At 39.5% G+C, this 72,089-nt stretch overlaps 1 protein-coding gene across 1 annotated transcript; it reads right to left on the minus strand.

The window, feature by feature from the left end:
* Nucleotides 1-8,662: 8,662 nt before the first annotated feature.
* On the minus strand, nucleotides 8,663-46,870 carry SLC25A36 (solute carrier family 25 member 36). The gene is made up of 7 exons (XM_058551974.1): nucleotides 46,638-46,870; nucleotides 32,264-32,428; nucleotides 28,432-28,509; nucleotides 26,008-26,108; nucleotides 18,016-18,082; nucleotides 14,542-14,831; nucleotides 8,663-12,590 (listed from the first exon to the last, which is right to left on the minus strand). Exons 1-7 carry the CDS (start codon nucleotides 46,676-46,678, stop codon nucleotides 12,397-12,399), a joined length of 936 nt encoding a protein of 311 aa, XP_058407957.1. The 5' UTR covers nucleotides 46,679-46,870; the 3' UTR covers nucleotides 8,663-12,396.
* Between the last annotated feature and the right edge of the window lie 25,219 nt (nucleotides 46,871-72,089).

Raw genomic sequence — 72,089 nt, forward strand, 5'->3', positions numbered from 1 at the left:
TCTTGGCTGAAAGTTTTTGTCTTTTAGTATTTTGAATATATCATTCCAGTCTCTTCTAGCCTGAAAAGTTTCTGTTGAGAAATCCGCTGAGAGCCTGATGGGAGTTCCTTTGTACGTTATTTTTTGTTTTTGTCTAGCTGCCCTTAATATTGTTTCTTTGTCGTTGACCCTGGCTAGCCTTACCACTAGGTGTCGTGGTGAAGGCCTTTGTCTGTTAATATATATAGGCGCCCTGTTGGCTTCGCTTACTAGTATTTCCTGCTCCTTCCCCAGATTTGGGAAATTTTCAGCTATTATTTCCTTGAATAGGCTCTCTGTTCCTCTTTCCCTCTCCTCTCCCTCAGGAATACCTATAATTCTTATGTTACATTTTCTAATAGAGTCCGATATTTCTCGGAGTCTTTCTTCATTTCTTTTTAGTCTTAGTTCTCTCTCTTCTTCCATCTGGAGTATATCTGTATTCCTATCCTCTAAAGTACTAATTCTTTCCTCCATATTGTCAGCTCTGTTCTTTAAAGTTTCCAGATTCTCCTTTATCTCCTCCATTGTGTTCTTCATGTCCATCAGCACTGATAGGTTTTTCTTTATGATTTCAATCTCTTTTGTGAAGAAACTCCTAATCTCATTTAATTGTTTGTCTGTGTTGTCTCGTATTTCGTTGAGTGTTTTTATGATAGCTATTTTGAAATCTCTGTCATTTAGTTTATGGATTTCTGTGTCTTCGGGGTTGATTTCTGGGTGCTTGTCATTTTGTTTCTGGTCTGGTGATTTCATATATTTTTGCATTGTGGTTCCTGTGTTGGTTTTGATTTTCCTCATCCTGGAAGTCTCTGGTTGCAATTTCCACCTGCCGCCACTGTCTGGTGGTAAAGGGCTGTGTAGTCTAAGCCCCCTGCGCTCTGCCCCAGTTTTTCTGCTGCGATCCGCAGTTTTGTTTTGTTTTGTTTTGTTTTTTCCCCACTGCGATCCACGGGTCCAGTCCAGTTTGTTCAGGTCTGCCTCGGATCGCTAGATCTGGTCCAGCTGCAGACTCCAGGTTGCGGGGAGGGGGGAGCTCTCTCTTTTGCCCTCTGGGTCCCTGACGTGGGAGGCTTCTCGTTTGCCCCTCTTTATCCGCTCTCTGGGGTGCTCAGATGTTGATGGTAGCCCTGTGGCTCCTCTGAGCCCTCTGTGCGGGAGTTTCCCACTGGCTGAGAGAGCCCGAAGAGCTACAGTTTCCCGCCGAGGGCCGCCCCTCCCCCCTCTCTGGGAGCCGCGCGGACCGGATCGCTGATCTGATGGGGAGGGAGTGGAGTTCTCCTTATCTCTCCTCACTTCCTCCGGGGGCCCAGCACGTTCCGCTCTCAGATGTGCGGCAGTGTGGATCCCTCCGCTCTAGCTTTTCACTGTCTGGGATTCCGTTGTTGGTCTGTGGCTGTTGCTTTTGTTGTATCTTGTGGGGGAAGAATTCACGGGAAAGCTCACTCCGCCATGATGCTGACGTCACCCCGTTGTTATTGTTTTTAAATCCAATCTTTAAACTGGAGCATTTGGTATATTTCCACTTAATGTAACTACTGATACATTTGGATTTAAAACTACATTATTTCATGCTGTTTGTCTCTCCTCTCTGGCCTCTTTTTTGTGTGTGTGAGGAAGATGAGCTCTGAGCTAACATTCGTTGCCAGTCCTCCTTTTTTTGCTGAGGAAGATTGGCCCTGGGCTAACATCCATGACCATCTTCCTCTGCTTTCTATGTGGGACAGCCTGGCTTGATAAGTGGTGCGTAGGGCCGCGCCCGGGATCCGAACCTGCGAACCACGGGCCGCCAAAGTGGAGCCAGGGAACTCAACCACTACACCACTGGGTTGGCCCCTGGCCTTCTTTTTAACTGACTTTTTTGAAAGAATAGTTTTATGTTTTCACCTTCTGCTAGGGTGGAGGTGGTACTCTCTCTGTTCTTTCTTTGGTTATCCTACACGTTACAATGTATACTTAAAATTTAAAATGATTCAAAACCTTCATCCTCCTTCTGGATAACACACGGCTCCTAGAGCACTTTAACTCCATCTCCCGCCCTACTTCCATAAAATTGTAATGCGTTATGTTTTCCTATCATGTTTTGTTTTTTAAAATCTCATTATTATTACTCTTTTATATGGTTAATCACCTTTTGCATTTGCCCACCTAACTTATTGCTTTTTTGTTTACTGTTTTTTCTTGCATCTTAGGCCTTCCATCTGGTATCACATTCCTTCTGCCTAAAGTACATCTTTTAGGATTTCCTTTGGTGAGCTTCTGCTGATAGGAAACCACCAGTTTTAATTCTGAAATTTGCTATCTGAAATTTGTTTATTCCATTTTCATTCCTGAAAGAGTTTTACTGGGTGTAAAATTCTAGTTTGGCAGTAACTAGAAGAACTTGTTCCACTGTCTCCTGTTATAAATGTTAGACATCAGGTTAGCTGCCACTGTGTGGAAAATTCTGTCAGAGGAGAAACTCCGGATACTTTTATCCTCCAATTTTCTCTTTGCCTTTGGTTATCTAGTTTCATGATACTGTGTCTAGAAGCGGATTCATTTTTATTTATTCTGTTTGGGATCACCTGGGATTTTGCATCTGTGGAGTAGTATTCTTCATCAGTTTTACAAAATTCTCAGCCTTTATAGCTTCAGATGCTCTCTCTGATCCGTCCTCTCCCTGCTTCTCTGGGATGCCAGTCAGACCCAGACTGGACTTCTTGTGTATCCTCTCTGCTCTACTGTCTCCTCTGTACTTGCTCTTTCCTCTTTGCTGCATTCTGCATTTCTTCTGCTCCATTTTTCAGTTAAACAATTCTCTTCAGCTTTGTCCAACTGCACTTTACATTTTATTTTTCATTTCTAGAGGTTATATTTGGTTTTCAAATCTGCTCTACCATTTTTTCGTGTCCCATTCTGTTATTTTCAAGCATGTCTTATATTTTGAAAATGTGCTAATTTGCATTTTATAATCTATATTTGATAACTCCAGAATCTGTTGTGTTTCGGGGAGAGTGGGCTGTTTTTGCCTCTATTTTGTGGGTTGTCATCAGGGGTGCGGTTTCCTTGAGTGTTTACTATTGACTGTGTGCTGCTCACAGTCCTTGAAAAAGTCATCGATGCGGTTTCACCATGACTGGGATGAGGACTGATTTTTCCAGCAGTGAATGGGAGTTGCTTCTATCGGGCACTTGGGATTCTATGTCTGGAACGACTTTAATTCATAACCTGAGGCCCCTCCCCACTCCAGCAATGCAAATTTGGGCTTTAACACTGCGCAAGGGCCAGCTTGATCCACCGGCTCAGGGATGGGCTCTCTTCCTTTTTTCTTTTCTCCTCTGTTGTGCTCAGCACCAAGGAAAGTGCGTCTAGTCCCATGGGGGTGGAAGAAAGAATCCAAATTTACTTCTGGGGTCTCAATGTAATGGGTAGGGTCTACCAGACTCCTCAACTTAGGTGGGGCCTGGTCATCTACTTCTGTCTCCCTTGTTCTGAAAGGCTATCAAAATTATAGTTCAATCAGCAAATGCTTCTAGGTCTTAAGTGGTTTGGAGTGTTAACTTTCTAGGTACTTATCATGTCTTAGATTTTGGCTTGCTCATTCCTCATTATTATGTTACTCTTGGATGTTAAGATTTTTAGAATATTTTATGTAGTGTCGGGGGAAGAGAGAGAATCTCCCTCTGCCCTTTCCCTTAAGGTTCTTCTGGCTGGCCAAATAATCAACAAGACAGGTTAGCAGGAGAAAATAATACCAAGTTTAATAACATGTATACATGGGAGAAAGCAGGGACATTGCGTTTCTCAACACAATAGCAGAAATTATCGTCTTAAATATCTTTTTTAGCCAATGACAAAGGAGGATTTTGGCGGTGGGGGGAGTCAGTTACAGGAGATTACCACTAAAGCACAGTAAACAAGAGTAAGGTTTATTATGTAGCTCAAGGCCTCACCTTCCACATTGATAAGTCACTAGAAATGAGCTCATCCCCCTCTCTTCTCCAAACAGAGAGGGAGATACCTTTACAAATGGAGATTTCCCTTATAAATGTAAATGATTGTCTGGCAACTCTTCGCAGGGTCATCCAATGTGGCCAGAGAGACAGAACTTCTGATAAGAGGGGCTTGTTGGTGCCTTTCCTATTGTAACATTTACCCTACGTTACCTTTACAGCCATCATGATAGATCTGTTCCAGGAAGGAGCCACCATGTCAAATTCTTTAGGCAGTTAGTGGGAGAGGTCAAATGTCCTCAGAGAAAACAACCAAGGTAAAGAGATAGATTTCAGGGTGGCCAAATCTTGATCTCCCACAGTAGCATTTTAATTGCACTCATTAGGAGCATTGACCTGAAAACCTAGCCCATCATGCAGGTAGCAGAAATCAAGATCTTCACCTTGCTTTGATGTTCTTCAGTTTCACTACATTTATAGGCATGTTTTAATCCTACTTAGGATGCACTGTGATTCATGGAGCTATGGATTCACGTTTATCAACTCTGGGAATTTTCCAACTTTTTAAAATATTGCCTCTTCTCCATTCTCTTCATTTACTTAATATAATGAAGTATATTAGAGATTCTCATTCCATCTTCCATGTCTAACTTTCCTTTAATACAGTCTTTCTCTTTATGTCTTTACTGTCTTCTAGGTAAATTAGATATATCTTCAAGTTTAAATCACTTCAATTATGTCTAGCCCATTTTTGACTTATCCATTGAATTCCTGATTTCAGTCTCTATTATTTTTGATTTTTACTGTTAACTTTTTTTTAAATTTTTATTTATTTATTTTTTACCCCCAAAGTCCCAGTAGATAGTTGTATGTCATAGCTGCACATCCTTCTAGTTGCTGCATGTGGGACGCGGCCCCAGCATGGCCGGAGAAGCGGTGCGTCAGTGCGCGCCCGGGATCCCAACCCGGGCCGCCAGCAGCAGAGCACGTGCACCCAACTGCCAAGCCATGGGGCCGGCCCTACCGTTAACTTTTAAAGTTTATTCCTGATAGTTTCCTATTGTATGCTCATCTTTGTAATTACAGGTACTCTGCATTTTATCTCTGACAACTGGAACATATTAAGTCCTTGCCAGTATAAAATCGGTTGTTTCCATGTTTCTGTAATCACTCAGTGGCTGGTATTATGCATTTGGGAATCATCCAGTAATGCTATGGGAGTTCTATAGGCCTAACTTGGAAAGTTTCCTTCCAAAGATTTGATTCTGCTTCTACTGGTATCCAGGAAGTATCCCCATCCTGGAAGCACGTCAGCCTGCTCTGACTTCCCTACTCTTCAAGCCTCAGAACCCAGATATTGCTCCTGGCCGTCTACACCCCAGGACCTGTCCCTACCCTGATTAATCCAGATTCACTTCTATTAAGCTTTGGGGTTGGGGTGGGGGAGGAAAGGGGAAAAAGTCCTTAGGGAACACTTCTACTTTTTGTGAGCAATGTCTCAAAAAGTATGTTCTGAGATCTAGTTGTCACGTAGGTCAGCTGCTCAGAGGTCCTGCCTACTCACGATATCAAAACCAGACATTCATTTTAAAACCTTCATGTTATTTCTTAAAACATATTAAGCCTATTTTATGAACAATGCTCTGATAATTCTAGGATCTCCAGTCTTCATGAATTTCATTCTGTTGCTTGCACTCAAATTTCCTCTTTTCCTCAAGTATTTTGCATTTTGCATTATTAGAGTTTGAAAAAACATGTTTAAAGTGAACAAAACAGCTCATGAATTTTCATATTATGTACACTCCTGTTTAACCACTCCCCAGATCAACATGTGGGACATTTCCTTCACTCCAGGCCCATTCCCCCTTCCCACCTCTGGGTAAACTCTAATTTGACTTCTGGCACGTTGACTAGTTTGGCCTGTTCTTGACTCTCACATAAATGGAATAGCATATATTCTAGTCTGCGCCAGGCTTCTTGCACCTAACGTGTTTTTCATACTCATCCATGTTATTGGATGTATCAATAATTCACATTTTGCTTTTTGTTTTACTATGTAGTACTCCATCGTATGAATATATAATTGACCTTCTCTTGGTGACCACCTTTAGTAACAAAGCTATGAACATGTGGACACATTTTCATTTCTCTTGAAAACTCCTTCCTCCCCCAGTACCCCTTCCCAAGTAATAATTCTGGGTTACAGAGTGGACATAGTTTTAAGCTTCCTCAGAAGCCACTCCTTTCCCAAGTAGCTGTTCCATTTCACCCTCGACAGCCATGTAGGAGTCCCAGCTGTTTGTGTCCACTGCTGTTACTGTAGGGTCTCTCATTTTTGGTTCTAATTTCTATTGCTAATCATGCCAAGCATCTTTTCATACACTTATTCTTTTTGTCAAGTGACTGTTCAGGTCTTTGCCTCACATATACTTTCTCCCAGTCTGTGGCTGCATTTTTACTTTTAACAGTGTCTTTTTTTTTTTTTTTAAATGGTCAGTGCTTTCTGTGAACTCCAATCCTTGCCGACTCCAAGATTGCAAAGATAATTCTGTTTTCTTCTAGGTTTGCAATTTAAATTTTTAGCTTTAGACCTATCATCCATCTTTTGTGTTTGGTAAGGTAAACGGTTCATTTTTATTCATATTGATGTCTAGTTGCTTTAGCACACTTACTGGGGGTGGGAGAGACAAAAAACCAAAAACCAGTATATAATTTAGGAAGGTATATAGATCAAATACCCTAGGCCACTAAGACACCTCAGTTAAGTTCATATAACGGAGATCAATCATATTGGATAACGTTGAGAGCTAACATTCAGTAGTGGTTGAAAATGGGCTATTTATCCTCAACAACAAGAGTCAAGGATGAATTATGAGGTGCTTTGGAAGAATAGGGGACTGGGAACCAGCAAATAGGGGTCTAGCACTACATTCTGTTAGGCTGGGTGTGAGGAGCTTATTTGGTTTAGACTAGGTTTAGAATCCTGCGTCCACCACTAGTTTAAAAATTGCAAGTTACTTTTTTTACTCAATTCCCAGGAAAGAATAAAAGAAAATGGGTTATTTCTCCTGCTGGACTACTGAAACACTTTGACCTTTGTTTGAACAAGGAATGACCCTCCCCATTGTAGCTTGTCAAATTTCTATCCTTGTTTCAAAGCCTGGTTAAAACACTATTTTCTCCAGGCAACTTTTCCAAATCTTTCTTCAATAATAATCACCATAACACTTCCAGAGACATAGGACATCCCTGAGGTTCAAAGGTAGTATAATTGAGTGCAGCTTACACAAGACAAACTGAACCTAACATTTGTTAAGTCTGACTTTCTACAATGTCACAAGGATGCTTTGGAAAAAAACATCCTTTGGTTTCCCAGTAGCCTCAGAATATAATCTAAACTCCATATAGCTCAGCTTCCAAGACAGTTCATACTGTTCCAATTTACATACTTAGCTCCATTGCTCATTACTCCCCAGTATGTTTCATTCTGAGCCAATCCTCATAGGTCTTTCCTTTAAATGAAGAGATTTTTTTTTAACCATCTCAGTCTCAAGTGCTCATGAATAACATAGTGTAGTAAATAAACACAAGACTAAGATTCAGAACACCCAAGTCAAGAAAGCCCAGTTGTGACTAATATCCTTCTAAATATCACTTGTCTATTCCCCCAATCTATAGGCTGCTGGGAAATCACATAAAATCATTGTATAAACATAGCACTCTACGAAGTTCAATTACTGAACGGACTCCATATATATCAAGGTAGCCAGCTGGTGTGCAATGCAAAAATTAAAATAATTTATACTTCGCTTGCTTGCCTGAGTGTCATCAGTTGTGTAGAGGTCACACTTGAACCTTAAGAAATCATAAACTCACACATTCCTTCCTCTAGCACAGCTCCCGATATTCAGTACTGAACACACATACACACAACTTAAACTTGGACATGAGCTAAGCCAGGGCAACCTCCACCATTACTTTGCCACTGTCTTCACTCTACCCACTATTTCAGTCTTCGGTGAAAAGAGTACTGTTAGTAGGCCAACCGACTGAAGTTTACATTAAACTTTGAGAAACGGAACATGACAAATTTGTCGTGTTTTCCTCACCTATAAAACCAGGTGATGTTTGATAGTAGCTACAATTTGAGAAAACTTAAAAAATAAAATAGACAAAATATAAAGCGGGTAGGCACCACGTAACACTTATCTCTGTCACTTGTATTTCAACCTATCATACGTGGATTCATTTCATTCATCATTTTAACATGTTTCCAGCTCTTTTCTTTTAATTTTAATATTCTTAGCTTTCCTAAAGGCCAAAACTAAAACAAAAAAAGCTCCTAATGTTAAAAAAAAAAAAAACCATTACAACCTAGCGAGGCATCAATCAAATAACCGAATTAGGCTCTAATTTCTCAGATGTTCTTTGCCAACTGGATGTTTTGATACATGAAAAGTACTGGACTTCAAGTTCAATAAACCTGCGGAAAATATGGAAGAAGAAAAATTTCCTACTGAACTACAAGGGAGTTAGATTATTTGACCTTTTGATTCCTAGAGATATCTAGGCCTAGCAGACAGGAGCCTAACACTTACCTTGAAAATGGCAATATACTTATTATGTTTCACACATAATCCTAAGCAAGTGTGATTATATTCTCACCATACCACAGTATTAAAATACATTACAGAAAAAAAACCCCCATATTTTCATAAGCATATTTTAATTTTTTTGAATTTTAACAATTCAAATAAAATTCAGCTAGTTAACATAAATACAGAGTAAATGCACATAATGTACAGCCATGTACAGAAAGGCAATAATAGCAAACCTCATACAAATGGTCAAAAGATGTCAACTTTTTGAAGTTGATTATTTAGCTACGACTGAGGTCATAATTTAATTGTTCACATATGCAGGGGTACACATTCAAAACATTTAACACAAAAACTGAGCGAAACTAGAATTCTCAGTTTCTAAACAGAGTAAGCATAAAAAGCAGTGTATAGATTAACGAGAAATATAAGGGCATGATGGAGAAGAGATCTGAGTGGAGAGAAAGTTAGTACATTATATTAAACACTTTTATATAATTAAAATTCCTCCCTAATTTAAATCATTCAGAAATATCTATATTCTTAGGAATGTTAAAGTCATGAACAATATCCGAGGAGAAAAAGGTTGAACTACTATATTTATCAGCCCAAAGGGGGTCCCTATAGTACTAAGAGTCTGGGCAGAAGAGCATGGAAACAACAAAAGACAAGCATGAACGATGCTGGGAGAATTAAGGATAGACTGATCTCTAGCACTTAAAGTCTTCAAGGTCAAATAAAAATTCTTCTGATTTAAAACAAATCTAAAAATGCTGACATGTTTACACTCTAGTAAAAGAGTAAACACTCTATTTTTAACCACCCAAACTCTGCTGGTCCTAATACAATAATGCTATTCCACAATGGGCATTAGGCTTAAGGAGACAAAGGCTGGGTTAAATAATCTAATTTCTATCTTGGTTTCAAAGTTACAAATTCAGTCACTTGTGGGCCCCATCTAGTAAGGGTGGTTCCACTAAGTTACATACATAACGAAAATTAAGACAAAGCTTTGGTGATAAGTTTTTTCCTGGATTTAAAAGCGCTATATGGTATCCCACAATCACAGGGTTGGTAATTCTCAGATTTAGACTCTGAAATTTAGGAAACTGTTTCTATAAACCACAGGTACTAGAGTTCTATCTGCTGCTCTGTGAGAGTATGCTCTTTCAGTATCTACTGCTTTAACCTGAATAAGTGCAATGCAATTTTCTGGGAAGATTCTATAATAAAAGTTCATACCAATCTGAAGAATGCTGACTCCCTCTACACTAGAAATAAAAAGTTATCTGATGAAAACAGATAAAAACAAAACACAGTTTAAAAAAAAGTCCAATGCTTTCAGTATGTGTTTTCCTTTTAAACATTTGCATCAATTACAAAAAAATGTCCAAAGAAATGTTTCAGAGATAAACTTTATATACAACTTTTACATATAGTTTTCTTTTTTAAATTATCTCGTCATACATAAAGTAAACTACAGCAGATTGTGCTTTGGGAAAAAAAAAAAACTTCAACTTCATCGCTCCTTTCCAGTTGTTGCACAAAGAAAGTCTAAGACTCTAAGGTCTTTTCCTTCTACTACATACAGAATACTCACTTTTAAAAGCTGAATGTAATGCACTAAAGGTCAACGTTAAATTTTACTTGCTAAATACAAATAAGAATAGAATACATCTTCATCCTTGAAGGACACTTGTTATAATTTGCTAGAACTAAATAATAAAATGTTCCTTAGCTGCTGGTTTTCGTATCATCTTTAGTCATTCGTGGAGTACTGAGATCACTAAGATTAGGGAGAGTCTCTGTCCTACATTCAACACAGCTAACGTTTACGAATCTTCACAAGGCAAATGGCACTGTATTAGGCAGTATAAGTGGCACCTGAAAAGCCAAACACGCTACATTGAGACTTGCTCTACAGATTTGAGTTAGAAACCCCTGTTATTGTCTTTTTGGCATGTTCCTCACAATAAATATCAAAGCTGAAGTTCACCATAAAAGGTATGAATAATTCCAAAGGTAATGAAACTAAATTTGCCTTTGGTCTCCATATAGGTTGGAATATTTTTAATTCCAACTGAAGCACCTCAAAAACATCCAGCTACTGTTGATTTTCAGGAAGTGAAGCAGGTGGAGGAATTTAAGAGGGCGCTATGTTTTTTCGGTGACACCATAAAAAACTTGCAATGACATGCTACAATTTTCTACGTTAGGGGCACTACAGTGTACGTAGAATACTTAAAACATTTATATTAAAGATCTCCAAAACAACATATCTAAAACCCAGAAAAATGTTATGAACACTATTTCTGCCTAATACATGACCAATGTTTGAAAAAAATCATCTTAACACGGAGTTCTCTCTACTCTCATCCCCCAAAAAAGGCCACACAGTGCATCCACAAAGAGTCATTCTCAAGATAGAGCCATTGCACAAAACGTACGCTCATGTATACTGAAGTGAGTACCACGCTGGAGCTTAACTGCAGAAGTTTTATACACTAGTACAGCAACACCCACAAGCAAAAGTCTCCACAGTTACAGCAAACATCTTTACAATATAAGGCCATACAGAATACATTTAAAGAATTAAAAGGTGCAGCTGAACTCAATAGCAAAATGTAAAAGCTATATCCTGTTAGCACACTTAATCTGAATTAACTTGACTCTTTCTATGAGTTACCATTCAAGAAATTGGGACAGAATAAATTTCTTGTCAAACGCGGTTTGTTCATTTACAAAACTTGAAGTCAATTAAGATCACTACCAGCTCAATCAGACTGCAGAGGGCCCTCTTCTATAAAGTTCATATTGCCCCAGATATTTATGTTGCCTTAAAAAAAAAAAAAACCCCAAAACTTGCAATGGTAAAGCTAAAAATCACCATTTTCTCTACAAAACAAATGCAATCTATATAGATCTTCCAGAAATAATTCAAAGATTCAAATTCTTAATGTGAAAGCAAATAGAGAAAGATTCAGAAGTGGTAAATTTTTTCCACTTTAAGAAAATGATACCTGGGTATGACACATGATAATTCAAGTTCATAACTAATAAATTGCCAAAAATCAAGTGCATTCATGTATCATGTTAGAAAAGACATGAAGACATGCTCAAGTTACTGAAACGACCAAGAATCAATATTTTACTGGTTTATTTTGTCCCAAACAATTACAATTTGAGTTTGATATGTTAACAACGTGAGTGTCCACATTATGCTAAACATCAAGCATCTGTCAGCGAAAACCAAAACATTTTAAAGCCAGATATATACACGATATTTAGACACTATTTCATTGGTTGTCAAAAACATTGACTACTAATGCCAAATAATTAAAATATTGTGCCAGACCCTCTCAAGGAAAGATGAATACTGAGGATCTCACTATTATTTTGTTATTTTACAATTTTACATGAATTAGAAGCCAGAAGTCAGAAATTTATGACTTTCAATACTATCTTTGGATAGTTACAGTATAGTATATAATTAGGGATAGCTTTGTTTAGAAGACTGGAAAAGCGCTCATGAAATAAACACTATACTCTGACTGCCATAAATCAACAAAATGCAACTTGTGTCCCATGGACATGGTAGAGAAAATGGCAATTTTGAGGAAGGAGTGCTTCTGAAAGCTTTTTCTTGGAGGCAGCTGAGATTTTTTTCACATTACTGAAAAGACCAAGTAATGTGGTTATGATTAATTCCTACAACCAAACTTCCACCTAGGCATAGTTACACGTTCCCAACTATTTTTCTTCTGTCCACCATCCTGGCTTCGATACTCCATGGTCCACTGTCATCTTTTGGTCTTCTCTTTTTATAGTACAGCAGCCCAATGATGCTATCCATTGAGGAGGTAGACCACCAATTCATAGGTGGCCATCATAATGGCTGTGTTTGGAATCTGTCTCACCAGATGAGTTGTTAGACCACGGTAAAGAGACCCATAACCTTCTTCTTGAACAACCAAAGATACTGTCTGAAAAAAAGATCTGTATTTTGTTCCCTCTTCACGTAGTCTTGTTCTTACAACTTCTGTTTAGGAAAAAAAATAAAGTCATTTTATTTAAATATTAGTGATATCTTTATACCCTCCCAATACTGAGCATCTCCCATTTATCAGTCTTTAAGTGTAAGCTTAGGATAAATAAGGAATGATTTTTAATGTGTTACTGATTGAAACCAGTCACATTATAATAACACCAAATTTCTAAGATAGCTGGCTAAAATCATGTATACTAATTATAAAATTTCGTAGATTCCTGAATGGTAAAAGACAAAATAAAACGGAAGTGTAAGTTGTATATTTGTTATAGATAAAAGAGAGAACAGATGTAATTAAAAAAGAAGGTGAAGCAGCAGGAAAGGGAATGGAGTTGGTATGAAAGCTGAATACAGGAAAATATAGTGGGAAACAAGCAGAAAAGATTTCTAAAAAAGTGGACAGTACAATGAGAAAACAGAGTTATTCATCTATTCACAATGGTCCACATATACCAACATGAAATTTCACATGGCTGAGGCTGAAAATGTTTAAAATACTGGCCGCCAGGTAAAAGGTCCCATTTTGGGGGCAACTAAGCAAAAATCATAAAATTTTAGAGCTGAAAGGAATCTTAAAGATTACAGTCAGTCGAATTTTTCTTCATTCTAAAAGGTGAGGAAATTGGGGCACTGAGAGCTTTTCGTCAGGGGTAGAGGCTGGGAAAGGAACTCAGAGCTTTCTCCTAGAGTCTGTTCTTTCTGCAGCCATTATTTCCAAACTTTTTCAACACAGTACTCCGGACGGGCCTGAGGGAAATGCCCTAAAGCCATTTTTACTGCAAATGTTAATAAATGAAATCTCTTGTGTCCTGTCTTAAAAATTCCTGCCGTTTATATATTCCACTTCAAAACACTGTTTATAAACTGTAACTCTTCTTGTAATGACATCATCTTACTTGAAGGAAGAGAGCTTAAAATCCCAAAACTCACTCGCACCTTAGGACCAGGCTGGTCCTCCCACAGGAGGCCAGAACCTCAACAATACTACAGACTCTGTCTTCTTTGACTCCACTCAAGGAAGTGAGTGAGGAACTTCCCTCAGGAAACTGGGCTAACTTCACAGCGCAACTTGGTTCAAGATTTGGTTTTATTCATAAATCGCACTTTGGAGCAAATACTCATTTCCTGGTCCCATTCTATTTTTCCTGACACAGCTTTAACAGCAGAACCTTAGCTTTACAAGGCAAATGTAAATGGTAGTCAGCATAACCACCAACCTCAAACACACCAGAATCAGACTGCACTTAAACAAAACAAAGCTACAAAAAACCTTCCACATGTTGCAGACAAATTCTTAAGTGATTTCCTTAGATATTAATGAAATAGGCTAACATTGTAAAACATAAAGACAGAAATAAAAGAAATTATTCATATACACTTATTTGTCAACATGAAATAATATAGAATAGCTTGGTTTTGGGATTTCAGACTTCAACTCAAATTTGGGCTCCACCACTGAGTAAGCTACATGACCTTGAGCAAGTTAATCTTAACATTGCTTGTTTCCCATTTAAAAAAAGAAGACAATTCTGGTTATGTTCTAGCATACCTTGACTTAGAGAAGGTAAGTACTTTGCAGGATTTTTATGTAGACCAGCAATAATGTATATAAAGTATCTAGCATAGCACGTACATCCGTACCTTTTTTTAAAAACAGAAACTTGCCCAAAGGTCACATGGATGGAATCTGACTCCTGGGCTGAAATCTGACTGCCCAGAGCACATGCTAAGTCACCATCATGCTACTATAGCATACACAAACTATTAAAACTGCCTTATGCTACTTATACAGATTTAATCCCATTATGATGAACTCTTAAGAATTGGATTTTGTTACACTAGAATTCAGTAAAATTATAAATGCTCTAAAAAGTGGGCTGTTGGCTGGGAAAATATTTCTGAATTAATAGATCATGACTCACATACACTCAACTCCTCTTACCATGTGGATACGCTATAGTTGTGGCACACGTTTTTGAGGTGGCAGCAGCTAGCATCATTCCCACAAAATCTGAAGCTTCTTTTACAGACTCTTCATCATTTTCCATTGTAGAAGGAGTCTTATATTCCAGTAGTTTTTGCTTAATACTTTCATAAATAACAAAATGGATAACAGTCTCTGATATGCCAGCATATGAAGCCGACATGCCCCTATAAAATCCTCTAAGTCCATCTGTCTGATACACTTTACGAACACATTCAAAAGCCCCCATTCGCTTTTCCCCACGGTTCCTGAAAAGCAAAAAGGAAAAACCTTATTAATGTAAATAAAATAGTACAGGTTTTTAAATAAAATATAGTAGAAATATGCCACTGTAATAAAAAATGATCTTTTTTTTTTTTTTTTTTAATTTTTCCCCCTTTTTCTCCCCAAAGCCCCGGTAGATAGTTGTATGTCATAGTTGCACATCCTTCTAGTTGCTGTATGTGGGATGCCACCTCAGTATGGCCCCACAAGCGGTGCATCTGTGCGCGCCCAGGATTCGAACCTGGGCCGCCAGTAGTGGAGCGCATGCACTTAACCACTACGCCACGGGGCTGGCCCCTAGAAAAATGATTCGCTTTAACTCATGAAGAAGTGAAATCAGAATTTTAAAACACTCATTATAGAGATCCTATTCTTTTGTCCCAAATTTGTCATATTAGATGGGTTACATTTAAGTAGTTTATTTTACTAAATGCAAAATACACTATATTGAATCTTCAATTTCACGTCCTCATTGGAGTTTGTATTGCAGGGATAAACAAAAGAACCCTTTAGTCCCAATACACTGCAACCATGGCTCAAGATAAAAACAAAATAAACAAAAACCCTCAATTATATTAAATCCACTTCTAATACATTAGATTTTTTTGTATTTAATAACATATAAAAAGAATGACTGACACCCCAATAATGATAGTACATCACAAAGCAAGGAGTATGATTAACCGAATTTCTGTGCACCTCAGGGACTCTTCCAACCCTACCCAGTTCCTCCCAAAAGGGTGAACTAAAGTCAAATTTCCCATGATCCTTTGAAGTCAATGGCAGTATTTTTGTTTCCGTATCCTGGTGAACAGTGAATGAGGACCTCTACAGTTCTCAAGTATTTACCAAGCACTGTGCCCGAGAAAACTGCTTTAGTGCTCCCCAGCTACTCTTATACAAGTACACAACTTTGAGTCTGTAAAAATATTTATTACCTTACACAATGATTCCCCCAATAGAACCTTATCTATAAGAAATGGGTTTAAATGCTACCCACAGGGAAAAAAATAGAAAACTTACCTATTTATAAATTATATATAACCTGTTTCTCACATAAAACCAAAACTAAGACACCTACCTAATAACCTACAGACTCCTCCAGTTTTATGAACTAATAATTGTCTTGAACTAATAACTGTCCTCAACTAATGATATTGAATAAATAAATACCTTCTTATTTGAGTGATCCATACAACGAACTGTAATTAGTTTCTGCCATCGGATCCTTCCTCATGAGAAAGTTACAAGAACTACAAGTCCCAAGAGTAACAGGCAAATACTTCACCCTGTTCTTTTTTCTTCTTTTTTTTTTGGTGAGGAAGACTGGCCCTGAGCTGACATCTGTGCCCATCTTCCTCTACTTTGTATGTGGGACGCCGCCACAGCGCGGCTTGATGAGCGGTGCGTAGGTCCACGCCGGGGATCCAAAACTGTGAGCCCCAGGCCGCTGAGGTGGAGCGTGTGACTCTAACCACTACGTGAGCGGGCCAGAACCCTTCACCCTGTTCTTGATCTGCGCCATAAATCAGCATCCTCACATCAGCTTTTCACTATACTCCAACCCCATCCCATTCCCCATCCCCAAGCCTAAGAAATTGTGCTGGCTTGGGTTACAATTATAAGTGAAAAAATACTATTAAAGAGTTTTAAGCCACGCTTTTCCTGGATCCCCTATAGACACATCCTATAACATACTGAAACACACCTGCCAGCAGTTTATAATAGCATACTATCAACTGACATCTCATATTTTTTTTAACCTTTGGGTTAAGTCTTACCTACCATTACTTTTCAGATCTTTGGCTTTAAAAAATGAACTTTTGAGTTTTGCTACACCACTTAAGATTTCATTGAAAATTATTCCAGATCAAACAAGAATCAGACATTTCAAGTCTCCAAATAGCACACAGTTCAACATGATACAATGTGGAAAACAGATATTTAAGCAGGCATAATTGTTAATTATTTATTAGGTCAGTTTTATTTATAGTTTATAAGATGCAACACTAATTCCCAAACCCTAAAATAAAAAACAGTGGAAACTCATTATAGTCTACCCTGGACTGAAAGGCTAAAACAATTTCAAAACTACTAACATTACTATTATTATTATACACCAGATAGGATCATCTCTTTACTTAAGTGTTACCTTCTCCCCATCCTCCTTTATAAGGCCAACAGGAGTTGAGATGGCCAGATTCTAAGCTGCACTGCTTCCGGCCTTCTCTCAGTTCCCAGAACATGCCAAAGGCCCTAAACTTAGCACCTGTGAGGTCTGCACTGACTGTTGGCCTCTGCTTAAAATGGACTCAAAAAACCATTCCTTGACTATTCCATTTAAAGTTGGTCCCCCATAGGGCCGGCCCCGTGGCTTAGCGTTTAAGTGCACGCGCTCCGCTGCTGGCGGCCCGGGTTCGGATCCCGGGCGAGCACCGACACACCGCTTCTCCGGCCATGCTGAGGCCGCGTCCCACATACAGCAACTAGAATGGATGTGCAGCTACGACATACAACTATCTACCGGGGCTTTGGGGGAAAAATAAATAAATAAAATCTTTAAAAAAAAAATAATAATAATAATAAAGTTGGTCCCCACTGTTTCCTGGCACACCTCTAGAACCTAGCAGTACCTCACTATAGATTTATTGAATGAATGAATTTCGCTGCCATAAAGTGGTCAATGGTAACAGACGAAGTCTATGAATATATGAGAGCTAAATCCCATGTCAGGACTCTCTGTATATAAGGTTACTGAATTTGAGCAAGGATCCTCAAAGATTCAGTCTAGACTAGTGGATCACGTGGGCTACTTTGCTGTTGGGAGGCTGATTATGATCACCCGTGTAGTGCAAGGATCACTTCTTGGACTGGGTTAATATATCCATTTCTTTCTTCTTCTTCTTTTTAAAAGAAAAAAGAAAAAAACAAAAAAACACATAATACACTCTCTTCCCTGGAAAATCTCATACTGCCAACTATCATATTACTTTTGCTCCTCATGGTAGATCCAAGTTTTAAAAACAAAACAAAATAAAAAAACAAATTCATCAGCAAAAGAGGAAAACATGGTTAGATATCTGGCACTGAATCTCAATAATATAAATTTATAGAAAAAAATTAGTTGAAACCAACTTTAACTAATTCTGTTTTAATGAATTAACATACCTCGCATCAAGCTGTAACCGAGTCTTGATAAGCCAAATGGGGTTGGTCGCCGTGATTGCGGTGAAACCTAAACAAACATGTTTAAAATGAACGCTGGTAAAAATGAAGAACACACTACTAACTTTAAGGTTTCTAAACTTATATAAATCTATATTAAAGAAAATGCATATAAATATTTAAACTATTAACTGATGTATGCTTTACACTTCTATTTTACAAATCCATACAGCCATGAACATTTGTACTTTACTTCCAATCTACATTCTTAAATTCTGACCATAACTAAAGGATTCTTTTAAAAGCAAAATCTGAAATTCCTCTCCCAACATATTCAGAATATCTCAGGGGCGCCCTCTACTCTCTAAGCTGAATTGTGAAACCCATTTCTACAAACATAGAAATGTTGTGTATTCCAGGGCTTTTTAGCATGCAAATTCACCTACAAATAGCTAGTGGGGTCCAAATAACATCACAAATCACTATGTACAAAATGGATTCGACAGAAACGTCAGCATTTACTAAAATGTTATCTTAAGTTGACTGTATAACAGAAAGGATTGTTGTTTGGCCTTATGAATACTTTATATAAACACTTACTAAGACTGTTAAAATAATGGCACCACAGAGGTAAGGTTTCTGTTAGGGTTGACAGGACAGATCTCTTTTTCATTCACTTAAACACATACAAAACCTCAAAAAGTTCAAAAAGTTACAAATTGGAACTTCCCTCTCACTTTTATAGACACCGAGGAGAGAAATTCAGGGTAGCAGGTAGCTCTAGTTTACTTTACACTAAAGCACTATGTACTAGCTATCAGTGCAGAAGGGTGGTCACCTAAGATGGCTCATTCCAGGTAGTAAATTCAGATCTCTGGAACAGTGTATTTCTTGGCCAGTGCATATCTTCTACTTGCTATCTTCCTAGTGTTATGGAAAAACAGCAGTATGTGAAACGCAATCTTGATGATGGGAATTTATGAAGATTGCTTCATCTATACGAAACAGGGTTTTAATATACTGCTTGTGAACATTTAAGATCAGCACACAAACATCACAGAACTACTTACATCAAGCTACATTTATTCAGTCGGCCTTTAAATTCAGTGAAAAGTTACATGCAGAAATGTCTAAGGATCTGAACTATTTTAATACTTTCTGTCAAATACTAGCAGGTCAAGCACATTATTTTTAGAAAGGTAGAATATAACCAGCACATTTAATATGAGTAAAGTACTTTCAGGAACAAAAATGCCATGGTGTACTTAGGAATCATTTGTTTTTCAAGTTAACATATAGTGCAGAACCAATTATAAACCTATCTTGGCTTTCAAAGTAAGTATGGGTTGGTATATCTACAAATAATTTTACTAAATTGATTACCAAGTGGAATTTAGTCTTACAGGTTCTTTTTCCTTCTACAACGTAAGATAACTAGCTAACTCAAATTTTACTCCCTTAATCCACTGTTTTAACATTGTAGAAACAGCCAGATGTTTCACAAATGGATGCTCAAATTGAATCTATTTATTAAGCAAGATAAATGGAATAAAAGTTAGGTTTGACAACTCCTTTAATAATTTTGTAATGGTTACATAGTCTCCATTTCTCTTAAGTGCTTTTAATACCACATACATACATGTAAAACTAGAATGGGACCAACAATTTTGAAGCATCAGCCAGTACTAAAATAATAAAAATTTAAAGTGTTGGACAGGTTGTCAGGAACATTTTTAAATAAGAGGTTCTTTCCATGCATATACTCTTAGTAAAAGGAAAGAGAAGAAGAAAAAGAAACTGTCAGACCAGTTTAAATATTTTGTTTGGAAAAGACTTTTCTTGCATGGCCTGGCTTAAGTGAGAATAAAATTAAAGAGTATTATTTTTTTCTTCTCTTGAACATAATTTTTCTCAGGGAAAAAGTCAAACTAAAGATTAAAATTATATTTTAAAGCAAATAGGCATCGGATATCAGTATTCTGGTCATTTAATGATTCTTTACTTTTAAACTTAAATATTTGTATTAAGCTAAAATGTACAGCAATATTATGGGTTTATTAGCAAAAAGCTGCTAACCAGCACAAACCAACAAAATACTCTGCATTACTCACAATGGTTTTTATTAATCATTCTGTGGAATTTTTAATTTAAGAAAAAATATTTGCTTTTTATTAAATTTTAAAAGCCTAAAACTGGGAATATCCTTGTAGGAAACTTTTTTTAAAAAAAGCCTGTTTAGGTAAAACTCTCATTCAATTTATTATACTTTATTTGAAAAGAAGATAAGCACCAAGGTTTTGTTTTAAATAAAAGTTCTCTTTCTAAAAATATAAACTTAGTACTCAAGCTTAATATTCTTCCAAGTCACAAAATCCCTCAATTAGAGGCTGGAAAAAACCCCATATATGAACTTTAAAATATTACAATAAATACTAATAAATGTTATTAGGAATAAATATTTTAAACACCTTTAAATTATAATTTTAATTATTCTCTGTACATATTAATAAAAAATGACAGGAAGCAAACAACAGGTATTTCTCACTTAACTAAAATTCATTTCCAGACACAAATTAACCTATGGAACAGGACACATTAAAATTCAGCTAAGTGAGAGAATGTTGTCATGTTAGGGCCATATAACTGCTGTCATCAGTAACCTGTGCTGACAACAGCTGTTTTGGCTCAACTCTCCCAATAATAAGCTGGCTCTCTTCATAAAGACACTAGCCTAACTGCCAGCAAACCATCAGGTTACATAAAGAATCTAGGCACAATCCACAGGTTTTTAGCTATTGGTCCTTTACTGGTTAAAACGCTGGTCCTTGAGTTTTAGGCTATGACTTTCTCTTAAAGACACTCTAATGAACTAAGTAGACATTATTAGGCTAATTAAATCTAGAAATACATAATCTATTAATTCAAGAAATAAAACAAGTGGGAGGAAACAAAAATGTACCACTAGCTTAGAATTATATACGGCAAAGCAATCTGATATTGACAAACAGCCAAAGCTAAACTTATCTTCCTACTTCTTCTAAGACAAACATACACAAGGAATTGGGAATGGTGCCCCTGAAATTTAGAAATTTCCAATTATTTTGGCATTTAAAATTGGTTACATTTTGATAATATGCTAATTCATATTAATATTCTGAGCACCCAATTTTATACAATAAAATTGACTTAGAGGTATACGAAGGATCTATTTGTAGGTTAAGAAGAACTAATATTGTTCCACAGTCAGTTAAAGCAAAGTGGCAGTACACTGGCCATATTGTTAGTAGTGTGGTTAGTATTTTATTAGAAAGCTTTTTCTTTTAAAATGCAATTTTTAAAGTTTTGCTTCATCTAAGACTCCATTTGATAATGTAAACCAATTAAAAACCATATTAAACAGAAATCCAGCTTACAGTAAACTTGCTGAAAATGTCTATTTCATTAAGTGAGTGATACCTGTAGTATTGCATTTTCGGTACTTTTTATTTTAATTAACTTCTGTAAGATCAAAGCCCACCTAACTGTCTAAGAGATATGTATTAAAACTAGTAAAAAAAAAAAAAAAAAAAACTAAAAAAACCCACAAAAAACCTATTAAAACTAAAACACCTAAGATCCCATATATTCTTATCCTGCATTTATTTGGAAACTAAGGGTAGGTATTAAGATCAATGATTTGCAAGAGAGTAGAAAGCCAAGTATCAACAGACAAGAGAATGGAAAGCATTGTCTTAGACTTTTTAGATATTAGACTTTTTGGATATGTTATGCTAAGCAAAAGGAACAACTATGTTTTCTAGAAGTTGTAGGATGGTATGATACCATTTACAACTATGTGTATCTTAAATACAGTTATCAAATTCTTTAGAGGTCAAGGCTATTATGGCCAAGCTGAAGATCCCAGGCTTTCATTACATGATGACTGAAAAATTATCCCATTCTTTCTTCTAGAAGGACTATTACAGAGGAATCAGAATTAAAGTTTCATAAAATACTCAGATAATGCACACACAAATTCAGGAAATAAAAGTTCATTTCCCGCCTTCTATTAATTCCACAGCTATTATAAATTCCCAGGGTGTGTTTCTTATACTAGAGGCTGCAAGAGATGCTCAGATCAGTACTCACGAGGTTTAAGTTAGTCCATATTTCTACAGGAAGTGACCTGCGGATGGGGAGCATGAGATGACACGATCTCACTCTTTTCTCGGGAGAAATGTACAGTAAATGCCTAAAATAGACACAGGCTTTTCTGTATCATAACAACAAGCAGTGACCTCATCAGAAACATGTGTACAAAATGAATCCCATTGGAAGGATTTGAGAAATATTTACTGTGAGATCTAACTTCTTTGAAAATTTTAAGTTAGAAAAGAATATCAGAATGGGCCATAAATTAAAAAAAAAAAAAATGCACCGAGTACTGAAAATTCTGCCATCTGTAGCAGTTTCAGAGTCCAAATACTTACCTAAAAGAAGATCAATTTTGCCTTAAAGAAAAAATGCTAACCTTGTCAAAGGGGAATCTAAGAAAATATTTAGAGGAGATTATCATATCCCATCTTCCTACCGTTATTATCTACCATGATTAGAGTTGAAATCACAATTTTCTATTCTTTATTAGCCTACTTAGTAAATCTTAAAAACAAAAGCCAAACAGAATATTCAAGTAACTTCATTTTGTAACTATTCATAAATTTTTTTTTTATAAAACATATGTTGCTACAATAGTACCTTTCACCTTTTTGCACTATTGCCAGTAATATTGCACATCCATTTTTATGGAATATTTTGGATTATTTTGTATTTAATTTCTTGTGTTCTAAAAAACAAAAAACAGGAAGAATGTTTACACACAAACACACAAAACATCTATCCAACCATCCTCCTGGTTGAATGAACTGCCATGGACGAAGAAAATATTTTAAAAAATATTTCATATATGCAAGACAAAATTTCTATTTAATGAGTAAAAACTTAACCTTTAATAATAAACTTTAAGTCAAATAGAAAAATATATCTCAAAAAATAACAGTGAATGCTATAAGCAAATAAAACCCACTAGCTATGTAGTAAATGTTAAACAATTAATTATTGGTATTCAAAAAATTGAGCAATAACTGTTTGAATATATAATCCAATAAAAGTCAGAATTCATTCCCTTTAAATCTGTAATATATATAAAAGTATATACATTCCAGATAAAAACTTCTGCAAGTTGGGAATTACTATAAAGAAAGAAGAAACTTAATTTTTTGTATACACACCTGTCTGTGTCTAGGTGTATACAGAGGGATATGCAAGTTCAATTAAACAAAACAACACAAATATCCTCAACAAAACAAACACCCTCAAAAGCTAAGATACATTTAGTCTGACAAAGCTCATATGTAGGGGGAAAAAAAGGCAGGCAAAACATAGAGCCAACATTATTTCATTTGATTAAATAACCTTGCAATTGGAAAAAAAATTTTTCAAAGCATTAAAATTTATAGCTCAAATTTAGAAATTTACAAATTCTTATAGTATTCCCTTGAAACACTACAACAAATGAAATTAAGACCCACTTTAAATAAACTGTCCTTTTAATAGAAAAGGTTTAGTATCGAAACTTTTTAGTTCATATAGATAAAATGCAAAATTAAACTGACTTAAGAGGTTACTCAGAATTAAAATTAGGTCCAAGGTATGTTACTAAATCCTTAATGTGTGTGCTGTTTGTTTGATGTGGCAAAATCTTGCAGGCAATATCATTAATGGCATTTTTTGGATACTAAAGTGACAAGGTTAGCATTTTTTTTGAATAGCCAGTTAAAAAATGATTTTTCACATGACTGCCTCTAAGCACTTTGCACCCTCAATTCATATTTAGAAGACCTCTAAAAATGATTCTGAATAAAAACCAGAGCAATCTGGTCTACATTATTTCAAGAATGAAGGGGGCAAAAGTCTACCTTAATGAATCTGCAGGGGACCACTCAGTTTCACCAACCACACAGTTATGTATAAAAACCGTGAAGCTAAATGTTAATGCTCATGAATAGTGCAAGGAAGCTCTGAAAGCACAATTCTCAGAAAAATGTAACTGCAAACAAATGGAAGAAGTATTTTCAAATTACATAATAAATGTATAGTGTAATAATCTCTGAATAAGTATAAGACTATCAATTTACCAAAATTCAAGGAATTCAAGTTGGGAAATAGTATCAAATAGATAAAAGCAAACTATGAGTTAACATTTGCCCACATTTGAGAAAAAAGTGCAAAATGACAATTGTAGTAAAATTCTTTGCAAAGCGATACAAATATAGTAATAAATTCTGATGAGATATTCCAATGAAAAAAGATGTTCCAGTGGGAATTAAGGTATTCCGAAACTCTAAATTTGAAATACTGAATATGTAACAACTATACTCAACTTAAAATGATGCTTATCTACTTTCTTGATTTCAATGCTTTCAAAAAAGAAAGATTAATATTTTAAAAATAATTGTCTGGGGTTAAAAAACAAAAACATAAACACTGGTAATCCAAAAATATATTCTTAAAGATCCTAATACAGTGGTTATACAGTTTGAAATTGGCCACTTTTACTTTATACCCACTCAAATTTGTAGAGGGAAAATCATATCTATTTGTATTGAACATCTGTAAAAAGCACATTAAAAAATAATTCTAGTTGTAACCAGATAATCTCTATGGCACTAAATAATTCTCAAAATCCAAATCTATGTACACCAACCTACTCATTCCAAGGATAAGGTAATAGAGCTTCACATATAACTTGCCCAAGATCTCACTGGTAAATAAGAGTATTTCACCACCTTGATCTTTAAAGTTGTATCTTCTAGCTATAAAACTTCAATGAGTCAGTCAACAATTACTAAATATTAAAAACCTTGGAACAATTTGAAAGGTATATGCTAAATTTATTATATGGCTACTGACCTTTCAGAAATTAGTATTTCAAACTTACACTTAGTTCATTAAGTTATGTGGTTCAAACCGATCCAATTTATTTCTAAACAAAAAATGGTTAACAATTTAAGGCATTCATTATTAAGCACATAATTGACATTCAATTTATTGATCAAAAGCTGATAAAGTAGTTATAATTTGCTTTATAAGTCATAGCATAATTTGGAGATGTGAGGTATGGTTAAATACGCAACAAGTCTCAGGAAACTGTTCTATAGAGAATTTTATAATGAGAACCAAAGGTCATGGCTTTGTCTAACATGCATGGCAGATAATGATTCCAGAACCAGACTAGTCAAACCGATCGCCTAGTTTATCTTTAAGGCAGTGCAGAGGCGCAGGACTAGTTGTTTTTTAATTCAGAATCATAGATACTCATCAACGATGATAGATGAGTTCCTGGAAACATTCCTACAGCAAGCATGTACACATAGCCAGTGCCTAAATTTCAAGTGCTATCTAGTATGATTTACATGGAATGCTACATGTATTTTTCAAAATACATACAGTATAGTAACTCTTAGCTATCAATAATACATCACTCACAAAAATTTCAGCATTTGAGCACAGGACAAAATGAATACTTTACCAAGAACTGCCGGCACATTTCAGACAGAAGCCAAAACATGCAGCAAAAAGAGAAAAGGCACTAACAGAAATTGAGGAGAGAAGAGTAAATTACAGCTCCATAACTTATTTATAGTGTAATTATGGTTGGATTCTTAGAACTGTTAAAAGAGATCACTAAATATTCAGTGAACTACACAAGACAATGTAAATACTATGCTACCTGTATGTTATTACAAAATCCTAATTACAAAAATGCCAACTGACAACAGATTTTACATGTACCTCCTGATCAAATTTATTGTATACTAATAAATATAAAAATCGTGTTTGCAGATGCTAATTAACGAAAAGCACATTGTCTTAACTTTACAATGTAAATTCAGTATAATTCAATATTAAGTCTATAGGTTTCAGAAAATTTTGTTTTTTAATATTATATATTCATACCTGCCATTGCAGCTGAAATCATGTGTACCTGGGTAGAATCAGGATCAAATACACCATTCAACTTTTCCTTGCAGTTTGAATAAGCAGCAAAGTATATTGCTCTAAAATAAAGATTTAAATTTTATCAATAAGCATGTTGCTTAATTCATAAGATTTAAATGACATGTAAATTGATCTTTTATAAAAATTTTAAAGTGGAGAAATCCAAAAACATAAAGTCTTAGCCACATTCTCATGTAATGTCAGGTTAATTTACACATTTTTTTCCATAAAGACTCTGAGTACTTTTTGTATCGACTCATTAAGAAAAAGACACACTCAAATGTAAAGTTCCTCAAATGTAAAGCATCCTCAGACACCCCCACCCCCTTCACCCCAATAATTCAGTGGCAACTGAGTAACTGAAACAAAGTATTTGTCTAAGATTTTGACATGAATAAGGCTGGAAGGCATATGTAATGCTAAGCCTAAATTAAATACACTTAACTGAGTTAACTAAATGTAGTATGAGCATCTAAATATATATATAAATGTTTTGGGTTATTTTCGTGGTGAGAGGGAGGTGGTACTGATCCAACTGATCAAAGTATATGTTAAACAATTTTGAGATACAGTGGTATATTCTAATCTATACTATATACAGAGTAGTTCACAGAATCCTAAAATAGACAAAACAATTCTAAAAGAAATCAGCCCCATCAAGTCAGGTCATGGTTTCCAACATTAGGAAACATTCCATTACGTTTGTAAATATTTCTCCTGTTAACTTATTGACTATGACTTGATGGATGCCAACTACCTCCTCACTGTTTAGCTTTCTAGGCACTGATTTGCTTGCTTGCTGTATCAAATAACCTGTTATTTCCCAACAACCTTGATTATCTGTCCAATGATGGACAGAGTAGACAAATAGGTAGAAATGGGGAGAGTCTCACTGTTGTGCCTTTTTCAATGTGCTTAAGAAAAAAGAGAAGTTAATATAATTTAAAATGAAGCATTCTACTTTATGAGAAAGAAAAAAAACAGGATACATTTAATGATGCTAAATTGTGAAGAGAAATAAACAATGCATTCCTAGAAATTAATAAGAAAGAAAGACATCCTAATGAGAAAATGGGCAAGGAAAAAATATATATGGAATTCACAGAACAGATATACAAATAATTACAAAAAGGGCGTGCCTGTACCAAAAATTAAACGAATGTATATTAAAACAGTAAAAAATCATGTTTAATCTGTTTGGCAAGTATTAAAAGACATGGATAGTAGCCAACATTGTTAATATGTTGATAAAGAACAACTAATTCACTACTTGAGAATAAAAATATAGGATGTCTTTTCAGAGGGCAATTGAGCATTATTCATTACTTTTAAACGTGCATATATCCTTTTATTGAGAAATTCTACTTAAAGGTAACTAGCCAGAGAAATATACTTGCTTAAGTACTCAAAAACAAAGGCACAGCTATGTTCACAAAACCATTGTTTTTAATAACAAAAATCTGGAAATAAACTTAAATGTTTATCAATAAAGGAATGTTTATTAATGAGGCGATAGTCATACAATTTAAAAAAACTACATATTTTGATGAAAAAAGCTTCAAGACAAATTTGGCAAAATATTTTTAATATGATTCAATTTATGTAAATAAGTATACATATTAAACATGTTATGTACAGGATAAACCAAAAAAATTAATGGAAGACTATACACCAAATTGTTTATTAATGATGGTTATCCTAGGGGACACGAGTTAAGTACGTGTGGGAAGGTGCATGGGGTGAGAGGTGCTGTGTTTAAGGTGAAATGTCAAGCTTTATGCTACACATTCTTTTAGTTTTACAATAAGGATGGAATTTTGGATAATTTTTTTAAAAAGAGAGAAAAGAGCCCACAAAAAGCTGAAACACAATGAATAATGAGACATGGATCTGGTACACTGTTTGGATACAGAGAGCTGGGTATGTATCTTCTCTCTGACTGTGAACTCTACACAGTGTTCTATCACAGAAGAAGTCAATCTAAGATAAAAAGATAGAGAAAAATCACAAATTAATGTATTAAGGCCTTTTCAGTTTCTTTAACAGGGAATGAAACCATTCTGTTTGGCTTGTCCCCTAAGCCAAAAAATAGGGTTAGTTCTAGAGATGCAGATCTTCCCCTTTCTTACTGCTGGTTCCTTTAGTTTGTTCTTTGCCTTTTGAACTTAGTGCAAAAACTGCTTCACAAGTATCTCCCTAAGAGGTCCTATGTACCCCTACATGGTGCAATCTGCCCATTCTTTTAGATGGTTACTGATACCCATCTGTTATACCACAGTGCCTTATCCTTACCACCTAGACTTCTCTTCAGCATCTCCCCTCTGAAGCTTGAAACAAGAAAGACTGACACAATTTTGCTTAAAAAAAATTTTTTTTTTTTACCTGGAAGGGGCCACCCCTACTATATTAGGGCCTAATCCTCTAAACAAGGAACGAGGTCCTTCTTTTTCCAAGATCACCCTGAAAGAGAAAAATATTATTTAGAAAGCAACGTCCTTCAAAGTCTGGTACTTTATTTGTATAGCAAACTTAGAGTCTAAATCCCATATGTTTGTACTATGTTACGCTGCTCTGGTCAGTTTTCCTTGTTTTTCTTAACACAGCATAAATTACTGAAGACTGATAATAGATTTAGTAGTGATAATAAAAAAAATCCATTCAGATTCTTTCCTAAAAGTTCTAAAGACATATCAATATAGATTTCTACATTTATTTTCATATGATCATGCTACTCTTATCTTTAATCTCTTAAATGTACTATCTTTACTAGCAAATTCAATTCGCAATTAAAAATGTAGTTCCCCCTAGTATTTGAGGTTCTTTCTTCAACATTGGAAAATTCTCTCAGTACTGCAGCATTATCTCATCTTATCATTCCAGTGAAATGCTATGGCAAAAATCTATCACCCTAACATCCTTTAGGGTACTATAACGGCTGGCCTCTTACCATTCCTCCCTCTACTCAGTTAACATTTACTACATTGAATACTTACTATATAAAGACTAAGCAGAGTAAGGAGACAGAAAAGAAAGGGTGAGGCCCCTGCCACTGAGAAATCTGCTGTCCAGTCGTGAAAAAAAGAATTATATTGAAACAAATAATTTAACAGATCATATTAACAAGCAAATACTATACAAGCTAGATATATATGCCCAGCAGAGAAAAGAAGAGAGACATGTCTAAGTCATGGAAGGCTTTCTGAGGGTGAATTATTAAATTAAGTTTTAGAGGTAAGAAGAAACAGATATTCAGGAAGAGTAGGTATTTTAATTCAGAGTTAACAGACCAGGCTAGTGGTTCTCAAACATCTATACGCTTAAGAATGATCTCTTGAAAGGCAATTGAGCGTAACAGTTAATTAAGGGCTTGAGTTGTTGGGCCAGACTTCTCAATATCAAGACCAATTTTGGTAACCAATTAGCTGTAAGAACATCAAGTAATAACTTTTCTCTTATCCCTATTTTCATCAGCAATAAATACAGAAAAATAGTACTCTTTTTTTGAGTTACTCTAAGGAATAAATAAGTTAATATATAAAGAGCTTAAAAGAGTGCCTGGCACACAATAAGCATTTTGTAAATCTTAATATTATTATTATCATTATTACTGGAGCATTTGTTTAAAAGGCAGATTTCTTTGATCTCACCCTCGAAGTATTCTGAGTCAATAGGTGCTGGACAATGCTCAGCAATTTGCATTTTTACCATGCTTCCAGATGACTGAAACAGGTGATACAGAACTACTTTTGATAAAACTAGATTAGACAGAAGCAGAGTTAAGAATGACCAATTATAGAGCACACTTAGAAGATTCAGTGTTTGATAGCCTTTTCTCTATCATAAATCCCTTTGAGAAATTAGGAAGGTAAGTGTCCTTTTAAAAAAAATGCACATGTGCAAACACTCATAATTTTACATACAATTTCATCTAATTTATAGACCTCTTGAAGGTCATCCATGAGCCACCTATAAAACTAAGAGAGCCCTGGGGGATTCCTAAAGTTCCTAGGATGGCTGTAATCAAAAAGACACATCAACAAGCGCTGGCAAGGATGTACAGAAACTGGAAATCTCATTGGTGGTGGGAATGTAAAGCGATGCAGCTACTTGGGAAAACAGGTTGGCAGTTCCTCAAAATGTTAAACATAAAGTTATTGTATGACCCAGAAATTCCACTCCTAGTATATCCCCAAGAGAAATGAAAACACATGTCCCTACAGTAGCATTATTTATAATACCCCAAAAGTGGAAACAACCCAAATGCCCATCAGCCAATGAGTGCATAAACAAATTGTGGTACATATCCATACAATGGAATATCTGACAATAAAAAGATACTTGTTACAACATGGATGAACCTTGAAAACATTATGCTAAGTGAAAGAAATCAGTCACAAAAGACTACATATTGTTTAATTCCATTCACATAAAATGTCCAGAATAGGCAAATCTATATTGACAGAAAGTAGATTAGTAGCTGCCTGGAGCTGGGGGTAGGGGAGAAAATGAGGACTGCTATCGGGGCAAGGATTTCTTTTTCTGATGATGAAGAAAATGTTCTAAATTTAGAATGTGGTGATGGTTGCACAACTCTGTGAATACACTAAAAACAAGTGAATTGTACACTTTAAATGGGTGATTTTTGTGGTATGCCAATTATATCTCAATAAAGATGTTGAAAAAAAGAAGCGGCAGTCATGAAACAGATTGATTAGGACAGAGCCCCTGAGTAGGGAAACAATGGGAACAATACTACATCATAGGATGTAGTGTTAAGGCAAGAAAATGCAGACCTGGACGTCACCTGTATACTGCTGACAGGTGAAAACGCGTTAATTTGACACTTACATAAGAGGGCCTGAAAAACTGAGAAATTAAATCAGAGCCCAGAGGAATTCCTACAGTTCCTGTGAGGAAAGTCAGAGAAGGCAAACCATTGAAAAACAGAATAAAAAATATAGTATTGTCATAGAGGTCAAAGGAAGAATTTTAAGGAGAGGTAATCAGTGGTAATAAATGTCAAAATCATGATATTAAAGTACTCTATTAATCAAAAGAAGTATTGGGCCGGCCCCGTGGCTTAGTGGTTAAGTGCGTGTGCTCCGCTGCTGGCGGCCCGGGTTCGGATCCCGGGTGCGCACCGACGCACCCCTTCTCTGGCCATGCTGAGGCCGTGTCCCACATACAGCAACTAGAAGGCTGTGCAACTATGACATACAACTATCTACTGGGGCTTTGGCGGAAAAAAATAAATAAATAAAAATTTTAAAAAAAATCAAAAGAAGTATTTATCTATAACTATGGCATTTTAATCCAAAATTGTTAACAATTTTATTCTACCTATTCATATACTTAGGCAAGTTTGAAAAAAGAAAAGACTGATGAAATCTCTTGACAGTGAAAGTAAACACACAGTATGAGTTTATTTGCTACTACAAAATAAACACTACTGAACTAAGTTCAAATAGATTATGTCCCAAGTGAGCTGATAAGGCAGACACACAAGGCGTTCAGTTACCTACTTAAATTTAAACACATAAAACCTAATTTCAATAGTTTTGAAATCTCAAATCCAATTTGTAACATAATGAAGTATGGTAAAATGTAAAACAAAATCTTTTTCAAACCATCAAGAAATGTCAAATAAACAATGAATTCCATTTTAAAACCAGTAGAACTCTGCTTTAAATCTCAGTTATGTTGAGGTTATATAAAAATCACACTCTGCCATTAATGAGATGTACTTACTTGTGTGAGTACTTGGAAAATTAAAAACACACAAAAAGAGTTAGCATTTAATACCATCACATTTCAAGGATAAATGAATTAATAATCCAAAATAAAATGCCTACAATAGCTTTAGAAAATAAATCCACTGGATAAACATAGATTATCCAAATATTCTAATGTTTTCTAAAAAATATTCCAAATACATATCATTTGGAAATATTATATTTTATATTATCCAACTAACTGTTCCTCTCCATTAAGGATCATCATTTCTAATGAATATAATTCAGAGTAACTCTGTCATTAAGTTTGTAAAAAAATTTTTTTAAATATGGCAGAATATAGTAACAGGCCAGTGGCACAATGGATAACGTGTCTGACTATGGATCAGAAGATTCCAAGTATGGCAGAATATAAACAAACATATGGGCATCATTAAGACAGACAGACTAAAAAAAAAAAATCATGAATACTGTGCTCTCACTTTAGGCAATGGAGAGGTCCAGGAGACACTACTCGGTTGACACTGGCTCCCGCCATGGTGTTCAGCTGAACTTCAGAGATATAAAGTGTCACAGAAGATGACTGCAGCCGCGTTTTTACAACTTCGAGTGGACATGTCAGAATAGCTCCCACTGTACCACCACATCTACAAAAAAACAAAAAGGACAAAACTTATCTACTTAATTCCTAACCTAGTACACATGTGCAGAGCAGTAACACAAGTAGGCAACTGGGGCTTTGCCAAGGTACTAAAATTTAAGATAAATTTTGATTTTAGGAGACTAAGAAAATTTTTTAATGTTTCATTTATTTGACTGCATATCAACACCCTCAGTAGCTAAAAAGAATTGAGCTTAATATCTACCTAGCAAGAATAATTAGCTAAAAGACTCTAGTCTGCTTTCGTTACTAACAGCAGTTGTTACTAAAATTTACTGGTAAGTCACATCATAGCTTTAAATACTGTTCTAGGGGTATATTTGGTGCTTCTCACCCAGATATTACTTGTGGCTCTGTTGAAACCTAGACCATTATTAGAGGTATATCCTCTCTCTCAAACTCCTATCTTACTTTTCAAAACTCAAGAAATGATCTTCAGAGCAACAAGATATAAACTACTGATGGATAATCACACTGTCTCCTATTTTAAATATCCAAGTACTCAGAAGTGTTTCACCTACAAAAAAACACAGCATTTGAGTCTCAAAATCAGTATCTGTTAGGCCCACATGTGGAAATCTGTGCAAAGTGGGTAGGCTTAGCTCGAAGAATCCAATTTAAATACAAAGACTGATCACCAAAACAACAACAAAATAAAAGCTCTAAACAAATGAAATTATTTAAACTTTTTAAAGGTATATAAAAGATAGGCTGAGTAATTATTCTTTTTAAAGCCAAGAGTGGGAAATAATTTTCTCTTAAGGCATTAACAGCTACCCAGCGAAGCCCTGAGAACTGCTTTCTACCCAGAGGAAAATCACTTGGAAGAACTCTGACTGCAGTGAAACAGAAAAGCAGAGACTGTGTCAGAGGTAACATGGATCTCCAAAATGGGCAGTAAAGGAAGAAAAAGAAAAGCAGCCCACCACAGAAATATACTGAACAATTCTACCTCCAGAATCTTAAAAATGCATATACATAAAATATATAATAAAAGAAAAGCAGGCATGGCAGCAATATCACTCCAAATAAAATTTAAGACAAGAAACATTAAACAAGAAAGAGTAACTCATACTGATGTTAACAGCACATGCTGGGCCGGCCCGTGGCTTAGCGGTTAAGTGCGCGTGCTCCGCTACTGGCGGCCTGGTTTGGATCCCGGGCGCGCACCGATGCACCACTTCTCCGGCCATGCTGAGGCCGCGTCCCACATACAGCAACTAGAAGGATGTGCAACTATGACATACAACTCTCTACTGGGGCTTTGGGGGAAAAAAAAGAAGGAAGGATTGGCAATAGATGTTAGCTCAGAGCCGGTCTTCCTCAGCAAAAAGAGGAGGATTAGCACGGATGTTAGCTCAGGGCTGATCTTCCTCACACACACACACACACACAAAAAGAGTACATGCTATCAAAAAAATAAAATTGAAAAAAACTTTCTGCAACTAATAAAAGAGTGAAAAATTAATACAAAAAATTAAAAAGAGAGAACATCCACGTGTAAAATAAAACTTGACTCTTACCTCATACTATATTTTAAAAATTAGCTCAAAATGGATCACAGATCTAAATGTAAAACATGAAACTATAAAACTTCTAGAAGAAAACATTTGGAGAAAAATCTTTTTGACTGGGTTAGGCACAGATTTCTTAGATGAACCAAAAAAGAAAAAAAAAGCATAAATCATAAAAGAAGAAAATTGATAAACTGGACTTCACCAAAATTAACCAGTTTGAAAACTGTTTCTTTGAAAGAAACTGTTAGGAAATGAAAAGAAGCCACAGCCTGAGAGAAAATATCTGCAAAACACTTATCTGATAAAGCGCTTATATTCAGAAACACAACTCAATAATAAAAACAACTCAAAAAGACTTGAACAAGAGATATATGGATGCACAAAATATATAAAGAACTCATACATCGGGGTCCCCTGGTGGCGTAGCAGTTAAGTGCACTCACTCTGCCTCAGCCGCCCGGGGGTCGCAGGTCCGGATGCACTGCTTGTCAAGCCATGCTGTGGCGGCATCCTGTATAAAGTAGAGGAAGATGGGCATGGATGTCAGCCCAAGGCCAATCTTCCTCAGCAAAAAAGAGGAGGATTGGCAACAGATGTTAGCTCAGAGCTGATCTTCCTCACAAAACAAAAACAAAAAACAAAAACAAAAGAACTCATACATCTCAACAGCAAAAAAACTAACAACCCAATTAAAAAATGGGCAAAAGATCTGAACAGACATTTCTCCAAAGAAGATATACAGATGGCCAGCAGGCATATGAAAAGATGTTCAACATCACTAATTATTAGGGAAATGCAAATCAAAACTACAATGAGATATCACCTCATGCCTATCAGGATGCCTATAATTAACAAGACAAGAAATAACAGATTCCTCAAAAAGTTAAGAATAGAACTACCATACAATCCAGTTATTCCACTGCTGGGTATTTACCTAAAAAACATGAAAACATGAATGCGTAAAGATACACGCACCCCTATGTTCGTTGCAGCATTATTCACAATAGCCAAGACTTGGAAGCAACCTAGATGCCCATCAAGGGGCGAATGGACAAAGAAGATGTGGTATATGTACACAATGGACTACTACTCAGCCATAAAAAAGGATGAAGTCTGGCCATTTGTGACAACATGGATGGACCTTGAGGGTATTACGCTAAGCAAAATAAGTCCGAGGGAGAAAGTCAAATATTGTATGATCTCACTCTAAGTAGAAGATAAAAACAACAACAAACAAACGTATAGAGACAGAGACTGGACTGGTGGTTACCAGAGGGGAAGAGGGGAGGGAGGAGGGCGAAATAGGTGATTAGGCACATGTGTATGGTGATGGATGGTAATCAATCTTTGGGTGGTGAACATGAGTAATCTACACAGAAATCAAAATATAATAATGTACACTTGAAATTTATATAATGTTATAAACCAATGTTACTGCAATAAAAAGAAAAAAAAAACACATCTAAAATACAAAGATATCTGCAAAAAAAAAAAAAAAGATATATGGATGAAAATAAACACAGAAAGATTTTTCAAAATCAGTTGTCATCTGGGAAATGCAAATTAAAATTAAAACCACAATGAGATACCACTGCACATCTATTAATGGCTAAAACTTAAAAAACTGACAACAGCAAGTGCTGATAAAGAGCAACTGGAAACTCATACATTGCTGGTGGGAGTGCAAAATGGTAGAGGCATTTCAGAAAACAGTTTGAAAAAAAAAGGAAGTCTGGTGGTTTCTTACAAAGTTAAACATATTAACTGTCCTGTAACCCTGCAATCCCTCTCATAGGTTTTGACCCAGGAGAAATCCCGATACAGTATATGTCCACACAAACACCTGTCCGTGAATGTTATAGAAGCTTTACTCTTACTATCCCCAAACTAGAAACAACCGAAATGTCCATCCACTGATGAAGGATAAACAAACTGAGGTACATCCATACAATAGACTACTATTCTGCAACAGAAAGAGACAACCTGGATGAATTTCAAAATCATTATACTAAAACTGAAAAAAGCCAGGCACAAAAGGCTTTCATTTTACGACATTTTCATTTTTATTATGACATTTTCATTTTTATTATATTCTGGAAAAGGCAAAACTAGAAAAGCAGAGATGAGATCAGTGGTTACCAAGAGGTAGCAGACAGGGAAGTGACTGCAAAAGGCATGGAGGAATTCTTGGGATAACAGAAATGTTCTTTATCTTGATTATAGTAGTGATTACAGTACCTTGTACATCTGCCAAAACTCAATGAACTGTACACTTAACAAAGGGTGAATTTTATTGTATATATACTGTACCTTGATAAATCTGATGGAAAAACCAAATATGTGAAAACTAGTAGTGAATGCTAGTATATGAACTATCTGGAGTCAAATACAATCATATTAGGTAAAACTTTTAATCATAATAAACTTAATAATTCCCCCAAATTCTACTTATAGTTTTAAATAGGAAATTCTAAAAATTTAACCCCTCAAAAGATCAAAACCACAATTACATTGTCAAAAATCAACACATTATTTAAATAGTAGGGCTACAAGAGATTTGAAACAAAATTAACTCGATCCAAGAAAGACATCTATACTCAAACAAGGAACAGATATTATTTTTTATGTGTGTGAGGAAGATCAGCCCTGAGCTAACATCTGTCACCAACCCTCCTCTTTTTGCTGAGGAAGATTGGCCCTGGGCTAACATCTGTGCCCATCTTCCTCTACTTTATACGGGACACCGCCACAGCATGGCTTGACAAGTGGTGCGTCGGTCTGTGCCCAGGATCCAAACCTGCGAACCCCAGGCTGCCAAAGCGGAGCATACGAACTTAACTGCTATGCCATCAGGCTGGCCCCCAGATATTATTTTTAAACAGCTATGAAATAGGCTTAAAACCTAATTAGATATAAGGTTGAAAGGAGAATCTTAGAAGCCACAAGTTTATTTATGCTAATTGGTACACGCTGTAGTATATACACTGCAGAACTCAAGAGAGCCTGTGTGGTAGACCACACTGTAGTAGGGATTTATTTACAGTAAATCATCCTTGTTTTTAATTTGAATTTGTCTACCTTTTTTTCTTTTTGGCTGTTTAATGTATTTACTTTGTAAACTTATTGAACATAAAACCCAAACGGGCCCAAAATTTGTAATAAACTTTCATAATTGTTTTGATTTTATATTCTGTAAAACCCAAAAATGTATTCTTGATCTTCACAATGAACATGAATTAAATTAATTATAATTTAAATAAATTCTATAATTAAATATTTTCTATAATTAAAATAAATAAATACAAACAAAAAGCAAAGTTAGCATAGAGGCTATGATTCCTATCCAGTCATTTCTGGTTCCAAGAAAATACACACATTACACAAAGAAAGTCACCTTCCAGGAAAAAACAATATCTATGCCTCACAGACTTGTAAAGATGATACATGATATAAGCCATGTAAAGTATTTCGTGATGTGGTACACAGAAAGCACTCAATAAATATTGGCTACTGAAGTTATCAGTGTCTATTACTGCTAATAAACATTAAAATTTTGTAACAGAACTATTATAAACACTTTATGGCCAGACCACAGACAAGATATATGGAGTCATGTGCTGCATAATGACGTTTCAGTCAATGATGGACCACATATATGACAGTGGTCCCATAAGATTAGTGCCATATAGCCTAGGTGTGTAGAGGGGATACCATATAGGTTTGTGTAAGAACACTCTGTGACGTTTGCACAACGAAGAAATTGCCTAACAACGCATGTCTCAGAATGTATCCCCGTCATTAAGCGATGCATGGCTGTACTGATTCCTAAAAGCCACTTCAACAAGTAAAATAAATGAGAATCTGAATTGTACACAGCTGGGGGGTGGAGTAAGTGGATGTACGCACAAGCGCTTAGGCTGTCCTGAAGCAGTTCTACATTATAAAATGCAATAGGTATGTAGTACAGGGGGGACACTCCAATATTTCTGATGCTGCTTTCACCTTAAGTCATTTTACAGTAATTATTATGCACACTGAAATCATTAGAATTGAGGCAGAGAACAAAACCACTGTTGTCAATAAACATTTAAAATCTCTCCGTATGAAAACAGGATGAACTACATTAGATTTATCTCCTCTCCATGTCAAAAATCTCACTGTGTAAAGGAATATGCCACAAGGACAGAGAGCCAGAGGAGAAACTAACAGACACAGGATGTCAAGCAACGAAACAAATGGGAAAGGTAAGGGACTTAGCAAAGAGGAAGAAAGGCTCGCAGAGGGGAATACCAAAGAGAAGCAAACAGTTTTGTCTGGTAGAATCCCTTAGAGGCCTAATGATTAATGGCACCAAGTACTCAACATAGAGGTGAGGCAAAGAAGGACTGGCTGATATAGCAAAGCTATATAGTAAAGGTAGGATACCAGGGGATAACTCCACCACGCCCAACACACAATGGGTAAAACTATATTCCAGGGTAGAAGCCTAATTCTCTGAAGAACATGAACTCAAGAATCTCTGAGCTCAGGCTTAACAGGCACAATGGATGCAAAAAATCCCACACAAAGTTGCACTTACTGCAATTTTTTTAAATACTGGAGACAAAGATCTCATCAACTTCCAGAAAGAACAAAAGGTCACATACATAGGAAAAGTCAGAAAAGGCATCAGACTTAAAAACAACTGCAGAAAATTACTTATTCTAGAATTCTACACCAAACCAAATTATCAAGCAGATAAAATAAATATACTTGCAGACAAAGAAATATTTGAGAAACTTCCTACCTGTACCCTTTCTTACACAACTACCAAAGGATGTATTAAGGGAGTAAACTAAAAAACAGGAGGGACTATAGCGAATCATTATGCTATACACCTAAAACTAACACAATGTTAAATGTCAATTATATCTCAATAAAACGGGGTGGGGGGACAGTGAATGCAGGAACAGAATAACCCAGGAGAGGGAGACAAGAGTCCTAGGATGATAGTGAAACGTCAGGCTTGAAAAATAACTAGTCCAGCTAGGATTAGGATGACAGAGAGCTCAGAGGGATGAAGAGCTGCAGGAAAAAAAGACTGATAGATGAATGTATTTGACCATATGAAAATAAATATTCAAGTATAAGTGCTCAGACAACTAAGACAACATTTCAAAATGTGGGGCAATTAACTCCAGGGTGGACAAATGAAGTTATTCAAGAAAGAAAAGGTCAACACAATGTACAATTTAGCTTTGCTATGAACAATATTTATATCATCACAATAAGGTAAGCACTGACTATTGATTTAACAAAAAACTGTGCTATAATTAACTGTACATTGGGAGGATGGAAAGAAGGGGGAAACAGGGAGTGGTATAATATCACTAAATCCTCACCTATTCCAAATAAAATAGCTAAGACTTACTGGAAGTTCCCACTAGGAAGGAGACGTGGGGGAGGGGAGCTGGTGAATGCTGCTATTACCTTTCAGCAAGATTATCTTTTCATCAAACATGCATATATTTTTTTATTTTTAAATTAATTTTTTATCAAAATTTTGGAAGTATTTTTAAAAAATAGCAGGAGTTTTTAACTGAAGAACGTGGCTGACGTTTCTGGGATTCATTGGACCTCACGAAAAAAATGACATGTATAGTGTGCAAGTGTCTTTGACTCAGAACTCCAAAATAATCATGACTACTCTCTAGAATCTTGACCACTTCTCATTTCCACCCTGGTCTAAGCCACTATATCTTATTGGGGTTTCCGCAGTAACCTCCTAATTTGTGTCTCCCTGCTTCTACCCCTTGCCCCATCTTCTGCAATCTATCTTCAATATAGTAGTCATAGTGACTCTATTAAAAACTTAAATCGGGGGCTGGCCCCGTGGCGTAGTGGTTAAGTTCACGTGCTCTGCTTCCGTGGCCTGGATTCGCAGGTTCGGATCCCAGGCGCGGACCTGCACACCGCTCATCAAGCCATGCTGTGGCAGTCCCATACCAAGTAGAGGAAAATGGGCACAGACGTTAGCCCAGGGCCAAGCTTCCTCAGCAAAAAAGAGGAGGATTGGCAGCAGATGTTAGCTCAGGGCTAATCTTCCGCGCGCGCACACACACACACACACACACCAACCAAAAAAAACTTACATCAGATCAAGTCACTCCTCTGCTCAAAACTTTCCAAAGACTTCTATGCCATTCAGAATACAAGCTCAAGTCTCACAATGGCCTACAACATCTTACACAACCTGCTCTTCCCTGGTCCCTCTGACCTCATCTCCTATCCACCTCTCACTCTGCTCCAGCCACACTGGCCTCTGCTGTAACTCTAACTCTAATTACTAGAGGTTAATACACCAAGCACGCTCCTACCTCAAGACTTCTGTTCTTGCTTGTAATATTCTTGTAATATTCTTGACTCTACTTGTAATATTCTTGACTCAAATATGGGAACAGGTTATTACCTCATCTCCTTCTTATCTTTGCTCAGTTGTCACTTCTCAGTAACGTCCTCTCTGATCACCACACACAAAATCACAGCCACCAACTCTTTAACCACCTTCCTTGCACTAGTCTCTATAGCACATACTGCCACTTAACATACTAAATATTTTGTTTACTTTATCTTGTGTCCCCTTATGCTGGAATACAAGGATCAGAAAGGCAGCAATTTCTATCCACTACTATAACCCAAGCACCTTTGATAATGCCTGTGACACAGCAAGCACTCATGTGTTGACTGAGCGGATTAACACTGCAGTATTTGGTGTCTCAAGATTTAAGAGGTGAAGACAATGTATTAACTGGTCCAACTTCCTTATTTTGTGCATGAGGAAACAAAAGCTCTGCAAGGGAAAATTATTCGCTCCAGGTTGACAGTCAGTCACTTAAAGAACAAACCATAAGGGCCTGTCCCATGGCCTAGTGGTTAAGTTTGGCATACTCCGCTTCAGTGGCCCAGGTTTGGTTCCCAGGCGTGGACTTACACTACTCGTCGGTGGCCATGCTGTGGCAGTGACCCACATACAAAATAGAGGAAGACTGGCACAGATGTTAGCTCAGGGCAAATCTTCCTCAGGGGGAAACACACACACACACACACACACAACAAACCATATCTCCTGATTCTTAATCCAATTCTGTCCCGGCTTTTCATCAGTGGCTTTTAAATCTTTGACTTCAACCCATGAGAAATATTTTACATCAAGACACAGCATACCCACAAGCACAAACATTTCACAGAACAATATTTATCCTTATGCAATGCACTGATAATTTTCTATTATCTTTTTAAATGTTCTCCAACTTACCATGTCTAAAATGGAACTACTGATCCTCCCCTACCCCAACCCTGTTCCATTTGCAAACTTGCCCAACTCAGTTAACAGCAATTCTCTCCTTCCAGGTGCCCAAATTTAAAAATCTTGGAGTTATTCTTAACTCTTCTTCACACTCTACATCCAACACATCACAACCTGCTGTGAACCACTGTTATGTCCTCTACTATTTCCAACCTGCTCTGAATGACCATTATCTCTCATTTTGATTACTGCAATAGCCAAATCATCTCCCTCCTTCTGCCCTTGCCCCATGTATAGTCTCTTCTAAACATGGGGACCAGAGTTAGCCTTTAAAACTCCTGCATTGACTCCTCCTATTTCAGAATAAGCCAAAGTCCTTTCACAGCCTAACAAGGCTCTACTACTCTGGCTAAGCTTGCCTCATTACTGTGCTCCTACTCTAGGGTCTTTTCACTGCCTGTTCCCTCTGAAGAGTTAACTGTCCCCCCTCCAGGTCTCTACTCCAATGTTACCTTCTCAGTCAAACCCATCACCACCCTCTATTTAGAACTACAGTGCACTCCCACTATTCCCCTTCATCCTGCTCCACTCTGTCTCCATAGTGCTGAACATCTTCTAATTAATGATATCCTTTACTTAGTATGACAATTCAATCCCCTTTTTTCAGATAATTGTGGATATTCTTCGATATTATATTAAAACTGGACAAGTGGTAGATTCTTAAAGTCTAGCTGCAATATGGAATCTGAATTATACCAATAAACTTTTCATATTGTTACATTAAAATCCACTGGTCTATCTTACATTCTGAATCGTTTACCCATGCATGACTCTATAACACCATGCATTGGTCATCTGAAAAATACTGGTTCAATGGGTTATACAAGTCTTCCTAATGCTGATACATTTTATTATACAGTATTAAAAAAATTCCTGGGCCGGCCCCGTGGCTTAGCAGTTGAGTGTGCGCGCTCCGCTGCTGGCGGCCCGGGGTTCAGATCCCGGGCGCGCACCGACGCACCACTTCTCTGGCCATGCTGAGGCCGCGTCCCACATACAGCAACTAGACGGATGTGCAACTATGACATACAACTATCTACTGGGGCTTTGGGGAAAAAAAGGAGGAGGATTGGCAATAGATGTTAGCTCAGAGCCGGTCTTCCTCAGCAAAAAGAGAAGGATTTGCACAGATGTTAGCTCAGGGCTGATCTTCCTCACAAAAAAAAAAAAAAATTCCTGTCCATCCAAGATTCAAAAATTCTAACTTTTGCTAGAAAACCTGAATTTTATCATATGGCAACAAATGCTATCAGTGGTGTTCCTTGAAGCAACAGTCTCTCTTCCGCCATTTTTTGAGGTCAAGTCCGCCACATATTCAAGTCTGAATCGTCACAGCCTATCAACCATTCTTTCAGGAATGGTTCTCATGAAAAAAGAGGCTAGTTCAGCTGGAGACTGAAACAACTGCAAAACCACTTTGGTATGAAGAAGTATACTATTTCCCATTTTGTCACATAGAATATGAAATAAAGATGTGTACTCAAGGGTCAAGATTTAATAACATTAATAATTTTTACTGCTTTAAGAACATTTTTAAATTGCAAGTGCCAGTGACAACTAACTAGTACAGTCTGGTGACAATGCCTTGATGCATGCTAAAGCATTAGCAGTTTTACCCATCATTGCTTTTGTACCACCAGTACAGATGTCAACACAGTGAAGAGGCAAATAATGTTTTAATATTTTTATGAAAATGGCTTTAACCTCTTGGACCACTGAAAGGGTCTTGGGAACTCCCAGGGGTCCCTGACACACACTGTTGTACTACAATAATCCAGCTACAGGAAAACAGTTTCCTTGAGAATATTCTACTTATTCTATCAGGATAAGCAACTTCCTTTAGTCTTGCAATCTATTAGTAAGAATGAAAGAATGCATTTTTACAAAAAGAAGGAAAAGAAAAGGTAGTGAAAACTACAGAAATAAGCCTAATAAAAAATACAGAGTAAACTAAAAATAAATCACATTAATTATACTTTTAAGTATTCTACTTCTGCCCTGATCTTGTGAGGAAGCAGAAGTATTTTAACAAATATCATTATAGCAAAATTTCTGCAGTATCAACATATCTGACACCCAAATGGGAGTTTCTTACTGAATTAATAAATGAATAATAGTTTAATAAATGAATGAACTAATTAATTCCATGATATCAAAATAAAGTTTCTGAGATAATCTGAGATACTACTAGCTACATGTATTAAGCTCTCACTGTCATAGGAGCCACAGAGAAAAAAATTTATCCACTTGCAAGTTTATTCCTCCCATTTGAGACAGTCTCTCTCTCAAACAGAAAAGAAAAAACAAACTCCCTCTTGGTGGATGTATGCAGCTGACACAATAACTAGACAATGCATAGTTCTATTAAAGAATTTAAAAGTATATTTCATATTGCTTATATCTTAATATACACACATCTAGTGTTATTAAAAGTACAACTAAAATTAAACCTTATTTACATCCTTTTTGCAGGCTGCCATGAGTTGCCTCCAGGACTCAATTAACCTAACCAATGACCTTATAAACTCTGAATATTAACTCTGGCAAAAACATAATGGGACCAAAGGGTGTCTTAAAGAAAGCACGAGTTATGCATGTGAGTATGTCACCCAGACCCAAGGTCCAGTAGCTATATTATTAAAATGTTCCTGATTTAATAATATAGCTACTCAGCTATTAGAAATCTGAGACCCTGATAAACATAAACTTGAATAAATACAATTATAATCATCAGGAAAAAAAAATCCAAAGGCTCCATATTCAGATAATTTTTTGCCTAAGATTAAACATCACTGTGAAAGGTTACCTGGTTCTTTTAAAATACAATGAGTTTTCATAACCTAACCCGAAAAATACCTGTGTGAAGTAGCTCAAGGCACAAGAGCTAATAAACAGATTTCTCTCCTTTTCTCTACCCCATTTATTAAAGTAAAAACAGATTTCCTAACTTCTAATTGACATAATTCTATCAGGATAAAAAAATTAATGAAATCTAGTTTTTTATGAAGAATGTCCTAAAAATGATCGCCTAAGCAACTCTGAGATACAAAAAATTAGACATCTTCAATTTAGAACAATGTTACCAACACAACCTGCTTTGCATTTCCACAATGCTTAGTATACAGACTTCCAGAATACTCTACAGAATTGATTTTTATATAATATAGAGCTGGAAGAATCTTTAGAGATTATTTACCTCTCATTTTACGTGTATGAGAAACTGCTTGACCTTGGCTAAGTCAATTTTTTGCACCTCAGTATGTTTCCATAGTTTAAAAGGACTGAACCAGATGATTTCTATCACCCTTCCTAGTTCTAATGTTCTCTAAGATGTCAGGTTTTACTGAAATGACTTACGTAACCACATATAAATGTAAAATCAAGACAAGATGCAAAGGAAGGAAAGTTACACAGCTGAGCATCTATCTTGTGTCAAGCTCTACATACCAGTACCTCATTTAATACTCTAAAGAACCTGCACAGGCTAGGTTCCTTGGGGGGGGGAGGGGCACGACGGACCTAAATGTATTTGTGTTTAGATGCTGCAAAAACTTTCCATTCTTGTTCTTAAAGAAAAAGCTAACCAGAAGGGCCTTTACATGTATTAATAGTAACAGTGACAGATGAGTCTAATCCGAACTGGGAAGGCCCTACTTTTAACAATACTTGATACTGTATATGAATCTTGGATGCAGAATAATAGAAATGTCAGGACCTAAAGGGCCTTAGAGATCATCAGTACAACTTCCTCACTTTACAGATGACGTAATTAAAATCAAAAGGTTTCTTCATTTTTCACTCAAATCAAAATAGTGGCCATAAGTACATGTTCAGTTTCTTAACTTTCAGGCGTTACCTTGTGACCAAATTATGTGAGGGAATCCAATTATCTGGGTAATAAGACATCTTTATAAGAACATCTATATGGCTAATGGTTTTTCAAAAATGACTTAATTTTCCAAGATTATTGGTAAACGAATCACAAATATGGAAAGTACATTTTGCCTAAACTGGGTCTCACGGATCAGAAGAACAATATTGCTTTTATGCCAGAACAGTGGCTGGCCCATAAGTGGTATACAATAAACGCTGAACGAATGTGCCGAACCAAGAAAAGTACAGCCATCGTCGGCAATAGTCTCCACATATCCAACTCAAACCAAGACACTATGAATAGACTGCGTATGTATCACTTTGATATTCTTTAAAGTGGTCCATTTAAAAACCAACTGTACGGCTTAGGGGATGTGACTTTATATGGTCATATAGGCAGAAAAGAGCCTCAGCACAATTCATCGTAGCCATTTTTGATAACTCTTTATATCCTACATATGAGAAGTAACTCAAAATCGCAATGGTTCTCCAAATAATTCAGAAGGAACAAATCTAAAATGGAGAATAAATGGCTCAACAGAGTATCTGTAGCACTCAGGTTGGCAATCAGGGAACTAAGGCTCTAGGCTTCGTCCTAATCTTACAAAAAGAGTAACAACTGCCAAAGCATTTGACCTCTCCCTACCCCGGCGTTCTCCTTTAAGCAGACGAGAAGCAGCGGGTGTGTACGAGGGCCGGCTTTCAAGAATCCGACCCCAAAGACACCGCCGCTCTGCACCACGTCTCCCGATCCGGAGAAGCTCGGGAAGGACATTTTCCAGGAGCTAGCAACCACCTACAGCCACCGCGGGCGAGACACCCACGCCTTCCCCGCCGGTGCCGGAAGCCCTCCGAGGACCCGCGGGACCCGGAAATCAGCCGCCCGAAGTCGGGGGCGGGGGCGACGTGAGGCCCCGGGGCCCGCGCGGCCAGGAGGGTAGGCGGCGGCCCGGCGCCCGGGGCGCCCATTTTGTCCTCGGCCTCCGCGCTTCCCGCCCCGTGCCCCCGGCTGAGGAACCTACGTGAGGCCTGCAGCTGCGCTCCGCCCGCGGCCCCGCCGCCCGGACGCCGGCCAGGCCGAGGCGCGCGGCCCAGGTCCGCACCGACCCTGCGGGCCCGCGCCCACCCCAGCCCCGCCCGCCGCTCGCCAGGCCCGCGGGGCCGCCCCAGCCTCGCCCCGGCCCCGTGGGCCCGAAGCCTCACGTGAGGTCCCGCCCCGGCTTCCTCCCGACCCTCCTCGCCCGGGCCTCAGCCCCCTCAGCTCCAGCCCCTCCTCACTCCCCCCACGGGCCCGAGCCCCTCACCCTCCCCGCCCAGAGCCCCCTCACCCTCCCCACCCGGGCCTCACCCCCCGGCTCCCGCCTGGAGCCCCCTCACCCCTCCCGCCCGCGTCTCAGGCCACGGCCCTCGCCTCAGCCGCCGCCCCCCGCCCCCGACCGCCCGCGCCACCGGGACCGTACCCCCCGGCAAACAGATGCACCAGCGTGTCCCTCTGGCTCATTCTCTCTCCCGCATGTCCTCCCGGCGCTGAGGCGGGACGCGGATCCGGCCGCCCGCGACGGCCGGCGGCTTCGGTCCCGGACGGGAGCCGCACAGCGCCCCAGGGACGGCGAGGGGAGCGGCGGAGACGCGGCTGCAGAAGGCCCCCCGCGTGGCCCTCCCCGCGGCGATGCAGCCGCGCCGCCTGCCGCCCTCGCTCCGCGTTGTGGCCCGCAGCTGGGAGCGGCGCGGCGGCGCAGGGAGGCGGTGCGGGGGCAGGACTGTTCGGTGACCCCCGACATAAACAGAGGCTCCCATTGGCCCGCGCTGCGTGACGTCACGCGGCTCGCATGCCTCTTTCACGTGATCGCTCAGGGGTTCTCAATGAAACGGGCCCGAGAGCGTACCGGGAGGGTAGTAGGTCGCCGTGGCCTCGCACCTACCCGGGGTCGGGCAGGCTGCACCGGCCCGCCTGGGCCCGCGGGCGCCCACGGCTCAGAGCCCGCGCTCCCGGCCCCCGACCACGTGAGAAAACGCCTGGATTCCGGGTACGCGAGCAAGAGTGGGAGCGCGAGCGTGCCCAGTCTCCGATTTACTATTCTTAAAAAAAGACTTTTTTTAGAGCAGTTTTACGTTTACAACGAAGTCGAGAGGGAGCTACAGAGATTTCCCATTTACCCCGTTTGATTCACTTTTTAAAAATTGGATTTATGACCCAGCATTTCTGCTTCCTGGTATCTTAACCTCAGAGTAACCCTTGATACATGAAAAGGCTTGCACAGGGATGGCGAACAACCGTACAATGTTTACAAACGATGCTTGTAACAGCGGAAAATTGGATCAGTAGGGGAATGGAGAAGTAAATCACGGAACATTCCTACTGGGGACTATTATACAAGCGTGACAAGGGGTGAGGTGGGTCCATATGGAAGAACATCTCCAAGGCGTAGTGACTAAAACAGGCAAATAGAATTAAAACGCTCAGGTTTATTTTAGAAAGAGTAAAGAAAATTGGCGTTTACTCGTTCTTCTAACTGGCAAATGTTTCTTGTATGTATGCATAAGAAGGTCAAAGATTAAGAAAATAATTTTATTTCTCCAGAACATGGTGATTAAATATTTTTAATTTTTGTTAATTAGTAATTATTTCTAGGGTGCGGAAGAGTACAGAAGGGAATATAACACATAATCTTTACGCATCACCCACACTGAACACATGTTCTTATTGTCCATCTTTTTGGTAACTTCCATTCCACCAGCAAGGCCCTCACCACCCTTTCCCACCCATGTGGGATTATCCAGGGCCCACCTTCCTTTCCTAACAGGGCAACTTCCTTCACGAAGTCCTCCCTGATTGCCTCAGCTCTCTGTGTTCTTTACCTGCTCCTAAATTCCTACAAAATGTACAGATTGCATGCTGCTGGCAAGTGTTCCCCCACTCCACGGTAAATGCTGCTCCATAAAATGGGCATAAGAGTACCCACCTCAGAAGGTAGTTGTGAGGACTAAATGCGTTAAACCTGTAAAGCACCTGCAGCAGTGCAAACTTCACCTATTTAAAGTATACAATTTAGTGGTTTCTATACCTATAATAATAGTAGTAGTATTTTACTGCCTGTATTCTTAGTAACAAAAATGGCAACTGATAGTTCTTGAGCAGTTACTAATGTGCCAGGCTCTGATCTAAGCGTGTTACAGCGTTCTCTTATTAAACTCGCGCAAACCCCCCATGAGGTAAGCAATTATTATCCCTATTTTCATGAGGAGCCTGAGGTGTAGAGTAATTAAGTGACTTGCCCAAGATTATCCAGTTTATCCAGAAGGAGCTTGGATTTGAATCCAGCAGAATCTGTCTGATTCCAGAGCTTCAGTTGGTGCAATAATAGCTGCCCATTAGAGAGGGAAAATTCGAAAAAAAACCAGAAATGTAGAAATAAAAGTGGGCAGCTGGCCATACTTCCCCAAAACTGTTGCATTAACATTTGGGGAGGATTTCTTTCTTTTTTATAGCAGCTTTACTGAGATATCATTCACATGCTATAAACTTCACCTATTTAAAGTATACAATTTAGTGGTTTTTAGTATATTCTCATGGTTGCACAACCATCACTACTTCCTCATTCCAGAACATTTTCCTCGCCGGAAAAGAAACCCCAGACTTATTAGCAGTCATTTCCATTCTCCTCTCCCCCTATCCTCTGGCAACCACATCTACTTTCTATCTCTCTGGATATGCCTAATCTGGACTTTTCATATAAATAGACTCATACAATATTTGGCCTTTTGTGTCTGCTTTCTTTCACTAAGCACAAAGTTTTCAGGGTTCATTCATGTTGTAGCATGTATCAATGCTTCATTCCCTTATATGACTGAATAATACTCTGTTGTATGGAGATTCCACATTTTGTCTATCCGTTCTCAATTGATGGACATTTGGATTGTTTCCACTTGTTGGCTATCATAAATAACTTGTGTATAAGTTTTAGCATGGACATGTTTTCAATTCTCTTGGGAGTCTACCTGGTAATGGGATTGCTGGGTCATATGATAACTCTATGTTTAACCCTTGAGTAACTGCCAGACTATTTTCCAGAGTGACTGCACCATTTTAGATGTATTTCTTTTAAGACGGTAGCTGTAGCTCCTTGTTTCAGATGTAGTCAATGCCGTAGTAATTACATGTAATAAATCTTCTGAACTGGTAAGGAGGGAGCCAGAGTTCTTATGTGCAGTGACAGTTATTTCCATAATGAATAATAACAATTCATAATGTGACCGTTTCCTTTTGAACCTCCTTCAGATGCCATCGTGGAAGGAGACTCTCCTCCCTGCACGTTCTAGCTGGTATGTCACGAGTGCTGCCCACTCGGGTGTGGTTACTGAGGTCATGGTTCTTGCAGGGAATTCCAGGGTTGAGTTGGCTCCACAGAACTGTCATCTGCCTGCTCTTTTATAGCCTTCCTTCCTCGTTCCTGTTGACTAGAGCACATCTTTAAGTGATTCCTTCAAGACCAGCACAAAGACAAGGTTTCTTGAGCCCTTGCCCCTTGCGCAAACAAGCTTCTAGGTGCTTTTCCAGAACGACGTTAGGGCAGGGTAGGTGGGGCTAAGACCATGCTCTGGTGGCAGGCACACCGTCACCTCCGCCAGCCCCCTCTTCCTGCTGAGGGGTCTTCTGGGAGTTGTAGTTTTTACTGAATATAGAAAGAGAAACTGATGGGCAAGGGATGGCTGCAACTGAATGCTTGCCTCAAAACAAACAAATAAGCCAGTGTGAAGTAGGGGGGATTGCTACTCACTTTCCTGATTGGTATTGACCTTGAGTTTTAATTGCTAATAGGCTGAAGAAAAGTTCTTAATAGCTATTTATAGAGTAGAGCATAGATGGACCACTGATGCCATTTTTTTCTCCTACCTAACCTCTCTTGCTTGGTGTTGTAGGTACCGAAAATTCGTATGGGTTTCAAGCCTTGGATTGGCAACATTAGCTTTAAATGTGGAGTACGATTTTGTTTTTAAATCTTTGTGTCTTCTTAGCTATTTTAGTAGCAGGTTGAGAGAGATTGTTTTATATTCTCTTAGCCAGATGCCATTTTATTTAATTTTTTCCTTATTTTGCTTTTAATAAAAAGTAATAAATTCAGACAATACAGAGGTGCACGAGGTAGGAATTAAAATCCTCTCATCAGCCTTCCTTCCTAAATCCCACTCTTCAGAGGACGTCGTGGGTAAGAGCTGGGTGGGTGTCCTTCTGGATGCTCTCTGCCATGATGGCAAGCATCTCAAAGAGCTTCACAGTTGTCCAGCGCTCACCATGGGCCAGGCGTTGTTGCAAGCACTTTACGTGTATTTAAATTTATCCTCTCCAGAACTGAATGAGGTACATTTTACAGATGAGGAAACTGAGATTCAGAGAAGTTAGAGGATTTGTCAAGTGACAAATCCTAGCAAGTAGCCGAGTTGGGATGGAAATGTAGGGATTCTGGCTGCAGAGTCTGTACTCTCATCCTCTGCTCTGCACCATCTCAGTTGTTTTCTGGTTGCTTGAGAATATTAGCTATATTTTCTACAAAAAAAGCAGGGCGGCTTTTTGAGGGACTTAAGCAGATGTGGTGCCCAGAGGACAAAATGTGCACTTCCATCTGAACCCCAGAGGGAGTTATGAGGGAACTTGCTCCCGAATGCAGGTTTGATGTCCCATTGAACCACCACTCCCATTAGCCACCTTATGTCACATTTCTATTCCGTGATGGTTCACGTTTCGTCTTAGATACACAGGTGATAGGCAGAGCTAGCGCTGGAGATAGGTCAGGAGCTTGTAGAAATGGATTTTCCCCAGAATGAATCAACAGTTTGCTTGTAGGAAACAGTATCCTTGAGGGACCAATTCAGGAATGTGTCCCAGGAGGCTTGAAAACAAAAAGACAACAACCGACTTTTCCTGTTCTCCAGGACAGGAGTATTAGAAGTGTGGGGAGACCTTGCAAAGAAATGCATAGGTTTTGTTGAGATCAGGGTGTAACGCTTTTTAATTTTGTCTGGGCAGCGCCTGGGAGTACAGAAGTAGTACCCTGCCTCTCACTTAAGAACTCATCTAAAGGCCTGAGCGGGGGCCCTGCTTTGAAGCCCAGCTTGCCTCGTGGCATTTGTATCTTGCTTTTAACGTTAACTCTTTATGTCTATTACAAAGCAATAAAGGCAAACCACCAACCCAGTTCAGAAAATGAATGGATGTTTCTCCAAAAAAGATACACAAATGGCCAATAAGCACATGGAAAGGTGCTCGATGTCACTAATCATTAGGGAAATGCGTATCAAAATCACAAAGAGATACTATTTCACCCCCATTAGGATGGCTATTACAAAAACAAAGCAGAACAGACAAACAAAAACAGGAAATACCAAGTGTTGGCCAGGATGTGGAGAAATTGGAACTCTCGTGCGTTGCCGGTGGGAGTGTAAAATGGCGCAGCTGCTGTGAAAGACTGTATGGCAGTTTATCAAAAAATTAAATATGGAATTACCATATGATCCAGCAGCTCCACCTTTGGGTAGATACCCAAAGGATTGAAAGCAGAGAGACGTTCACACCCATGCTCATAGCAGCACTATTCGCAATAGCCAAAAGGTGGAAACAACCCAAGTGTCCATCATCAGATGAATAGATAAATAAAATATGGTACATACATATGATGGAATATTTATTCAGCCTTAAAAAGGAGGGAAATTCTGACACATGCTACAACATGGATGAACCGTGAGGACATTATGATAAGTGAAATAAGCTGTCCTAAAAGGACAAATATTGTGTGATTCCACTTACATGAGATACTAGAATAGTCAAATTCATAGAGAAAGAAAGTAAAATGGTGATTTTAATAGGCGCTGGGGGAAGAGGGGATTGGAGAGTTAGTGTTTAGTTGGTATGAAGTTTCAATTTGAGATAATGGGAAAGTTCTGCAGATAGTGCTGATGGTTGCACAAAATGTGAATGTACTTAGTGCCGCTGAAGTGTACATTCACAAATGGTTAAAATGGTAAATTTTATGTTATGGATATTTAACCACAGTAAAAAAAATAATACAAGCAATGTACCTGGTTGTAAAAAAGTAAATATATAATGTTAGAAAAGTTATAATGAAAAACATCAGACTCCCTACCCCGTTCTTCCCTGTCTCCTCATTTTTTCTCCTAGAGGTAACTGCTTTCAGCTTTTTACTTTTTCTTTAGTTCCGTATTTCTCAATAATAGCAGTTCATGCTATTTTTCTTGGTTTATTAATTTCAGACATTATCTGTTACTCTTCAGGTTGTAATAGATGCAGATTGAGCTTTCTTACTTGTCTCCTCTATTCTCCATTTTCCCTGCTCTGTCTTCCCAATAATTGTATCACAATTTTTTAGTTAAAGCAACAATTATTTATCTTGTTATGACTATGTAAATTTTGGCCAAAGCCAAATGGTATACATGTTTTTCTTGTATAACTTTTTACTTTTCTTGATTAACAATTGCACTTTTTTTCCTTTTTGCTTAATTTTCTATACTTATCCTTACTTTTTTCTACATACTACGTCATATCTATCAATGGCCTAAAAATATTATTTTCTAAATGTTTAAATATCAGTCTATCAATCCCACTTTTTCCCTCTCTCTGGACACCTCCCTTCTGAATTCTTTCATCTTCCTGCCCCACCCTGAACTAGTTGGTCTCTTGGCTGTACAATAGTCATCCTGGGACTTACATCCCCTACCTATTTCCTGGATCTCATGCTTTTTTCTTTCTTTCTTTGCTACTTCATTTTTGTTGAAATACATCCTTTAGCCAAAGAAAAGGTACATAGGAAGTATTATTATTATTGTCATTATTATTAGATCTTGCATGCTTTTATTTTATCTTCATATTTGATAATTTGGCTAAGTGTAGGATTCTGGACTAAAAACCATTTTCCTTCTGACTTCTTAAGTCATTGCCCTATTGGTTTCTAGCTTCCAGGGCTAATATTGAGAAGTTTGACTCCATTTGTACCTCTGAGCTTTGTATATAACATGGCTTTTGCTCTTTTAACCTTTAGGATCTTTCTTTTATCTCTGGTTTTGGGAAATTTCATGACAAAGTGCCATGATCGTGGTGGAGTCTCTTCATTCATTGTGCTGGGTACCCAGTGGGTCTCTTTAGTTTGGAAATGAAAATCTAAGATTTACCCTTGTGTTACCAAACCAGATTTGTTTTGCCCATCACAGGAAAAGCCAATCACCAAGAAGATGAGTTTGTAGCAGAGAAAGGGTTTATTCACAAGGCAGCCAAGTGAGGAGATGGGAGAACAAGTCTCAAATCCACCTCCCTGAAAATTGGGACCAGAGATATTTATGGGGTAGAGGGGCAGGGTGGTCTGGGGTGTGGGGATATATGATTGGAGATAAGGAGTGAGGTAACTGATGGTCTGGGCAAGCGTAGGCAAGCTTCATGGCTCTTCATAGGATGCATGTTCACAAAATGGTGGTGTTAGCATGATCAAAGGGTGGAGTTTTTAGTTCCCTGACGTCAGGAGTTCACGTATCAGGCACCTGCACAGGCCCAGTTGGTGAGTTGGTGGTCTTGACTGGCCTGAACTGGATAGCGGTCGACTCTTACTTCCTGAGAGACAGCTCAAGCATACATTACCACAGTGACCCAAGTCTCAGGAATAGTATCCATGAGGAACCGGATAATATATTGCCTAAGCAGCACAGCTGACAATGGATGGGCAAACAACTAAAGACTACAATTAATAATTTCCAAAAAACTTTAGGGACTAGTCACCTAATCATTAATGGCCAACTATCCACCGATTTCAATCCCCCCTATTCTTTGATCATTCCTCATTCTTGAGGGATTTGGGGTGATGACTGATCTAGCTACTTCCTGCTGAATCAAGGTGTAGATCTGGGTTAGAGGAATGGAACTGTTTAACACTCATTTGGAATCCAAGAAAACTGTGCTGAAAACCAGTCTGGACCCAGTACCTCTGGGGATGCTTGCTGTAGCCAGGTAGCTTGTTGTCTGATTTTTCTCTATGTGAGTCTCAACCTCTGATGAGGTGTTGATGTACACACAACATGATGAGTTAGCTATGGTGCAAACTCCTCCTTGTTTGGCTAAGATGTAGTCTAAAGCAATCCTATTATCTAAGACAACTCTTGCTAAGGAGTCTAATGCCTTCTGTTGGGCTACTATAGCTTTTGCTGTTTTGTTGGCTATCAAACCTAGAGTGGGAAAGATTTCTGAATATGTGTTCATGTGATCCAATTCCCCACCATGGTGGGAGTACCCTATTGAACATACACCAAAATCCATCTTCTTGATAACCAGGCAAGTAAGCAGTTCTCTTAGTTCTAGAGAACAATCTTAGGGAACTAGTACAGTGTTGGGCCATGGTATAGTTATGTATAGAGAAAGGGGCAGCAAAACTTCCCATAAGGCGTAAGCTCTCTATACCCCAATTTCCTAAGCAAAGATGAGCCCAGTTATTTTTACCCCATCTACATAAAAAGATAAACCCAGCAGGGGCACATAGGCCAGCTTTGCGATCCCTTGGCATTTTGGTCATACTGAAATAGATGTCATCAGAATTTGGTGGGTCTGGGCTGGAAGGATTATATTTGCATTCAGGGAGGTATCCAGACTCATTACTGGGGAAGGTTCTACAAAGGGGTTTATTATTGCTGTCCACACAGGGACCATCACATCAAAAAAAACCAAACTGGGGGCTGTGTCTGATTGGCTAGGTGGCCTATCCAGGCTCTGTATGTGACATGTTTATAGGTTACATTTTTAATTTCTAAGCAGGGGAGGCCAGTGACATTATAAACCAGAATTATCAAGGGGTCCCTATGGTCATGTACTAAATTAGGTTTGGGATGACATATCCAACATCTGGAAAGATTTCCTGCCATTGCCAAGGCTTGGGAGATTCTCATAAGTCATTGTCTTTCCAACAGTAAACAGGGATGAAATAATTGATCAGGGAAAAGATGAAGCCATACCTTAATGAAATCATGATTGTTAGAGGAGTAGTTCTAAAATATTAGTAATAGGTTGTAGAGTTACTCATCTAGCACTTGCAAAGAAAATGGTTCAACCCTTGTAGCATACCGGTGAATGCACAGCTGGTCTGTAAGAAAGAGAAAGTATGAAAAAGAGAGCAACTATAAAAATAAGTGTGGCTAGGGTGTAAGAACCCCAGTCGACTGTGGACATCTCTCTTGTGACTTCTTCCTTTTCCTGAAAAATAACTTTAAGTCAGTCAAGGGTTCACAAGAATAAGAGGCAGGTAGTGAGGAGAAGTCAGTGTCTGGAGTATGGAACCAGCTGAGATTAGGATGATTTTGGCTATGATGTTCTTCCATGGCATGGTTCCCATTTCCTGTGGCATTCTGGTAGATAGGATATGGTGAGTCTGACGGTTCTCATGGGGCCAACTTGACTTGAGTATGGTGGATCCATGGCTTAATTCCTTTCAGTTTATTGAGGAGTGGGTAACCAGCAGCACTTCATAGGCCCAGTCCAGTGGGAGTGGAGTTGGTCCTCTAGATTCTTGTTTCTCCAGGACTTTAATAACAGCCAGTCTCCTGGACACAGGTGACGTAGAGGGATGTCTGTGCGATACATTAACGTGCTTGTGTATAGCAGTTAGAGTAGCTCCCAAAGACTGTACATACCTGACAGTGTCTAGTTCTTTAATCCAAGTTCCCTCTGGATCCCCAAGCCATACTTAACATATAGGAAGGGTCTCCCATACAACATTGCTCAGGGGCTCAACTGGAGCTTGCTTCTATGGGCTACCCTCACCCGGAGCAGGGCAACTGGCAAGGCCTTGTCTCAAGTTAGGCTAGTCTCTGGGCAAATTTTAGCTCAAGTCTTTTTAAGGGTGTGATTCATCTTTTCTGTTTTGCCAGTAGACTGTGGCTGCCAAGAAGCATGTAGTTTCCAGTGAATATTCAGAGCACCAGATACCTCCTGTGTAATCCCTGCTATGAATGCCCCTCCACTGTCATTCTGAATAGACACAGGTAATCCAAACCTAGGAATTATTTCTTTTAATAGGGCTTTAACCATTTTAGAGGCCTTTTCAGACTGGCAGGGAAATGCTTCTACTCAGCCAGTAAATGTGTCCACAAACACCAGTAAATACCTAGAATTCCCAGAGGGCTCTTGGCATCATTGTGAAGTCAATCTGCCAACCTTCCCCAGCTCTGGTGCCTCTGGATTGGACTCCTTTTATTATTGGTGGGGGCCCATCTTTAAGTTATTTTCGGCACATGGCATACATTTCTGAATCATCTTTTGAATGGTCCTTTGCATATTTCATCCTATAATGAATTTCTGAATCTGTTGGAGGGTGGCATCCCTCCCATAGTGGGTGCTCTGATGTATATGACTTATTACATCTTCTGTAAGATGTTCAGGGACAAAGATTATTTCTTGTCTGTTATAAATCCCCCTTCTTTGGTGTACCTTTCATTGGCATCCTGAGAATAGGCGGGATCCCAATAAAGTTCCATTCATTGGCCCTTTCTAAGTCTTCAGGAGAGTATTTTGTGTGCATTTCATCAAATCCACTTCAGGAATCAGGGCCATTATCGGGCACCTAGGCACTTATATTCTGGTCACTAGTTTCACAGCTGATTCACTAGCTGGTCACTAGTTTCTACCCGGTTGTTCCCTTGAGCAGTCACACAGTCTGATTTTTGGTGTCCTGGCCAGTGGACAATGGCCACTGCTTTTGGTTCCAGGACAGCTTCTAGTAAATCTGAAATTTCTTTAGCATGTTTAATCTCCTTTTTCTCTGCAGTTAATAATCCCCTTTCTTTCCAGATGGCTCCATGGGCATGGACCACCAAGAAAGCATACTCGAAATCAGTAAAAATGGTCACTGTCTTGTCCTTACCTAGATAGAGGACTCTTGTCAGAGCTAGAAGTTCTGCTTTTTGCATGGAGGTACTTGGCGGCAGGGCTTCTGCTTCCAGAGTCTTTTGATGGGTTACCACTGCATATCCAGCTTCTCATTGTCCTTGCCCATGAAGCTGCTCCCATCCATGAATATCTCAAGGTCTGGGTTTTCCAATGGCAGGTCTGTCAGATTGAGACGGCTGGAATAAACTTGTTCGATTATCTGAATACAATCATGTCCAGGTTCTTCAATACTAGTGGGAAGTAGAGTGGCTGGATTTAAGGTCGAGATTGCTTTTAGAGTGACGTTAGAATTGTCATGCAGTATGGCTTGGTACTTGCCTAGCCTCCTGGAGGAGAGCCAGTATCCTCCCTTTTGTTCCAAAAGAGAAAGTACACAGTGAGGAGTGTGCATGGTGGTGGGCTGACCCAAAGTAAACTTTTCTGGCTCCTTTAACAAGTCACAGGTGGCTGCTACTGCTCTTGGGCAGACGGGCCTATCCAACTGTTTCAAGAAATAGGCAACTAGGCTTCTCATGTTACTCAGATTCTGGGTCAGTACCCCAAGGCTAACTCCTTGCCTCTCATGAACAAACAGGTCAAATGACTTTCTAATGTCTGGGAGGTCTAGAGCGAGGATTCCTGCCATGCCCAGGAATCCTCACAGTTGTCTCCTAGTAGTGGTCACTGCTACTCTAGGCAGTGCTTCTCTCCTGTCAGAGAGTAGGCTTCTTTGCCCCTATGACTGTTCAAAACCCAGATATTTGAACAGATAGCTGAGAGATCTGGACCTTTTTCTTGGAGACCTTATAAGACTCGCTCAGCTAAGAAATTTAGAGTCAGAATCGTGTTCTAGTCTGAGGTCTCTTTGGTTTTCATAGCAATCGGGATGTCATCCACATATTGCAGAAGAGTTCCTTCTTTCAATTGGAGACCTCTCAAATCTCTGGCTAAGATTTCACCAAAGATAGTGGGGGCATTCTTAAAGCCCTGAGGGAGGACCATCCAACAGCATTATTGTTTGGCTCTAGTCTCCAGATCCTCCCAGTTCAAAAGCAGACAGCTCCTGGGAGTTAGGACTCAAGGGCCTGCAAAAGAATACATCTTTGAGGTCCAGAACTGTAAGGCAGCTGAAATCTCCAGACAAGGTGGTAAGCAAGGTATCAGGGTTGGGCACCACCGAATGGATATCTTCCACGATCTGGTTAATTGCCCTTAAGTCTTGCACAAAGTGATACTCCTGTGTGCCAGGCTTTTGCACTGGTAAAATTGGGGTATATGGGTACCGGCAAGGGCAGATGAAGTCATATTTGAGAAAGGCAGTCAAGAGAGGTTGCATACCTCGCCTGGCATGTTCCTGTAGTAGGTACTGCCTCAAATTTGGAATTTTCGACTCGGGACGAATTTTAATGTGTATAGGCACCACTGTCTTTGCTCGGCCCGACCTCCCATCTGCCCATACATCTGGTCTTACCTCTTGTAAGATTTCTTCTGGAATCTCTATTGGAGGTTCCTTGGTTTGTTGCAATAGTGCTTCTCGGAGGGCACAAGCATGTTAAGGTGTTACCTTAATATCCATTCGTCCCGCGTGAAGGTCACTCTGGTGTTTAATTTGGTCAGCAAATCTCATCCCAACAATGGAACAGGACACTCAGGCATGTACAAGAAACTATATTTTCCGTATGTTTTCCCATTTGGCCATCTAGGGGTTGGAGAAATGACTTTTTCAAGTTTTCTCCTGAGACCCCAGTGACTAGCATTGTTTTTCAGAGAGTTTAGAAAGCTGAACATTCGAAACTGAGTAAGTAGCCCCCCTATCAATCAGAAAGTCCAAAAGTCTGTTTACCACTGTCATAGTAGCCCGGGGCTCCAAGTGGGAAATTGTGACAAGGTCAGTGAGGTCGGAAGGAGGCCCTGGGCCTCATCATTTTTGATCACTATTGGTGACCTCAGGCATTTGGTGTGCTGCCTCTTGACCATCCTCTTCCAGAATTTCACTTAGGCGGGGGCGTTCCCTATTCCAATGGCCCTCCTTCTGACAGTAGGCACATTGGCAGGGTCCCACAGTAGGGTGTATCTTGCGATTTTAAGTTCAGGGCCCAGGACCGCCTGCCTTAGGTAGGGTTCTTCCGTGTGGCGGAGTGCGGGGTGGTCTTCAAGTCAGGGCAGCTGCCAGCAAGGTGGCTTGTTGTTTTATCCTCCGTTGCTCCTTTCTTTCTTGAACCTGGTCCCTGCTAGTGAAAACTTTGAAGGAGATTTCAACTAGTTGAGATGTTGGCATCCCTAGAGCCCCTTCCAATTTTTGTCGTTTTTTCTGAGTATCCGGGGTGCTGTGGGTGATAGAAGTTATATTTACCAAATTCTCTGGTGCCTCCGGATCTATGTCTGAATATTGCCTGTATGCCTCAAAAATTCTTTCTAAAAATTCCGTAGGGTCTTCATTAGATTTTTGCTTTACCTCTTGTACTTTATTTAAGCTCCTTTGCTTTAGGACTCCTTTCTGAAGCCCTGCCAAAACACAGTCCCGATAATGTCCAAGTCTGGCTTTATCCCCTGCATTCACATTCCAGTTGGGGTCAGTTGTTGGCACTGTCACTGTCACATCAGCCCTCACAGGGTTGCCTGGGGTTTCTGCATGTAGCCGATTTGCTTCCTCTCTAGCTTTTTCTAAAACCATCCGGTGCTCCTCAGAAGTGGGTAGCGTGTTCAGTAGGTTTTCTACATCTGCCCAAGTTGGGTTACAGGGAGCAAAAATTGATGAAAAGAGATTTTCCATTCTTTTGGGTCATTTCTTTAGGTAGGCATGTTATTCTTCCAGTCAAACAAGTCTAAAGTTGAAAAAGGAGAGTGGACCCAAATTAATTCCATCGACTGCTGGGTCACAGCATCTACACCTCTGATAGCAACTTGCCTTAACGGATATTACCCTGCCTGGGTCTGGGCAGCTCCCTGGCCAAATTGGGGACCCTGGCAGGTATGAGAGGGGGAGACCATTCCTATATTTTGACTCTCGGGGACCGAGGAGGCTTGAGCCTGGGGTTGTGGCTCAGGTGGTGGTGGCAGCGGAGGGGAAGCACCACCTTATGGGGATGGAGGAGAAGCAGCTGGAGTGTTCGACTGAATTAGCAATAAACTCTTCCTTTTCATTGGAATCAAGCAAAACAGGTTTTTTTTTTTTTTCCTTTCCTTATTGTTGAGCCATAATCTTACATCTACTTTGCATAGGCTTATTCTGGTATAACAACATACAAGACTGAACATAAGGTATTTCATCCCATTTCTCTTCCCGTTTACAAAACAGGTCTAACTGCAAGATTGTACTACAATTTAAGGATCTATTTTCAGGCTGTTTTTCTCTGGAGTCTGAATAATGTTGTGGCCACACTGTGTTACAGAAAAATACCATCTTTTTCCTTTTCATGGACTCGTAGCTGAAAGTTGCCCAGTTTTGGAGAATGTAGCCCAAGGGGCTACATGTGGGGATCAAATTAGTGTTTTCCATTGTTTCAGAATTTAGACATGGCAGGTCAAAAGTATATTTATGCTCCAGCTAGAACCAGATCTCGAAAAACCAAACAAAACTAAGAGAACTTCTGTGAGCAGATCCTCTAATTCTTCCTTAATATTGGGTGTCCCTGAAACCAAGACCCTCACAATGAAGGCCAAACCACGTATTCTTTTCTTTCAGTAGTTGAACCAAAGGGTGTCCCTGAAACCAAGACCTTCACAATGAAAGCCAAACCAGAAGGAAGAAGAAGTAAGAATCTGATCACTTGTACCAAAGTTACTCACTGAAAAGATGTCTTCCAAACCCAGAAACCATTTCTCTATTGCAAAAAATGAAATTATGTGCGGGGGTCGGTGGCACAAGCTGGGGAAAAATCCCGGAATGGTCCCTGGGGCACGTGGTCCTGGCAGCTGCTCAGACTCATCCATAGGCTCTCCACGCTGGCAAGGGGCCAACAAACCATGGGAAAAAGTTCCATTTGGACCTTCCTCCTGCCTGGCTCACCAAATTGTTACCGAACAGTTGGTAACAGGTTATCTTGCCTGTCGCACAAAAAGCCAATCACTAAGATGACAAGTTTGCAGCAGAGAAGGGGTTTATTCACAAGGCAGCCAAGGAGGAGACGGGAAAATAAATCTCAAATCTGCCACCCTGAAAATGGGGGCTAGGGATATTTATGGGGTAGAGGGGCAGGGTGGTCTGAGGTGTGGGGATAGGTGATTGGAGGCAAGGAGGAGTGAGGTAATTGATGATCTGTGCAAGCATAGGCAAGCTTCGTGGCTCTTCACAGGACGCTTGTTCACAAAATGGTGCTGTTAGCATGATCTGAGGGTGGGGGTTTTAGTTCCCTGACATCAGGACTTCACCTATCGAGCACCTGCACAGGCCCAGTTGGTGGGCTGGTGGTCTTGACTGGCCTGAACTGGCCAGGGGTCGACTCTTAGTTCCTGAAAAACAACTCAAGCATCCATTACCATGGTGACCCAAGCCTCAGGGATGTTATCCATGAGAAACCTAGTGGGAGTTATATTGCCTAATATATTGCCTAAGCAGCACAGCTGACAATGTGTGGGCGAACAAGTAAAGACTACAATTAATAATTGCCAAAAAAACTTTAGTCTCTAATCACCTAATCATTAATGGCTAACTGTCCATTGGTTTCACTTGGACTGTTCTTTAATGCTTTCACATGCGCTGGTTTGGGTCTTTCAGCCTCCAAAGCCAAAACATGTAGTTGATGTTTTCTCTCCCCCATAGTGCCCGACAAGAAGTCAGCACTGGGTCAGTACCCAGGGTCAAGGGACGGGGGTTAACAGGATAGACTTCTGGTTTGGCAGCAATGCGATGAGAAGCAGCAGTTGACAAATGTTTGGTGAGGAAGAGAGTGGTAACAGCTTCATTTCACTAGTGGCCAATTCCCTTGAGCCTGGGGTGGCGAGAACTGGTTCTTCAGCTTTCTACCTCCTCCATGCCCTCTCATGCTGCTTGATAGTTGAGTGCAGAGAAAGGAAATGGAGAACAGAATTGGAATCTCATTGTTAGGGTTAAAGATCAGTGCTGGAAGGGAAAACCCTCACCCCATGGTCAGAATTACCTTGTAAAAGCCCTTAAATGTCCCAGAAATACAGAATACTAAAAACTTTTTGTACTTAATGTTTCTCTCTGCTCCTCAGTTAATCCTTGAATGTCTTCTTCCAGAATAACAGTGAAACCATTGCTGTCCAATTTCTTGGCCACAGCTAAACAATTTGTTTTTCATCTTTTCATTGATGGGGAAATACTTAAAGTTGTTTTCACAGCTTTCTCATAATTTTAGCTCTGTAAGACTTTTACTTCCAAACATGATGGAGTAACAGGGATCAGAAATATCATTAAAAACCAGGCAAAATATATAAACCTATGGTTTTTAAGACACTTGACATCAGGCAATGATGGACAATGATTCCTGAGGGATGAAAAACAAACAAAGGAAGCCTTACAACTGCCCCAGCTTATCTCCTGGAGAGTTTCCAGGCTGCAGTGCAGGAAGATGGAAACAGGCAGAGCCTGTAGACCGTCTGGGTTGAGGATATGGAGGTGAAAGTCCAGGGAGACAAAGGCAGCTAGGGTTTGTGGGACAGAATACCCAGAACCCCAGATACCTGCAGAGGGTCCTCCTTCAGTTTTCAGTTAAGTACTGGTCAGTGTGTGCACATGAGGAAGCTACCTGAGGGAGCGAAAAAACCTCATGGAATTAGAGGGAGCAGTACTTGGCGTTGACACAGGGAGGAATAGTGTCTATTCCCATCAGGCAGAATGGAGACTCACAAATCGTGGGCCACTGGGGAGAGTCCTCAGAGGGGTCCTGCCTCACTAGGGAGGGAGAATTAGCCCCAGACTAAACACTGTTCTGGTCCTGCCTAATACTTCTTAAAAGTGAGATGTGAAAGGATTAAACTGTGTGCAGTTAAATGCATCCCAGAACAAAGCTCAGAAATATTTATAGGAATGCAAAAATATCCAGCACCCAACAAGGTAAAATTCACAATTTCTGGTATCAAAGATTACCAGGCAAGCAGAGAAGCAGGAAAATATGACCCAAAATATGCTATTATAAGTCACTTATATATATATCTGAAGGAGTATCATTTGAAGATAAACTGTGATCAGTTAAAGATGTTTACTGTAAACCTTAAAACACCCACTAATATAACAAAGTTATAGCTGATAAACCAACAAAAGAGGTAAAATTGAATCATAAAAAATATGCAATCAAATAAAAGACGGGAAAAGGGAAAAGGGCACAAAGAACAAATGGGACAAATAGAAAACAAATATCAAGATGATAGACTTAAAACTGACTATATCAATAATCATATTAAATGTAAATGCCCTGATTCAAAGAGGAAGGCAGTCAACTTGGACAAAAATCAAGACTATATGCTGCCTATAATTTAAATATCAAAAGACAAATATGTTAAAAGTAAAAAGATGGAAAAAGATGTACTGTGCTAACACTAGTTGAAAGAAAATTGGAGTGGCTGTATTATTAGACAAAGTACTGATAGAACTGTAGAGGAGAAAGACAAATCCACAATTATAGTCAGAGATTTCAATACCCTCCTCTAAATAATTGATAGAACAAGTAGACTATCAGCAAAGAAATACTAGCTCTGAACAATACTATCAACCAACGTGTACTATCAACCAACTTGTCCTAATTGACATTTATAGAACACTTCTCTCAACAGCAGAATACACATTCTTTTCAAGTGCACAGGGAACATTTGCCACATAGACCCCAATCTGGGCCAACAGACTATATCTGAGGAAGTTTAAGAGAACTCAAGTCATACAAATTATGCCCTCTGACCACAATGGAATTAAATTAGGAACTGTCATGTTAGCTGAACTATAGGATTGTTTCAGGCTGGGGGGCATCCTCTGCTCATATAATTTGATTCTTATAAATTAAGTGTATGTGTGATTCCACTCTTAGATGGGCAAAGAGAGGATGTGTAAACAGAATGTGTTGAGTCACTAGATGTGTGTAGGTAATAGTAGGTGATTGGTCAAGTGATAAGATGGTAAAATTGTGGGTGTGTGTGAGAAATCATGCACCATCCATTCAAGTCCAAGAAATGAAATGTTTATTACAGTTACGCAACTAACTTTTATCAATTAGCGATCTGACACATTGGTGGATGCTTTCACACATGTTATCTCATTCTGTTCTCACAACACACCTATGAGGTTGGATTTATTTATTTTTTCATACTTATAGGAGAGAGGGAGGCAGAGAGAGAGATAGAGAAAAAGAGAAGATGAAGATGAAGAAGAAGAGGAGGAAGAGGAAGGAGAGAGAGAGAGAGGAAGAATAGAGAGAGAGAGGAGTGGGGAGAGAGAAAGTTCAGCTCCCTCAGCTGGGCACTTCACGGTGAAGTCCCTCTCCCTCCCACTCTCCCACCCCTCCCACAAGCACAGGTCCCTCTAGGCCAACTGACTGCTGGCCGGCCCACACTCACACTCACATGGTTGTTTCACTCCTCTGGGCTTTCAGACGTGTCAGAATGCCTGCCTCCCTTCCTTTGTGCTTTGACAGCTCTGTGCTGGCTGCTGCAGATCAGGCCCTGTCCACTCCTCAGGCTCACGCGCTCCCTGAGCGCCAGGATTCCTGGCACACAACAGGCACCACACTTCCCCAGGTTGGTAGCCTCTTTCGCACTTGGCATCCAGGACATTCATTAAATATTTTCCATGTGCCTACCCTGTGCCAAGAACTGTCCTGGCAGAGCAACAAGACAGACAAGGTGCCAGCTCTCACTGAGTTTATATTCTAGTGTACAACAGACAATGTGCTGGTCAAGAAACAAAATCATTTCCTACTGTGAAGAAAAACAAATGATGGAAAGATGTGGTTTATACTGAGTGGTGATGGACATACTCTCTGAGGACGTGACATCTATGTTGAGAGCTGAGAATGATAAGGAGGAACCAGCCATCTGAAGATGGAGGTTGTATGAATTTTCTAGGGCTGCCATAACAAAAACACCACAGATTGAGTGCTTAAACAACAGAAATTTATTTCCTTACAGTTCTAGAAGCTAGAAGACGAAGATCGAGGTGTTGGCAGGTTTGGGGTTTCTTCTGAGGCCTCTCTCCTTGGCTTGCAGATGGCTGCCTTCTCACCGTGTCCTCATATGGTTGTCCCTCAGTCTGTGTGTGTCTGTGTCCTAGTCCCCTCTTCTTATAAGGACACCAGTCATATTGGATTAGGGCCCACCCATAAGACCTCATTTTACCTTAATTTCCTCTTTAAAGGCCCTATTTCCAAATACAGTCACATTCTGAGGTACTGGAGGTTAGGACTTTAACATATGGATTTGGGAGGACAAAATTCAGCCCATAACAGGGGTGAAGTGCATTTCCAGGAATAGCAAGTGCACAGGCCCTGGGTGAGTTTAAGCAAAAGGAAGGCAGTAGGGCAGGAGCAGAGTGAGCAGGGAAAGACTAGTGATGGAGCTGGATGGAGGCCAGGGGCCAGCTCCTTAGGCACTTGAAAGTCCTGGCAAGGATTTCATTCTTGGATAGAAACCCACTGGAGGGTTGTAAGCACAATGGTGCAAGGACCCAGTTTTCAGTTTCAAAAGATCACTCTGGTGGTGTGTGAAGACTGGACGAAGGGAGGGCAAGAAAGACAACAGGAAATGCGTCAGGGGCTACCGAGGTGGTGGCTTGGACAGAGTGCTCTCCGGGAAACGTTGAGTAGGCTACTGAGGGGAAGAGCAGGTGAGTGGGGAAGGGGAAGAAGGTACCTTTTATACAAATGTAATTTTCAACCAAGATCCATCATCGCTGTGAGTAGAACACTTTCCAAGAATAGAGCAAGGTCATTCTAATGAGTCTTGGATGACTTGATTGGAATAATGAGTGCCCGTCATCGAGCCTCTACTATGTCTCAGATACTTGCTTTATATGCAGTTTCATTTCACTCTCAAGACAATTCCGTGAGAGGGAATGCCGCCATCATTGTAGAGAGGATCATCAGTGAGCACCAGAGCTGGAAATGCACTCTCTAACCCCCCAGCCCCCACCTGACAGCCCACCGCAGTACCCTGCTCTTTCTCCTGCCCTGGGCCCTCCGAAGGCCGCTGTCTGCTCCCTGTCGGGCTCAGAGGAGCGCTGCTGGCTCCTTCATCTCCCTGAGCAGCTAAGCCCATCCCAGATCTGCAGGCAGAGTGAGCCCTATAGTGGAGACCTGCGGCTGTGGGCCTTTAATATGAGAGCGTTGCTAAAGAGGAACATTTAATTGCATGTTTTATTAATTTGTTTTCTATGAAGTGTTGATCATGAACTCTTGCTAACACAAAGTTGGGGAGCAGTGAGTAACTCTGACTTATGGCAAACTTGAAAGTGCTGACACTTCCCCAATTCTGGTTTTGAGGTGAGTTCTGTCTCGTGATCCTCTACTCTGTCCCAGGAGAGATAACCACTCCGCTCGGAGGACTCGCTGCTCAGCTCCATCATTCAGCCCTCCTGAGGAGAGCTGCAAACTTATTTTTAAGAAAAGGAAAATAAAATATGCAGAGAGAAAGAAAGGGAGGGAGACGCCTGGGGGGGTGGGTGGAGAGCGGCAGCTGGCAATGCTGGGAAAGCAGAAGCAGTCCAGGAGGAGGTGGGGTATGGGACGTGGAGGGGTCAAGCTGAACCTCTTCTTCCTGCCCCAGCCACTGAGCAGGGGGAGAAACCTGACCTGAGCTGCCTGGCTGCGGGTGAGAGGAGGCCACCCTCCACCCGCAAGTGGTTTTCTGCTGGCCGGCAGAAATGTCAGCCATGGACGCCAAACAGAGGTGGTCTTTATTTTCACTTGGCCCACAGCACACATTGCCACCTTCTCCCCAGGGAACCCCAGGGCCAGGAACTGTTCTGAGAAACAGTCAACAAGGAGGAGGGAGTGGCCAGTGTGGGGCAGGTATCCAGTGATTCTCAGAGACGGAGCAGCCTCTGCCCCAGGTTGTTCCCATCTTAATAGGAGCAAAAGGGCCTTTTCCCCTGATGAAGGAAGAAACATCTTATTGTGGCCTACTGATAGAGGAGGTAAATGGCTTGCTGCCCTTAGGGAAGGGCCGGTTTGAGAGAGTAGACAAGTTCAAAGAGCTCCCAGGCTAATCGTCTCTATTCTCAGGGATCCGCCTGTTCATCCTTGAGAAAATTCCAGTCCAATGTAGTTTTCACAACCACCATTTATGATAAACTCTAGGATATGGTGAACACATGCATGAAAATAACTTGGGTACCTGTCAAATTTGAAGAAGTGTTAGGTGATATATAGGCACTTCTTTTTTTAGGTAACCACTAGATTCAGACTTTGAAAAGCGTTCTGTTTTTTAGATCCAAATACATATGAGAATTGTATAAAAGAATTAGATCCAAATACATATGAGAATTTAGTATAAAAGTGGCATTTCAAATTAGTGGGGAAAAGATGAATTGTTCAATAAATCATGTTGATATTACTGGATTATCCATCTGCAAGAAACAAGTAAAACGTGGATTCCCAGTCTCACTTCTTAGATCAAAATAAATTCCACATGGATCAAAGATTTAAATACAAAAGGTGAAACCAGGTCAAGAGAATGAGAAGGCAAGCCACAGACTGGGAGAAAATAATTGTAGAACACGTAACTTACAAAGGACTGTTATCCAAAATATACAAAGAAGTCTTAAAACTCAACAATGAGAAAATGAACAATCCAATTAAAAAATGGGCAAAAGACGTGGAGAGACACTTCACCAAAGAAGATGTACAGATGGCAAGTAAGCATATGAAAAGATGCTCGACATCTGATGTCACCAAAGAAATGCAAGTTAAAACAATGAGAGTACTGTACATGTATTAGAATGGGCAAAATCCAAAACACTGACAGCACCAAATACCGGCCAGGATGTGGAGCAACAGAAACTCTCGCTCATTGCTGGTGGGAATGCAAAAGAGTACAGTCAGTTTAGAAGACAGTTTGGCAGTTTCTTGTAAAACTGAAATACTTTTACCATGTGGTTCAGCAATCACGCTCCTTGCTATTTACCCAGAGAATTTGAAAACTTATGTCCACACAAAAACCTACACACAGAAGTTTATAGCGCTTTGTTCATAATTGCCAAAACCTAGAAGCAACCGAGATGTCCGTGGTAGGTGAATGGATAAATAAATTGTGGCACATTCAGACAATGGAATATTATTCAACACTAAAAAGAAACAAGCTACCCAGTCATGAAAAGACATGGAGGAACCTTAAATGCATATTGCTAAGTGAAAGAAGCCAGTCTGAAAAGGCTACATACTGTCTGATCCCAACTATATGACATTCTGGAAAAGGCAAAACTACGGAGACAGTAAAAAGATCAGTGGTTGCCAGGGGTTGGGGGAGAGAGGAATGAATAGGCAGAGCATAGAGAGTTTTTTTAGGGCAGTGAAACTATTCTATACGATACTGTAATGGTAGATACTAGTCATTATACATTTGTCTAAACCCATAGAATATACAACATCAAGAGTGAACTGTAACGCAAACTATGGACTTTGGATGACAAAGATGTGTCAGTGTAGGTTCATCAGTAGTAACAATGTACCGCTCTATGGGGGGAGGTTGTGTGTGTGTGTGTGTAGTCAGGCGGTATATGGGAACTCTTTACTTTCCACTCAGTTTTCCTGTGAACCCAAAACTGGTCTAAAAAATAAAGTCTATTAAAAAAGAATAAATCTCAGAAACAAAACAAAACAAAAAAGTGAAGCCAAGCAACTTTATTCACAGTAACCCAAAAGTGGAAAATATCCAACAGTTGAAAGGATAAATGAATTGTGGTTTATCCATACAATGAAATATTACTCAACAATAAAAAAGAAAGAAGATACAAACAATAACATGGCTAAATCTCACACACATTAAGCTTAGTGAAAAAAGCCAGATACAAAAGACATACTGTACTGTTCCAGTATGCCATTCTAGAACAGGCATAGCTAATCTAAAGGGGAAATATTTATAACTTGATTTCTCTTGTCCTTAAAGTAACTGAAATAGGGTATAAATATAAACCTATGTTGTCTCAAAACCGAGCCTGGTGAGGGATGTAAGGGTACATACATTCTGAGGACGGCGGGTGGTGATTGGAGTTGGGTGGGCTAAGCACGGAGGGCTTGGCTTGCTGGGAGGTGATTTATCATAACACAGCATGTCCCCTTTGAGCAGGGCCGCACCCAGGAGTGAGATGCAATCATCAACTCACCGCGGAGCTTTGATCTCAGACTGCTGGTGTGCTGCTGCTGTTGCCACCAACCTCACCTGCCTGGGTTGAGGGTATTTGTGCAGATCAAGGCTGGATAGGGAGGCACTGGAACCCAAGAGGATTTTTATTCCCAGGATAACCTCCTTCCCTACCCCTGTGTCTTGATCATGATATAGGAAAAATCCCTTTCTTATGAGTTTGAGCCGGGTTTTCCCAAATTAAATCTTAAAAGTTAAACAAATGGAAAACTTCTCCCTTGCACTGCCCCCCTCCTCCACTGCCCTATACCTACGCGTCTTCTAGAAACCTAGTTTCTGATTAACCAAGGCCTAGTCCTGATTAGACTGGCTGACCCTGCTGATCGCACACCTGGCCCCAGACTCCTTTCCCTCATGGCAGCTCTGTCTGGATCCTAAATAAAGACAGCCTGGCTTCTAGGCCAAGGTCGATTGGGTTGGCGTAATGTCCAGGCCTGGCTGGATGCTGTGTCCTGTCCAGAGCTGGCTTCCTGGCCTCAGGCTGGGCCTTGGGCCCCAAGTCACCCTCCTCAGCCCCATCTGAATGGTGTTTCTGTTCTGAGGCAGGCGGCCTGGTTGCCTTGACCCCTGCACTGGCCCTGGCTTCTTTGAGAGGAAGTCCCTTTCCTGTGTGTCCCGAAGATTCTCCCTTGCTTCCAAGCCAGTCTCCATTTGCTTTGCAGTTGCTTGTTTCTCTTCTCTAGGAGCCTCTATGGCTTTAAGCTCCTAGAAGTCCTTCTGAGTACCTACTATGTGCTGAGTACTCAGCTAGATGCTGGGATCAGCCCTGCCCCAAGTTGCTCACAGTTTAATGTGAGGGACAGACAAGTAAACAGGCCCTAACGAATCACGGCTGTGACGAAAGGAAGCACGAGGTGTGGAGGAGCAGTGGGGTGCTAGAGGGAGGAGCAGCTAACCCAGCCGAGGAGGCCAGGGGAGATTCCTGCAGGAGTGATTTCCAGCCTAGACCTGAGAGGCAGGCGGGAAGACGTGTGGAGGAAGATGCCCCAAGCAGAAGGAATCGCTCATGAGGAAATCTGAAACAGGAGAGTGAGCTTCGGAACCTGGAGGCGGGAGAATCACACAGCTCACTCCCCTCTCTTGGGCTGTATTTGTCAGGAGCATCTCTTCTTTCTGGTTAACGCCCATTCCACTCTGTATTAGCTATCTAAAATCTAATATAAAATTTAGCTGCTTCAGGGGCTGGCCCAGTGGCATAGTGGTTAAGTTCGTGTGCTCTGCTTCGGTGGCCTGGGGCTCGCCGGTTTGGATCCTGGGCGCAGACCTACGCACTGCTTATCAAGCCATGCTGTGGCGGCACCCCACATATAAAATAGAGGAAGCTGAGCACAGATGTTAGCCCAGGGCCAGTCTTCCTCAGCAAATAGAGGAGGACTGGCAACAGATGTTAGCTCAGGGCTAATCTTCCTCACCAAAGAAAAAAATTAAAAAATTTAGCTACTTCATATAGCTAACATTTATTAACTCATACAGTTTCTGAGGTCAGGAATCGGGATGGCTTAGCCAGGTGGTTCTGGTTCAAGGTCTCTCATGTGCTTGCAATGAAGTCATTTCCTGGGCCAGAGTCATGTTAGGTTTGACTCAGGTTGGAGAATATTCTTCCAAGCTCCTTCACATGGTTGTTGTCAAGCTTCAGTTTCTCACCTTGTGGCCTCTCCGTAGGAATGCTTAGAACATGGTGGCTGACTTTAGTGAGATGGAGGGAGAGAAGGGGAGAGAGAGAAGGGGGGAGAGAGAGAGAGAGAGAGAAGAAGCAGCAGGAGGAGGAGGAGGAAGAAGAAGAAGAAGGAGAGCCCCTAGAAGTCACAGTCTTTTAGAATCTAATCTCAGAAGTGACATCCCATCACGTCCATCACATGCTATTGATCACATAGACCAACCTTGATGCAATGTGGGAGGGGACTACACAGAGTGTGAATTCAGGAGGTGGGATCATTGGGGCCATCTTGGGGGCTGGGTACCACATATCCTATGGTTAAACTGGATTGTATCACCTGTCATCCTAGGTGAATAGCATGTAGACTTGGTTTCCCGGGTACCCATGTGGCTTCACTGGGGGCCCTCATCTTTACCTGGAGTTCCTTAGCGTTGGGTCAGGTCTCCTAGAAAGCTAGACATTTCTTTGCCTCTTCCTACTTCCTTTTGGCTCCCATTCTTTGTTTCTAGTTTGTGGAAGTCCTCTACTTCTCGCTCCACTCCTTAGGGGATTTAGGACACAGTCTGAGTCAGGTGAATGACCAGATCTTCTCTGACTCAGCTAACGAACCATGTCTACCTTTTGAGAGTCTAGGTGCAGCCAGAGGATGGCTCTTCTTGAATCTCATTACTCTAGTTTTACAATTCCAAAATATTAAAAGATAATTTTCATCAAGGGAAGAGGAAGGATGCTGTTGCCCACATTTGGGGAGGTGGTATATGTGGTATGTTGGAAAGAACATGGGCTTAGGTTGCAGACAAACCTGATTCCATCATTGGCCAAGGTCCTTAATCTCTCTGAGCCTCAGTTCCCTCGTCTGTGAAATGGGTTGCTCTGAAGATTAAATGAGATAATTCATACAAAGCATTTGTTGGCAATGGGTTGTAAAAATTGGTACTTTGTTTACTTTATTTTTTTCTGTTAATGGTACTGGTTTTAATATTATCACTACAATCATCTTTCAAGGTCCAACTCAATTTTTACCTCTACTTCAAATCT

Source organism: Diceros bicornis, chromosome 2 (genome assembly GCF_020826845.1).
Source record: "Diceros bicornis minor isolate mBicDic1 chromosome 2, mDicBic1.mat.cur, whole genome shotgun sequence".
NCBI lineage: Eukaryota > Metazoa > Chordata > Mammalia > Perissodactyla > Rhinocerotidae > Diceros > Diceros bicornis.

What these genes read in the sequence shown, in the direction of transcription:
- SLC25A36 (XM_058551974.1), bottom strand. Translation starts at nt 46,678, where the DNA reads ATGAGCCAGAGGGACACGCTGGTGCATCTGTTTGCCGGGGG. An exon ending in GATTTCAGCTGCAATGGCAG is followed by an intron (nt 18,083 to 26,007) that starts GTATGAATATAT and finishes ATGTTTGTTTAG; the next exon opens with GTTTCACCGCAATCACGGCG. An exon ending in CGGTTACAGCTTGATGCGAG is followed by an intron (nt 14,832 to 18,015) that starts GTATGTTAATTC and finishes TTTGCTTTTCAG; the next exon opens with GAACCGTGGGGAAAAGCGAA.